General features: G+C 35.2%; 4 protein-coding genes across 4 annotated transcripts; 1 reads left to right on the top strand and 3 right to left on the bottom strand.

The window, feature by feature from the left end:
- Nucleotides 1-13,931: 13,931 nt before the first annotated feature.
- On the bottom strand, nucleotides 13,932-14,471 carry LOC132553359 (uncharacterized). Its single transcript, XM_060217596.1, has one exon. It carries the CDS (start codon nucleotides 14,469-14,471, stop codon nucleotides 13,932-13,934), a length of 540 nt encoding a protein of 179 aa, XP_060073579.1.
- Nucleotides 14,472-14,585: 114 nt separating this feature from the next.
- LOC132553331 (uncharacterized protein K02A2.6-like) lies at nucleotides 14,586-15,161 on the bottom strand. Its single transcript, XM_060217565.1, has one exon. The coding sequence runs from the start codon at nucleotides 15,159-15,161 to the stop codon at nucleotides 14,586-14,588; it is 576 nt and encodes a 191-aa protein (XP_060073548.1).
- Nucleotides 15,162-34,055: 18,894 nt separating this feature from the next.
- On the top strand, nucleotides 34,056-36,684 carry LOC132553360 (uncharacterized). Its single transcript, XM_060217597.1, has 3 exons — nucleotides 34,056-34,169; nucleotides 35,504-35,711; nucleotides 36,234-36,684. Exons 1-3 carry the CDS (start codon nucleotides 34,056-34,058, stop codon nucleotides 36,287-36,289), a joined length of 378 nt encoding a protein of 125 aa, XP_060073580.1. The 3' UTR covers nucleotides 36,290-36,684.
- Nucleotides 36,685-45,994: 9,310 nt separating this feature from the next.
- On the bottom strand, nucleotides 45,995-49,544 carry LOC132553350 (ubiquitin-ribosomal protein eL40 fusion protein). The gene is made up of 4 exons (XM_060217584.1): nucleotides 49,411-49,544; nucleotides 48,474-48,560; nucleotides 46,619-46,721; nucleotides 45,995-46,146 (listed from the first exon to the last, which is right to left on the bottom strand). The coding sequence occupies exons 1-4, from the start codon at nucleotides 49,511-49,513 to the stop codon at nucleotides 46,053-46,055; spliced, it is 387 nt and encodes a 128-aa protein (XP_060073567.1). The 5' UTR covers nucleotides 49,514-49,544; the 3' UTR covers nucleotides 45,995-46,052.
- Between the last annotated feature and the right edge of the window lie 22,545 nt (nucleotides 49,545-72,089).

The raw sequence follows: 72,089 nt of genomic DNA on the forward strand, positions 1-72,089 counted from the left end.
AATGTACTAGAAATAAAAGATATTTCATTCTGGTCTTATTCAACACAATTTCATGTGTAGAAGTAACGGAACTACACATATCCTTTACACAAAATTTTGATAGTGTCGGTAATACGGACATACTAAGTCACAATAATAAACATGTCGACATGTTACGGAATCACAATTCAAACACAATGACTAAAGAAAGTACGAGGAGAATAGAATCAGGCCCTGATTGCTGAACAATCGATAAGAGTTAAACAGTGGTTAAACAAACAATCAGATAGCTGCCACCGAACAAACAGAAATGTTAAATGCAAAATTAATATTCAAATTTCTTCATTCTGATCTGATAATGAATGTTCTCGCTTTTGTTTGATTTATGGTTGAAAAAATGGGACCATGTGTGCCGGAAGAGTAAACGTCTTTTACTTCATCGACAACAACCGTTATGTTAGTTCATTTTGTTATAGACAGAAATACATCAATCAATTAAATTCTGACACTAAGATTAAGGATGGTGACGTTTAATATCCATCAACTTTAACAACAAAAATAAAGTGGCGTATACCATTGGAATAAAAGCAAGTTCGTCCGAAAGTTTGCTTTCTCTTCCGGAGCTCATGGTCATGTCAACTTTATGTGTTTTCAAATTTCTTAGCAGATCGTCTTGTTATCGCCTCGTTTTATCGATTTAAAAGTGAAATCGCGATTTTTACTCACACGCCAGGTTTTGACTATTGACTTTGTACATACTTCCACTCTCTTTCAATTTTAGGTTGAAGAACTATTCTCTTGAAATATTGTTTTTCTCTCGTTCAAGTTCATTATCTGTCAGATTTAACATAGAATCAATCATGTCGCTGAGTGAATCACTATATAGATTTCGTTGCCAGAAAATATCTCTCTTTGTCTTTTGTTTTTTTGCCAAAGCAAGTACTCTTTTATTGATATTTGTTCTCGTTAATTTTCTCCTTCTGATAGCACAAAATTATACAACAGGTATATAAACAGATCACATAGTGATACAGGTCTCCGTCTGTGCCTTTAACAAAACATCTGTCCTTTTCTGTCATTCAAAAAGTTAAGATCTAATTATAGAACTCGGTCTATGATTCACGCAGATTTAGTAGTAAACAGTACGTTCATCGCTAAATTCATTTTCACTATGTTTGTTGTGATATTTATTATTCATCTTCTTAAGGATACGAAACAATCTAACATACACTATATAACACTGGTAATAAACCCTGGAGCGTTTTTTATTGGCTGTGTCAGTCAGAAATCCAGCGTGATACAGCCAATGACGTTACTTCATGAATTAGAGATAGTGTAAAAAAAATGGATGACTTCATTTTTTCTTCCACAATTTAACTTTAAACCATGTTCATTTTTATGTTATGATATAAAAAGTATCTTTAATTTGTTGCCGTTTCATATGAGCTTTCTTAGAACTCGTCAAGTTTTATTTTTTACTAATTGAGCTTCGCAGAAATAAAAAAAATTAAAACAGGCTCGTTTCATAAAACTTTTTTTCATGAAGTAAATCAGAGTATCTATATCAGGCATGATTTTAAAGCATGTGGTATGAAAAATGAAATATGAAATGTTGACATAGAACTATATCATACAGTGTTTTCGTCCTTCTAGGACTCGTCAAAAATACTAGGGTCGTGATGTTTGGAATTCAAATTCGGTCAAACGGATTAATTAATTGTAGGTAGAGACGTCAAACAATACAAAATGTGTATTTTTATTGTACGACTCACACACAGGTGAATAGTACCTTTCAATTCATATTTAATTTAGATAGAGTAGAACCAAATAACGAATTTCCCTGCATCATACTCCCGTTTCGTCCTTCTAGGACTCTAGCAATTTTGAAACCTAGGAAGCGACAGAGGAAAACCCAAAGTGTTTGAAAGACGTTTCGTAATTTCGATTTGGAGGTGCACTATCCTCATGTTCGTTATTTTTACACGTTTGGTCATTTTAGAATAATGTATGTACATGTGTATATTCTGAAATGCGTTATTTATTCGAATGAAGTAAAACGTAGCCTACAGGTTTTGGTAAACCTCTGCGTTAAAAATCCGCCGGAAGTGTTTACTAATAGTATCTTGAAGATTGTACAAAAAAAAACACAAAAGAAAAGTACATTTTAATACAAATTTAGAGTGCATTCAAACGAAATAATGAATTTTATTTACGAAAAATTAAATACCTTTAAAAAAGAAGAAGAAAAGGAAAACAAGAATCATAGTGTTGACCAGGGCATCAGGCAACAATCTTCGTCCGCTCTGGGAGTATCAGTTGGTCTATTACCGTCATACCCTCGGTAAATTGATTTCCTTTATTGAATAAACGCCTCCAGTAATGGGTACATCATGTGACATAAACGATATTTCTCTCACTATAGGGAAATAAAACGACGTTAGAACATGACCTAAAATATTTCCGTGGTTTCAATACTTTGGCATTTTATGACGGTGAATTTATATTAAAACTAAACTGTGTGAGCGAGCATGAATGATTTATGAAACAAATAAAAAATACTGATTCTAAAAATAGTTTATTCTTAAAGGTTAAGATCTCTTTAAAAGGTTTGAAATTTACGAAATAATGGTAATCGTGAACACAGAGACAGGTAAGCGGGTTAAATTTGTAAATCGAGAACAAACATGTTGTGCATGCTAATATTGTTAAAATGATGACAATATCCTGTCACCTGTTATTGGTTGTTCTGTAACGTGAAGCTACTTTTACAAACCTTCATTAATTGGTTGTTACTGAACCATACATTTCGGCCAATTATGAATTACCTCAGCGTCTCCTAGGCATAGTTATCATCTAGTTTGACATTTACCTTTCCGTGATCCATTGTCTAATGATAAAGACACCTGTCCGTGATCCAATGTTTAATGATAAAGACACTCACCTTTCCGTGATCCATTGTTTAATGATAAAGACACCTTTCCGTAATCCATTGTTTAATGATAAAGACACCCTTCCGTAATCCATTGTTTAATGATAAAGACACCTTTCCGTGATCCATTGTTTAATGATAAAGACACTCACCTTTCCGTAATCCATTGTCTAATGATAAAGACACCTTTCCGTGATCCATTGTTTAATGATAAAGACACTCACCTTTCCGTAATCCATTGTCTAATGATAAAGACACTTACCTGTCCGTGATCCATTGTCTAATGATAAAGACACTTACCTGTCCGTGATCCATTGTCTAATGATAAAGACACTTACCTGTCCGTGATCCATTGTTTAATGATAAAGACACTTACCTGTCCGTGATCCATTGTTTAATGATAAAGACACTTACCTGTCCGTGACCCATTGTCTAATGATAAAGACACTTACCTGTCCGTGATCCATTGTTTGATGATAAAGACACTTACCTGTCCGTGATCCATTGTTTAATGATAAAGACACTTACCTGTCCGTGATCCTGTCCGTGATCCATTGTCTAATGATAAAGACACTTACCTGTCCGTGATCCATTGTCTAATGATAAAGACACTTTCCTGTCCGTGATCCATTGTTTAATGATAACATCATTTATCACGAACATTTTAAGCTTAAACATTACTACGGCTATCTGGATTTTAATATTTAATGGTATACTAGGTGATGAGACTTTCCACGAGAGATCCTTGTCACTTTTGCGGTTTGCCGCTACACTGAAGGTCGGCTCTAATGCTTACGGTTTAGACTACAGTCCATATACTTGTCGTTCTTTTAATATTATCTGGCAACCGAAGTTTATGTCATCGATTGAAATCGGATCCCAGATATGCTACCTACCCCTCCCCCCTCCCCCCTCCCCCTCCCCCTTCTGTTTTTTTGTTTTTGTTTTTTATTTCTGTTATTACGGATTCGAGAGAATGGAACAGCTGATAAAGCCGTTCATTAGTCGCCAACTGTACCTATAAATAAACTCGAATCAAAATTTATTCTCTTGAGTGTCTTTAGTGGCATCTCTTGTCATCAACATCTTATATTAAAATGCCAGACTGTCGATTGCTCTCTTGTGTAAATCCTACATCCTCTTTAAAACGTTAAGCTTTGTTGTAATGGATATCATGTCTATTACAATAAAAGTCTCGAGAAAAAAAAATGTAAAAACAAAACAGAAATTATACACCAGAAATACGCAAGCATTCTATAAATCTCCATAAATACGAGGCTGGTTTGTACAGAGCACGCGTGTATTTTTTTGTTTTTTTGTTCTATATAACAATCCCGTTATTGTCGATGACGCACGGAAGATATCACTCGTTTGGATTCACATGAAATTTATCTTGTGGACGTTTCTTTCAACAAGTGATACGTTCCTTTAAGTTAAGATAACTTGGCTGTAAAATATTTATCGAGCTAATCACATTGAGTTGATCATTTGAGCATGTAAATGGCTTCACTTCCGGTTTCGTTTCCTTATATTTTATTCATTAATAAAGTACAAGAAGAAGACACAAAATAAACAGAGACAAAAGGGATTTTACAGCAAGCTTTCATCTTATGTCAGTCATCTTTCATAAAATTTGTTTTTTTTTCAAATTCTGTTTGTTTACTTCTTTGTCATAAAATCTAAAATAAAATGTTCCGAAATCAAACGATTCAGAACCTTTTCATCCCTTTCTGTGATAAACATTACCAATAACTATCGCAGAATCTTTATAAAATACTTTCTGAAATATCTGAAAGCACCGGCTACCCATCAACATCATAGAAGAATAGTTGTGCTGAAAACTGCACGCGAAAGGGTAGATAACTCGAGCTGACTTAAAAGTTCTGGTGAGAGATACTACCAGTTTTATCAACCTCATTACTAATTTACGTCTATATAGGATAACAAACAACATAGCCGAGGCGTCGAATCCATGGGGGATGGGGAATTGACGGAACCGGAAGAGGAAATACCCCTTATACTGCGCATACTCAGATCAGACGAAAATGACGTTATTGGAACTGTTGCTGGTAAGTTGAAATATTTAGACCATTTTTGTGATTAAATTTTGAAATATTTTCCCTGAAAGATTCTCACAGAGAGTTTTTTTTTCATTACAGAAAAATGTTTTCTGAACGTCTGATTAAATGGTCCATTGCAATGTGGTATATTTAAGTTCCATGTGAAAATAACTTAAATAAGTTTGAAATCACTTTTGAAGATTTCTCAAATCTGGATAATCCTATGCGGGTTGTACTCCTTTTAGACTTTTAAAAGTGAAGGGAAAATTACGGATGTTTAATATATGATAGATTTCAGAATTATGTTTTTTTAGAGATAATATAAAGAACGATGCTGTTGATTGACAAGTACAAGTATATACTGTGAGATGTATGATGGATATTTGATGACTGGGAAGTTTTATTTGAACTAATACTTGACGGCGTTTAGACAGGATATCTTAGGATATAAATACTACTTTCGTACAAAAGAATAGGATTTAAACATTCAAAATATAGCAGTTTACTATTGATGACGTCATTTTGTTGTATTGATGACGTCATTTTGTTGTTTACTTCCAGATTTACACTCGCATGCACTGTCAAACAGGCGAAATTACCGGCAGATGCGACATGCACGTGCTCACTGGAGATCATGACGTCATAAAGATGTCTCGACTTACTAACATTATAATTAAGCTAACGTTTTTGTTGATCTGTGGTTCATACTAATTTAAAACTTGGAAAAAATGTGCTACATTATCAATATTTCACACAAAAATGTCGTTTATGTACTATGAACTTTCGACTAAATTTTTTTTGCTGAATTGATAAGGAATGGCTGTTAGCAGACTGTCATTTCCATCACATGAGTGAACTCTTCTTTTCATTTAGCTTACCTGAAGTAACTGTTGGGTTTTATATGGTTAATAATTTGTGCTGCTTTGAGACTTTTAAGGAAAAGCGGTATTTCTAACTGAAAACAAGACAAGACGAAACAGTACTAGAGTTAGGCTGTTTGGGTTTGCATCATGACAAACTCGGTTGGGATATTCATCATTCATCTTGAGAAAATCAAATGAATAAGAAGTAATTAAGAATACAAATAAAATCCACAGAAACAAAAACACAGTGGACATCTTGTTTCTATTGAATAAATTTGTGAAAAAAGACTAGAATTGTGATTTTGCTGTTGACAAGTCGGGATTCTCTGTGTTGGTTTTACCACAATCGTGCCAAGCAACCCAATATGGTACCAGTAAAATTAACCATCATCACTGTGAATGGTTTATACATCTAAGTATTTAAAATTACGATTTATATGACATAGTACTTGTCGTTCCAGCTCTGATTGTGGTGTGCAATTGATTCATTCTATCTTTTTTTCTTGATCTCAAAACGTATTTTAAAATACACTGGAACACGGTATAATTTGAAGGAGACGAGCCTATGAAAAATGACATATCGATCAAGAAATTGGTTTACGTCAATTTTATACCGAAAACAAAACAAAAATAATTTTTAAAAAAAGGAACAAAAATTAATCTATGTCATCGTTATAAAAATAATGGTTTGTTTCGACTCGAATGGTCACAGAAATATGTCACCTCAAAATCTGGTTTTATTTCTTTTCATTGAGATGTATTTTAGCCATATTGACACTCCTGTATCATTTTGCATCGCGTCGCCTCTTAATTACCGTTTCTCGTTAATATTCCATGGATCAGCTGTCTCTTATTCTACATAAATGTTGGTGTTCTGTATTCCGGCATGCTGATCTCCTAGAGTTACTTCCCTTCTACCAGATGGTCGAGCAGTAAACTTGACAGCCGGGAATGGTAATTCGGTGACCTACATTTTAAGTAACCTTGTTATCCATTTTCTGGTCTTTATCGCAGATAACATCCCTATTTTGTTACAAGTAATCTACGTTTGCATGTCAAAATAAATTTATTAGAGTGGATGACTGTAATTCCTGCACGACAAACGTCAATTTATCACAGCGAGACGATGTCATTTATAAAATCGTTTGGAGGTTACATATTAAATAGATAACAACATATGTTATTCCTGAAACATTAGTGAAATAACGACCGCATCCAGTCAAGGCTTAAGCTACATATTCTACTAAATACTCCATCACATTATATTTCTGTATTTTACGAACATAATCTGTGTCATCTGATATTATCAACTGAACGAGTCTAAATGACCATTTTGAAAATCCGGAACTCTTTAGTTTAGAGGTAAATATCACAGTAACTTACATGTAGCATTAAAATATAATTTTTTAACATCCTCTTATCGTTAAGCATAAGTCCTAACAATATATTGATAATGATAATATTTCATATGGATTTTATCGTTTTTTATTGAGACAGTGACATGGCACGATTTCCGAACCACGGCCTATATACAAAATATACAATATCGTTTCTGGAAACATGACTACCATTCCAGCTGTGTACTATCGTAAATACATCTTTACATGTAACACATCTTAAAACATTCCATGCCCAGAAAGATCACGCGTTGTCTAAATCATTTAATTCCATAAAATGATCCCATACAAGAAAACATGTCTTTAAATTATAGATTTTACTTTCGTTTTCCATTTACTTGTTGTTAAAATAACAGGTCACTTGAAAGACACTTGACCCAGGTAATAAAACAACCGTAGACAAAGGCAATACTTATAGAAAGAATGTTTTAGGGAGATCCCAACGGAAACCAAAGAGAAATGGAAAATTAAGTTTTTGATAAAGTTATTAGAGAAAACTGACAAATACTAGTTTTATTTTTGTGCGTATATAGAATAGAAGCAATTATATCGCAAGAATTTTGTGTGACGTCATAATGACGTCATCTTCTCTATCATTACTTAGTGTAGTACCTCGGAACATTACACAAATGTATCTTACTGGTTGTGATATAAGACCACCAACTGCCCCCCCCCCCCCCTCTCTCTCTCTCTCTCTCTCTCTCTCTCTCTCTCTCTCTCTCTCTCTCTCTCTCTCTCTCTCTCTCTCGCGCGAAATGTGGTTTAGGCGGAATTGGCAAGTTTTACTTCGCTGTGGGGAGACCATTTCCTAGTTGGCAGTAGTCGCATTTAACTATCAGATCATTCATCAGATGTTTAACATTGTCAACACTCATTTTATAACATGAAAAGTAATTGAAGTAGCCATTTATAAAGCAAAAAACATTATGAGGAGTCCGAGAATTCTCTCACTATTATATGGGGTGTATATCGGAACCCCTCTCCCAGAAATGAAAGAAAACATTATTGCGAAGAGGACTTACAGAATCACTTTCCCGTGCCAGATCTTAATTAATTTCAAAAGTGCCATGGCTCACAATAATACATACATGGACTTCGTGAATTTGTGAGTTTTACACACTGACGTGGTCTATAGTACACTATGTTCTAATTTTCATATAACTAAATACACATTAGCAAACTTACAAAAACTTACAAAAATTTTAAAGTTTTGTGCAAATTTTAAACGCGTAATATTCCAAATTTTGGCAACAATTTAAGTGCGTCATTAGAAAATATAGGGAAAATGTTTATACAATAACTGTTAGCTCAAGAAGCACAATGGGTAGTAGTTTCATGTATGTGTTTGCTGAAGGTCTGAGGGGAAAATGCACAGATTTAATTTTTCTTCTAGATTTGTATATCCTATTTAAAAAAAACCCTTTTGGAATTTTCAATTTGACTGGAAAATATCTAACGTAAAAGCTATTTGTAAGATAAATGTATCTAAATTAGTTATGTGATATTTTGATGGTGACTTGTTAAACCTGTCTGTTATAAAATAAGACATCAGGGTCATTAATCATCTACCTCAGTTAATAGTTCAATTACAGCGTCATGTTGATTTTATTACAAAGAGGAGAATTTTGAAAATGATTTCCATTCTCCCATTGTCATATTGTGGGTTGGAGACCCTGAACACCATGATTGGCAACAATGTCATGATATTCGATGATGAGACCAATTTTCTTGTTTGTAAATGTAAAAAGTCATTGACCTAGCTGGAATTTATAGATAATACAGAGGTTCTATAACATGAACAGAAATACAGAGAAAGGCAGAAGAAGATAAAGATAATATTCCTATATAAATTGTAGTGAATTCCTACCCAAGGGGAAATGTGAAACCCTAAGGGCAAGAAATTCACATTTTAGTAAATCCTCTTTAATCCTTCCATCCCTGAAATTTGAATCAATTTGATAAATTTTAGTCACCTGCTTAGAGCTCTATGGGTGGGAGCATATAATTCCTTTATGTAAAATTTTATTAAATTTGGTTCAGGACTAACCAAAAAATCCCCAACATATCCAAAGTCCAGTTAACATTACAAAGAAACAAAATTCTATGAAGTGTACAATTGTCTTGCAGGTATGGAAATATGATGTATTTTAGTGTTACTTCAATTACAAGCTTTTCTTTGACTATGAATCAGTACTATGACAGTGTAGTGCTAAAGCTTAACATGAAGTGGACTAATAAGTGGTCTGTTCTCACAGGTAGTCTCTCAATAGAGGTGATCTCTTTACACAGGTGGTCCTCGGTCTAGGCAGAAGGGTCAAAATAAAGAAATGAAAAACCCAAACAAACAAACACCAAGATCATCTTGAGACTTCAACTTCACAAATTCAGTTTATATCATAATCATGGGATAATATCATCAAATTCTATATTGTATACTCGATAAAGATTTGGTGATCAAAATCAAATAATGAAAGGCTATTTTTATAGCTTTTAGAACAATTTTACTGCAGTTGTTATCCCAATGTCCTGTCTTGATGATGGGATTCACACTTCTGATCACTTTTTGACATTTTTCATGACATCTACTGATCAGATTCTAGCGTTCCATACTTATAGCAGACAATTCATGTCTGCCAAGCAGGATTGTACTTCAACCAGCTTCAGCTATTTATTATTGATGCTGAGGCTCAAATTCTGTGTGCATCTGAGATCGCATTTGGGAAAGTTGACATCATTGCATGTCTTCAAACAGAGTAATCTAAACAAAATTGGTGAAAGGCACATTCATTTTCAGCAGAACAATACAATCTAGGTTTGTTTTTCAGTTTAAAGTTTGCCTTTGTGCTATGAAGTAAATGTTTGATTCATTATCATGTTGAACAGATATACTTTACTGTTTTTGAAAGTATGAAATACAGTGGTTCAGGGTAGTTTTATATTGTGTAACGTTATGTAAAAATCTTTTTAGCCTTTTCCAGTTTTTTATAAGTAATGTACACATGTTAACTGTTAAGATGAAATAAATGTATTCAGGCTATTGCACCATAAAAAAATTGAAGGATAAGATTATTCTGTGCTGACAGGCGTGTCTCAAACAGGGGCTTTTAGCTTTTGATATTGTTCGTATTGCCTCTAAATCTTAGAAAAAAATATAGCAAGTTGAACTTTAAAGATGTTGAATTTCACTGAAGTTGCAAATGCTATTGTCTACTTTTGTTTTTAAATTAAGTTATTACTACTGTCTGGTTTTATTAACAGCATTTCTTGAAATAAGTTTTGATTCATTTTTACAAATATGCTTAAAAATGATTTATTGATTGACAGGGGGTTTAATGTCTGTGTTAATACTACTTAAAAACTAACCTTCTGATTCTAATTTTTTTATTTGAACAACAAAATACTTCACTATCAAGCAAATATTCATATTGTATTTTACTAGTATACATTTAGTTATATTTGGTTAGTTTCCCCAGTATTTCTGTAAGGGGAGATAAATCTATTTCTTTTTCAATTAAAATTCGAATATACCTGTTTAACTTTGACCTTATTGATTTAAATCTAAATAGAACAATTCCTTAATATCAATATAACATTATCCCTCACTAAAAGCAAGAAATTTATATGCAATAATGAATTACTAGACATCTAGCTGTAAATACATCAGCAGCAGCTAATGCGCTATTACTTTCCGTCCCTCCATCCGTCTGTCCCATTTCTAGAACAGGTATTGCTTTCAGTGCAACAACGGAGGTGGGGGCATCAATCGTGCCCCCGATATTCCATATCCAAATCTATCGGATCTACAGTGGTGATACGGACCGTGAAAGTCCGGTCATTTTTGGCAAGAGGCTCTGAATATCAACGTTCATGAAGGAGATGTACGACTCTAAAAACGGAAATTTCTTCAGAGTACGTAGATAAAGGGAACTGGGGTCAAAATCACTTGATAACATTTTCAGATACATCGCAATTACGATATTAGGAACTACAGAGAAAAGAACAGGAGTATGAAAAGATGATGATATCAAACTGCTGACACCCAGTATGAACGTAAAAAAACATAGTAACACAATAACAGGAGAAACAGCAGAAAAGAAGATTTGAAAATTGTATTGTGAAGACGTGTACATGCAAAATAAACCGAAACGTGTACTGAGTGAAATAAAATCAGCCATGAAAAGTACTGGGAATAATAACCAAAAGGATTGGAAGGGGACAAATATCAGTTGAAGAGTTTCTGGAGGGAAAAAATTGACATGGAAGTATTTATCAAAATAATCATTATTTTAACAAGGACAAATGTAAATATGATTTTTTAAAAAATTCATCCATAAAACTTTCGTAAGAGTGTGATAACATTAGACTCTCGTGCCAATTCTATAAATCCGACAAATTCCTGGATATAAACTCATGTAAATATTTGGATGTAATTGGAATCTAGAAGGAATATCAACACATAATTTAGATAGTTACCACGACAAATCCACTTATTAAGCTTTCCGTTTTGCCATCAGGAGTTTTTGTTAATTTCATACCAGACTTTTGGCGAGAAAAATGATATGACGGCAGGTTAGGACCATCTCGCTCTCTCGCACAGAGCCCGTGGCGAGGTCGTGATCTCGCTCCCTCACCTTCCGTCATCACCTCTCGCCATTGTGATTTTACCCGACGTTGGTCACAAGTATCCTTGGGGGGAATTCTCGAAATTTCAGCTGACGCATTTTTTGGTGAAGGGACTCGGTGCTGTATAACCGGCGGGTCTCGGGTTCATGGAGCCATGGAGAGGTGGGGAAGGTAAGGGGGTAGGGGTGGGGGCCCAAATAGGTGAAATATAGCAAATTCTTTGAATTCCTTCTTCTGTTGGAATGTCAGGTTTCTGTCCAAATTTGGTCTGGATCATCACTGAGCGGGAGACATATAAATATTTTAACTAACACCCTGAGAACATAAGGTAGATGGCCGCCAAACAAAACCAGATGAGCGATATTTAATATTTTTGTGATGATTGTTTAAAAGAGTTATCGTTCTGGCCTAGAAATCTCCACTCTAAGTTTTTATCATATTCTATTGAAAAGTATCCCTGTTTATTCATTTCGAAGTAAGACATGTTTGTCGGTATCATCTAGCGGCTTCATTTTGAGAGGGATTTAATAATGCTTTACGCGGATGTAGAGGACCATTTTAACTTGAATGACGTCAAGTTTCAAGGTCCTTGGATTAAGGCCACGCTTGTGAATTTTTTCATTCATAGATAGCAACAGACCTACATCCCCAATGAATATGTATACATGTCGCTGTGGAGTTCGATATTCAAAGGCCTGTTATCACGAATATTTCTTTGTGTGTAATACAGTCGTACGTGTTTTGTCCTCGTTTGTTTCCCTGTTGGTTCCGTTATTGTATACCTTCTTCCCATTTGAGAACGTGACATCATAACTATTTCTGTAAACTTCGACACTAGTTTAGGAGCTGACAGCGCCTCTGCCAAAACAAAACAAAAAACAAAAAAACAGGAAGAGCTACAGACCAACTGGCAGAAATTGGTGACGGAACTTGGATTAACCTAGATTTACATGGCGGATATCTTCGATAAAGTTAAAAAAACAAAACAAAAACACAAAAACAAAAAACATCGTAACCACACTGTCGTTTTCTCCTGGAATTTTTCCATTAGTGGGTGTCCGTCGGCGGTTGTCTTTACGTGATCTGTCTAAAATCAAAGGGGCGCAACTAGGAACCCGAGTGGACCTTCAAATGAACACTAACAAAGATCCATCAAGTAACAGATTACAAAAAATAAAGCTATAAGAAGTAAAACATTCGATAAAGGTGTCTAAAAAGGTCGTCACAACACGGCGTTTGCTAAAATTACCGATTAGAGTATTTTCTCACCGCCTTTGCAGGTGAATTCCAATTTGTTGGAATATCTCTGGCTTTTACACAGGAATGGTTAATGTTATTTCATTCGGAATGTTTTGGTCTACGATGCCCGAATATCTCATGAATGCGGCTATTCCGTCTTTTCACTAACACGAGTTATGCCGCTTGCTACCGAGTTATCGTACTTCCCCGGTATGTTCACTTCCGGTTTATATGTTTTCCTAGCGGCATTTTTCAAGTTTGGTTGTGGATGGATATGTTTTCTTCCAAAACAACGTATGAAGACATTCTTAATTTATAGAAAAAATAAAAATACAAATATTTCTGAAGGAAAAATAAACAACTGGCAAAAAGCATTCTTGCTCGAAGGGCCTTTGATTATATTCAGGTTACGCTCAGAATTTCAACAAGTGATAGCGGTGAATTAAACGAAGAAAGTAAGTCTACTTGCTATACTGTCACTTATAGAAAGATTCCAAATCTTGATGACTTCGATATTGTTCTATTATTCAGCCCTTGAATAATTACTTAATTAAGACAGATAAACAAGACCGTCAGCTTCGTGGACTCGGTATAATTCAAGATGGCGTCATACATGGAAATTACATAACACGTGATTATAGTCTGTTTCATATAAGTGCTTGTATCAAATAGGATAACACTACATTTCCCTTTCAAAGTTCCTTTATTACTGTTTTTCGACTACTTTTACACTAAAACTGTCAAAGTTTTTCCACGAATGTTATTGAGAACTAAGAGGAACATTTTAAACTTTAAACTTTTAAAAAACTTTTTAACTTTTAACTATCAATAACTTTTAACTTTATAAGTCCATCCTCTTTGGCGGCACTGACATCCGTCCAGATCTTGTTTGGTAGCCATTACGTGTACTTTCCATCGGACGCGACGTGGGCTCGGTACGATTCTGGTGGTGGTCAACGATCGGCGGTCGCGTAACACTAGCTGTAGGAATGTTATCGTACTCTATCGGTTCCGGAAGTTTCGGTCCAGTCGTTGGTACGATATGGCGACGGTTTCTACGCACTCCGCCTGTTGGTGTATTAACGACGTAGGATCGAGGGGTCGGTGCAGATTTCACGACCTCTCCACGAGTTCCACTGTCCTTTATCCAAACGCGATCTCCTGGATTGAGCGGTGCAAGATTTCTGACGCGATGACGGTGATCATAATTCCGTTTTTGGTTGTCGCACAGCTCAGTTTCTTTGTCCTTCACCTCTGTTAGATAAGGCCATTTTGAGATGAGTGTTTCTGGCTTAACTGGCACCTTTGTTCGGATTTGTCTATCCATGCAAAGTTCGGCAGGGCTATGCCCACGTGATAAGGGCGTCGCACGATACGACATTAGGGCGACGTACGGATCCTTGTTTTTGCGCAACAGATTCTTGATAGTTTGCACCGCGCGTTCCGCTTCACCATTGCTCTGTGCATATCTCGGACTGCTGGTCACGTGTTGGAATTAAAATTCCTTTGCGAAGCGCACAAACACTTCAGACTTCAAACTACTGTGGTCGTTATCAGAAATAAGCACATCTGGTATCCCGTGACGGCTAAATATGGATTTGAGATGTACGATCACATCCTCCGATGACGTTGACGACAACTTGGCGATTTCCACAAAACGTGAGAAATAGTCAACAACAAAAAGGTATGTTTTCCCTTTGAAATGGAAGAGATCTGTACTCGCGCGTTGCCATGGACGTGTCGGTAGCGGAGTTGGTATTAACGGTTCGGCAGAGTCATTCCTTGCCTCGGCACAGATATGGCAAGAATTTACCACGTCCTCGATTTGGCTGCTAAGACTATGCCACCAGACTGACGATTTCGCGCGTTCTCGACACTTCGCGATTCCTAAGTGGCCCTCGTGCAATTTCTCTAGGATCTGTGTCCTTAGAATAGGCGTTATAACATGTCTATCACCTTTCAACAACAATCCGTCAACCACGGTGATTTCACCTCGCAGTCCCAAATACGGTCTCACAAGTTCGTCTTGGTGCGTTTTGTCACTCGGCCATCCTCCCAATGCAAGTGTCATCAACTTTGAACATACTGGGTCGGATTTTAGTTCAGTCCGCGTTTGTTCCAACAGAGAGAGTTTATCGCGGAAAAATTGTCCACAATCGACTCCACAAAACACTGCGTGTTTTTGGTGAAATTCTCCTCTTGGGCTGAAATACCCCCACGCAAGGGGGAGGGGGACAACGTATCTGGCGTGTAAAGTTCCTTCCCCGGCACGTGGATTATGTCATAGCTGAACCTCATAAGTCGCATACGGAAACGCTGAATACGCGGCGGAAGTTGGCTCAAACCCTTGGAACCAAGCAGGGAAATCAACAGCTTATAGTCGGTTTCCATTCGGAACTTCAATCCTATGATAGGGTCGCTAAATCGGTCGCATGCCCACGTGGGGGCTAGAGCCTCTTTTTCGATTTGCACGTAACGCCGTTCCGTCAGAGTTTACGCACGCGAACATGACGCTACTGGTCTCCGCACTCCGTTTTCTTGCACCTGTGTGATGACTGCCCCGATTCCAAATCCTTTTTTATGTCCGAAAATGCCTGCTCTTGGGCGCTACCCCATGACCACATGTTCTTTTTACTGAGCAGGTTGCGAATCGGTTTCGTTTTCTCTGCGAGATTTGGCGAGAACTTTCCCATCTGGTTTACCATTCCCAGAAATCGACGGACTCCAGAAATAACTGTAGGCGAATCCATGTCGCGGATTGCCTTGACTCTGTCGGAGTCAGGCGATATTCCATCACTGTTTATGACATGTTCGACGAATTTAATTTCGGTTTTGGAAAATGCACATTTCTCACTCGTGTACGATTTTATCTGAACCATAAACGAGAACATCGTCGGTCTGACACACGACTCCTTGCTTGTATCAAATAGGATAACACTACAGATATTGGTTGGAACAGCGGGAAAAGTCTGTTACCAATGATTACACATAAAGATGTTGAAACTTACCTTATTCAGAGCAGTCACCGGACGGAGGAGAAGGCGAAAATGCATTGCTACAGACAGTTTATCAAGGGTTTCAATTCTATAAAGAAGGATATATACATAAAATAATGACCAACCAGATCGATGACAATTGTGATTTATGCTACGTGCGATCGAAATGGTATTTTGTCTGCTTTTCAACAAATTTACTTGTATTTAGGTGGAGTGCAAGTACAACTTCCTCTGGTGAGTTATTCCACATTTTTACAGTTTGGGTCAAACGTATTCACAGCTAACTTCAGGGTAACTTTTACATGGAATTCATAATAATAAATTTTAATAGATAATAACAATAATTTCCATGCATCTTTGGTAAATAGGCTTACAGTATATAGTCATAATCATTTAAGAAAATACATAATGTCTAATATCAATATTATATCGCACTTACCGACACCAATAACAATAATTTACATAATTGGGGCTATTACCGGTAATTACTGTGTAGACAATTATATATAATGTATAATTTCAGAGGTCAGCTGCTTACTACAATCATTTATTATGAAATTGTCATTGCCTAGTTTTTCAAGTGAAGTCGTAGTTTTTCACAATAACATGTACTTTAAATCTCGTAGTCAAGTCAGAAAAAATACGGCTGCCTTGTCACCCAGTTGATTTGGGTTTTCCTCATTGTGTGTGTGTCTTTACGTCTCTGAGCCAAATGCTGAGTCGTACCTTGTCTGGGTCATGTTTCGTAGGTCCAACGCCATGTGTGAAATTATCAGAACAAACCCTTGTGTAAGACGACGGCTTATAGTTTTTTTTGACTGATCACACGTAGCCATTGTCCCCGAACCGTTTTTTTTTTGCCAGGAAGTCTGTATAATTTCACTGGTATCCCAAATCTCCCAATTTTCCCAGGATAATTATTACATTCCGTCAATGCACAATAGTCTCGCCACATGACGGAAGTGAACGATATCTGCTTACAAGAACGATAACTCTGTAGCAGGAACGATATCTCGCACAGATAAAACTAGGGAATCGGGAGTTCGAAGTGCAATCTATTTTTAGATTGACGGGTTTATTGTTACGCTCTTGAATTACTGAGAATGTATAGAAAACAATCAGCACATGTATATATCATTTGTCCAATGACATTACAAGAAATCGGCAGGTTAAAATTGATAATGACTGCCTTTTGTGCTTAAATATGTAAAACTAATATGCTTCATTGGAAGAAGTGTAATAAAAATCCTATCGCAGAAGTAAAAAAAAAAAACAAAACAGGAAATTCAAACGAAGAAATATACCTCCACGCAGAAGAGCGTAACAATTAACCCGTTCATCTAGAAAATAGATTGCACTTCGAGCTCCCGATAGCCGCATTCGATCGATACCCGGATTCTCCACTTTTTTTCTCTCTCCCATTCTGATCTCCTAGTTTACTGACCTCCGTTTCACTCTGGTAGTACCTTTGATGTATCCTTCCGCTTTTTTTCTGTATTGAGGTTCAGTCACAATGCTTCCCTAAGTCAATCGATGCTTTGTGTTACAAAGTGTCGCGAAAAATGTTCCTCAAGTAGAAATTGGGAGCGAAAAGGTTTCGACCAACCAGAGCTCATCTTACATGCACTGTTCGCTTCAAGATAGGGTCTAAGAACATACATTATTATAAGTATCTGCATTCATATTCTGCAACTAAATATGACAAATCATTGGTTTTCTAATCAATCGTTTATACATAACTGTATACCGAGACGGATTTGAACAGTGGTAACGGCGCTTTAGTATTGTTCAAACATCCTCTCTCTCTCTCTCTCTCTCTCTCTCTCTCTCTCTCTCTCTCTCTCTCTCTCTCTCTCTCTCTCTCTCTCTCTCCAAATAAGATATGAGTTGATATAAATTGCATTATTATATTTTGTACCTGTTATGATCACCTATTTCTCGAGGTTACATCAAACATGTCTATATAGATCAATCGGCATTGTATAACCTTGACATTTATACTAAGGGGCCCTAGATCATACATTATATCGACAGGATGTAATTTACAACAATTGATAAAGAATTAAATTAACGAATTAAAGACAGAATGTTTTGTAATCACACATCCTTATATAGATAAACTTTTTTCACAGACAATAACGGAAATTCATAAATAAATACCATTGAATAAAGACACGTTTAACGTGTGCTCAGAAGAAATCCTAACAGTGTACAAAACCTCAGTATACCGTACCTCACACGGCACCACCATATCAATAGAAGCGATTAGGAATGGGAGCAAGCGGAGCACTCTTTTAGGGAGCTTTGTTCATGCGACAACCCATGCTTGACAGGAAAATCACACTTGGCTTCTTTTAGAAGATATATATAACACGCTCTTGTATTCTGTATATATACAACAGGACAAATTTTAATCGCGGTGTTTCAAATATATTCATTTCAAATGCACTCATTTCAGAATGTCAGTGAAATCAGACAGTGAACTAATGTCGGGAATTGCACTTTGTAAATTGTGGTAATAAATTTCGGTCTTCACCTCCCTTTAACTGATTTCATTTCATTATTTTTACATGCTAACATTAGGTATCACGGGATAGGTAACGTATATAGAACGTATGTGAAAGAGATCCGCAACACCAGAGCATAATAGCTTCAAAACCTCACCATATTTAAGTTTTTCCGCAAAAATATTACTACGTAGTTGGTTGTTTTAAACATGAATACCCCCTAACAGGTTGATTTTATTCGTTGCATTGAATTTTAAGTGAAACAGCACCATGTATGCAAATGACTTAAAAACTACATAGACTACGTCATGACACCAATATAAGAAATGCACCAAAGGGAGGATGGTGGGCGTGTCTTTGCTTCTAAACAAAGGAGATTTTAAATCCGAATCAGAAATGATCTTACTGTTGTCCAGAGAACAAGAGAGAAGGAACTAAAAGCAGAAGCCATCGAGAAAGAAAGCGAAGAACCCGAAGATTTTGTTTACCGGGTCCGTGGGCCTCCATGGAAACGGAGAGTAGTCAAACTACAGGCAATTAATATTTAACAATCGGGAATAGGATGAATTAATTAATTTTGTAGGGATCATAAGATTTGTGTGAATTGGACTAATGAGAGAGTTATGTTTAAATCGAAATACTGATCAATTCTAAAACTATAATGTAGATATGGATATAGAGGCATTTATTTTGCCTGTTATCTTTTAAACCTCACTGTATCCAAATTTGACAAAATATTCAAATCAGTTATTTAAATATGCAAATTGGATTTGATTTTGATCAAGATCAAGATCTACTTATTATGTAAGTAATCAACACGGACTAGATGAATTCGATTTTAATTTGCTGGTGATTGGAATATCGAGAAAAGCGGACTTACCTCTTACCTTTTCACTTTTTTTTCAAAGTTTTATCATCGCAACCCAGTAAACTATTACAATGAACTTATTGGATTTTTTTTTGTTTCATTGAATGATATAGGACTAACCAGTAATCATTGTTTGATTCCAAGATGAGCTTTTGTATTATACATTAATCATAGAAAATGTGTAACACATAAAGCAGGCATCATCTTACAGTGTAAATAAAACCGGTTATCTGTCGTACGACATTTAACGTACACTTACAGAAAAAAAAAAACTAGTGGATACTTTGTTTCCTCAATTAAAGATCAGGCTTGTGTACTGTATATTATTTGGGAAATTTTTAGTGTAAGAGTAGGGGTGCAGAGCTTGTTGATATGGAGATATTTGTTTTTTGGCATTTTAGCATAATCAGTCATTAATGTTCTGACCACATCTTTGTTATCTTTGTTTTTCTTGACACATGTTTTGCATTCCACACAAACACAAATACAAAATGTGTTCAATAGATGGAATAAACAACATACTTAATAACATTTCTAAATTATCACTTCATCATGTGTAGCGTAACCCCTCTCTCTCTCTGTCTGTTTCTCTCTCTCTCTCTCTCTGTCTCTCTCTCTCTCTCTCTCTCTCTCTCTCTCTCTCTCTCCAAATAAGATATGAGTTGATATAAATTGCATTATTATATTTTGTTCGAAACAGGATACATACCGATTTTCTTCCACCGTCCGAGAAGTCTATTTGTACTAGCTGAAAACAAGTACCTGTTATGATCACCTATTTCTCGAGGTTACATCAAACATGTCTATATAGATCAATCGGAATTGTATAACCTTGACATTTATACTAAGGGGCCCTAGATCATACATTATATCGACAGGATGCAATTTACAACAATTGATAAAGAATTAAATTAACGAATTAAAGACAGAATCTTTTGTAATCACACATCCTTATATAGATAAACTTTTTTCACAGACAATAACGGAAATTCATAAATAAATACCATTGAATAAAGACACGTTTAACGTGTGCTCAGAAGAAATCCTAACAGTGTACAAAACCTCAGTATACCGTACCTCACACGGCACCACCATATTTATAGAAGCGATTAGGAATGGGAGCAAGCGGAGCACTCTTTTAGGGAGCTTTGTTCATGTGACAACCCATGCTTGACAGGAAAATCACACTTGGCTTCTTTTAGAAGATATATATAACACGCTCTTGTATTCTGTATATATACAACAGGACAAATTTTAATCGCGGTGTTTCAAATATATTCATTTCAAATGCACTCATTTCAGAATGTCAATGAAATCAGACAGTGAACTAATGTCGGGAATTGCACTTTGTAAATTGTGGTAATAAATTTCGGTCTTCACCTCCCTTTAACTGATTTCATTTCATTATTTTTACATGCTAACATTAGGTATCACGGGATAGGTAACGTATATAGAACGTATGTGAAAGGGATCCGCAATACCAGAGCATAATAGCTTCAAAACCTCACCATATTTAAGTTTTTCCGCAAAAATATTACTACGTAGTTGGTTGTTTTAAACATGAATACCCCCTAACAGGTTGATTTTATTCGTTGCATTGAATTTTAAGTGAAACAGCACCATGTATGCAAATGACTTAAAAACTACATAGACTACGTCATGACACCAATATAAGAAATGCACCAAAGGGAGGATGGTGGGCGTGTCTTTGCTTCTAAACAAGGGAGATTTTAAATCCGAATCAGAAATGATCTTACTGTTGTCCAGAGAAGGAACTAAGAGCAGAAGCCATCGAGAAAGAAAGCGACGAACCCGAAGGCTTTGTTTACCGGGTCCGTGGGCCTCCATGGAAACGGAGAGTAGTCAAACTACAGGCAATTAATATTTAACAATCGGGAATAGGATGAATTAATTAATTATTTTTGTAGGGATCATAAGATTTGTGTGAATTGGACTAATGAGGGAGTTATGTTTAAATCGAAATACTGATCAATTCTAAAACTATAATGTAGATATGGCTATAGAGGCATTTATTTTGCCTGTTATCTTTTAAACCTCACTGTATCCAAATTTGACAACATATTTAAATGAGTTATTTAAATATGCAAATCGGATTTGATTTTGATCAAGATCAAGATCTACTTATTATGTAAGTAATCAACACGGACTAGATGAATTCGATTTTAATTTGCTGGTGATTGGAATATCGAGAAAAGCGGACTTACCTCTTACCTTTTCACTTTTTTTTCAAAGTTTTATCATCGCAACGCAGTAAACTATTACAATGAACTTATTGGATTTTTTTTTGTTTCATTGAATGATATAGGACTAACCAGTAATCATTGTTTGATTCCAAGATGAGCTTTTGTATTATACATTAATCATAGAAAATGTGTAACACATAAAGCAGGCATCATCTTACAGTGTAAATAAAACCGGTTATCTGTCGTACGACATTTAACGTACACTTACAGAAAAAAAAAACTAGTGGATACTTTGTTTCCTCAATTAAAGATCAGGCTTGTGTACTGTATATTATTTGGGAAATTTTTAGTGTAAGAGTAGGGGTGCAGAGCTTGTTGATATGGAGATATTTGTTTTTTGGCATTTTAGCATAATCAGTCATTAATGTTCTGACCACATCTTTGTTATCTTTGTTTTTCTTGACACATGTTTTGCATTCCACACAAACACAAATACAAAATGTGTTCAATAGATGGAATAAACAACATACTTAATAACATTTCTAAATTATCACTTCATCATGTGTAGCGTAACCCCTCTCTCTCTCTGTCTGTTTCTCTCTATCTCTCTCTCTGTCTCTCTGTCTCTCTCTCTCTCTCTCTCTCTCTCTCTCTCTCTCTCTCTCCAAATAAGATATGAGTTGATATAAATTGCATTATTATATTTTGTTCGAAACAGGATACATACCGATTTTCTTCCACCGTCCGAGAAGTCTATTTGTACTAGCTGAAAACAAGTACCTGTTATGATCACCTATTTCTCGAGGTTACATCAAACATGTCTATATAGATCAATCGGAATTGTATAACCTTGACATTTATACTAAGGGGCCCTAGATCATACATTATATCGACAGGATGCAATTTACAACAATTGATAAAGAATTAAATTAACGAATTAAAGACAGAATCTTTTGTAATCACACATCCTTATATAGATAAACTTTTTTCACAGACAATAACGGAAATTCATAAATAAATACCATTGAATAAAGACACGTTTAACGTGTGCTCAGAAGAAATCCTAACAGTGTACAAAACCTCAGTATACCGTACCTCACACGGCACCACCATATTTATAGAAGCGATTAGGAATGGGAGCAAGCGGAGCACTCTTTTAGGGAGCTTTGTTCATGTGACAACCCATGCTTGACAGGAAAATCACACTTGGCTTCTTTTAGAAGATATATATAACACGCTCTTGTATTCTGTATATATACAACAGGACAAATTTTAATCGCGGTGTTTCAAATATATTCATTTCAAATGCACTCATTTCAGAATGTCAATGAAATCAGACAGTGAACTAATGTCGGGAATTGCACTTTGTAAATTGTGGTAATAAATTTCGGTCTTCACCTCCCTTTAACTGATTTCATTTCATTATTTTTACATGCTAACATTAGGTATCACGGGATAGGTAACGTATATAGAACGTATGTGAAAGAGATCCGCAACACCAGAGCATAATAGCTTCAAAACCTCACCATATTTAAGTTTTTCCGCAAAAATATTACTACGTAGTTGGTTGTTTTAAACATGAATACCCCCTAACAGGTTGATTTTATTCGTTGCATTGAATTTTAAGTGAAACAGCACCATGTATGCAAATGACTTAAAAACTACATAGACTACGTCATGACACCAATATAAGAAATGCACCAAAGGGAGGATGGTGGGCGTGTCTTTGCTTCTAAACAAGGGAGATTTTAAATCCGAATCAGAAATGATCTTACTGTTGTCCAGAGAACAAGAGAGAAGGAACTAAAAGCAGAAGCCATCGAGAAAGAAAGCGAAGAACCCGAAGGCTTTGTTTACCGGGTCCGTGGGCCTCCATGGAAACGGAGAGTAGTCAAACTACGGGCAATTAATATTTAACAATCGGGAATAGGATGGATTAATTAATTTTGTAGGGATCATAAGATTTGTGTGAATTGGACTAATGAGAGAGTTATGTTTAAATCGAAATACTGATCAATTCTAAAACTATAATGTAGATATGGATATAGAGGCATTTATTTTGCCTGTTATCTTTTAAACCTCACTGTATCCAAATTTGACAACATATTTAAATGAGTTATTTAAATATGCAAATCGGATTTGATTTTGATCAAGATCAAGATCTACTTATTATGTAAGTAATCAACACGGACTAGATGAATTCGATTTTAATTTGCTGGTGATTGGAATATCGAGAAAAGCGGACTTACCTCTTACCTTTTCACTTTTTTTTCAAAGTTTTATCATCGCAACGCAGTAAACTATTACAATGAACTTATTGGATTTTTTTGTTTCATTGAATGATATATGACTAACCCGTAATCATTGTTTGATTCCAAGATGAGCTTTTGCATTATACATTAATTATAGAAAATGTGTAACACATAAAGCAGGCATCATCTTACAGTGTAAATAAAACCGGTCAGGCTTGTGTACTGTATATTATTTGGGAAATTTTTAGTGTAAGAGTAGGGGTGCAGAGCTTGTTGATATGGAGATATTTGTTTTTTGGCATTTTAGCATAATCAGTCATTAATGTTCTGACCACATCTTTGTTATCTTTGTTTTTCTTGACACATGTTTTGCATTCCACACAAACACAAATACAAAATGTGTTCAATAGATGGAATAAACAACATACTTAATAACATTTCTAAATTATCACTTCATCATGTGTAGCGTAACCTCTCTCTCTCTCTCTGTTTCTCTCTCTCTCTCTCTCTCTCTCTCTCTCTCTCTCTCTCTCTCTTATTCAGAGGAATGACGACTGTGTCATTTCTGTCTAGAAAATAGGTCTAAATAATGACAAATAAAACAAATACATGACCCCAGACAGAATATAATATAGACGATTGAAAATTATTATGTAAGCTGTACATGTTTTGAGGTCATAATAGAAAATGTTAAAGAAAACTCATTTCTACAACAATTTATTCCCCTTTCAGCTGGTTTCTGAAAATTATTAATTCTGTAAGTACGTTTTTCTTTGACATATATATTAGCCCATTAACTTCTGTGTATTTATCGTTTTAGAAAGGTACATTAAAAAGTCCAGTGCAACCGACAAAGAGACCAACGCAATTAAACAAAAAACGAAGAAACAAAGAAAAATGAATGTCAAGAAGACACAGAACCAACTAACTGAATCATTAGGAACAAAGGAAAAACTAAAACAATGAAAAATATAGGAACTGTAGAAATACCAGAATGGACTTAGGAAAGGCCGAAAACGGGGAAAACGCTAACAGGAAAGTTGGAAAAACCCAAAGGAGAAAAAAAAATCATAAAAAAAATCCATCTCTTAAAACGCATTCAGCATTACCGGAAGTAAAACACTGGATGGTATGTAGGTCGTGTAATCTATGGGGACTACAAGATCGGAGTGAGGAGGGAGCTGAAGATGAAGATAGCGGACAGAAATGGCGGTTCTATCGCATAACTCGTCACATGTTAATGACACTTTTAATACTTATCATTTTAAACGGTCTCGGGAGTGCTATATTCTACATGTGTGTGGACAAACCTTGCTCTATAATCATCATTAGCCATCTTCTTTTGTAATAACAGTCAATGTATGTTAATAGTTCTGAACTTGTCGTTCACTAGGGACGAATATACAGTGACTAGTCAGCTTTTAAAAACAGAACTGTGTTACTAAACGTAAGGGGGTGGGGGAAGGGGGAGTAAAGATATGATTTTAAGATTTAAGATACAGGAGACCAACTTAATGACTGGAAATACAAATCGATAATTTGTGAAAATATGAAAGAAAGGATACACGCCATTCCCATGAAGACGACAAGGCTTAACAGTAAGAACGGAAGTACATAGTGAAGCCGGTGCAATACGACGCCGAGTCTAAACACGAAATAGCATCATAAGTTTGGTATGGTAGTGGGCTGTGACTTCCGAAAGTAACACTCTTGGAATTCCAAATGATGAGTGAGCAGCAGTTTTCCTCATTGACCTCACTGACATGAAAGAATGAACGCTGTCCCAAATTTTGTTTTTGATGATTTAAATGATATAACTAATTAATTTTCCCGGGAAAATGTCAGTCAGCGCAATGCCCCAAAAATTTTAAATAAATAATTGCAAACTAGATCCTTAGCTTTGTCAAAAATATGAGATTTTGAAAAAATCAGAGAAGAGAATTTCTCAATACTCTATTGAATAATTCTCTAAAAAAAATCATGTCTTGACGCTTTTCTAGTTTCGTTTCCATTATTTTGCTATTCTAATTTACTTGTTATCGTAAAAAATAATGCAAACATTTGTATTCCAATAAGTCAAGCTATATCTTACAATGTGTCTTAAACAAGAGGCCTTATTACACTTGTACTGAAGTAACAAAACAAAAAAGACTTTTCTCATGAATTCAATCTCTACCAACTTAAAAATCAACTTAAAACACATTAGTCCCTTCAAAAAGGGTCAAGCTCATTTATTTGAACAAACTTGGTAGCTCTTCATCTAGGCCTTTTTGGTATTGCCAAGTGGTTTAAATGATTGACACATTTGACCCCTGTGACGTTGATAGTAGGTAAGGTCATTCATTTTGACAACGTTTGTAACAATTGTCAAAGAGTATGACCATTGGCCCCTTAATAATTAAAAAGAAGTAGTTTGAAAATAGCAACACACTTGACCTTGTAACCTGAAATCGTTGCTTAAATATTTTGAACTACTACTACTACTACTACTACTACTACTACTACAACTACTACTACCACTACTACTACTACTACTACTACTACTACTACTACTACTACTACTACCACTACTACTACAACAACAACAACAACAACTACTACTACTACTACTACTACTACTACTACTACTACCACCACTACTACTACTACTACTACCACTACTACCACTACTACTACTACTACTACTACTACTACTACTACTACTACTACTACTACTACTACCACCACTACTACTACTACTACTACTACTACTACTACTACTACTACTACTACTACTACTACTACTACTACTACTACTACTACTACTACTACTACTACTACTACAACAACAACAACTACTACTACTACTACTACTACTACTACTACTACTACTACTACTACTACTACTACTACTACTACTACTACTACTACTACTACTACTACTACTACTACTACTACTACTACTACTACTACTACTACTACTACCACCACTACTACTACTACTACTACTACTACTACTACTACTACTACTACTACTACTACTACAACAACAACTACTACTACTACTACTACTACTACTACTACTACTACTACTACTACCACCACCACTACTACTACTACTACTACTACTACTACTACTACTACTACTACTACTACTACTACTACTACTACTACTACTACTACTACAACTACTACTACTACTACTACTACTACTACTACCATCACCACCACCACTACTACTATTACTACTACTACTACTATTACTACTACCACCACCACTACTACTACTACTACTACTACTACTACTACTACTACTACTACTACTACTACCACCACCACCACCACCACTACTACCACCACCACCACAACTACTACTACTACTGCTACCACCACCACCACAACTACTACTACTACTACCACCACCACCACCACCACCACCACCACAACTACTACTACTACTACTACTACTACTACTACTACTACTACTACTACTACAACTACTACTACTACTACTACTACTACCACCACCACCACCACCACCACAACTACTACTACTACTACTACCACCACTGCTACTACCACTACCACTACTACTACTATTACTAGTATTACTACTATTATTACTACTACTACTACTGCTACTACCACTACTACTACTACTACTACTACTACTACTACTACTACTACTACTACTACTACCACCACCACCACCACAACTACTACTACTACCACCACTACTACTAGTATTACTACTATTATTACTACTACTAATATGCAGTATCCATAGACATAATGTATTAAATGACATGCTAAGGATTAATTGCACAATTTCTGAGATCGATAATGTTTAACCGTTTGACGATCCGGCCATGCGTAAGTACAGAAGTATGTCCAGCCAAGCTCCTGTCAGATCCCTCCTAAGCTTTGATTGGTATTTATCGTTTTTACTATCTAATAGCATTATGTTTGTATAGGGGGTTTCGAAGCAATGAAACTAATGATGTTGTAATTTGTTTACAAAATCATGAAACAATTAGGAGAATGAGTGCGCGACTCATCCTAGTGCAGCTCTAATTACCGCCGAACTAGGTGTGTCATTCCGCGGGACTATATAACGGGCGGTTGGCGATATTACTACACAACGGGAACTACACTCAAGCAGGTAAGTGAAAACTAATTGCTCCACATTGATGATAGCGGGTATAAATCAAAATGTATTTTCGAATCATTCACTTGGTATTTTTTCTATACTTAAAATCATTAACACCAACTGATGTAAGGCATATACTATTTTTTTTATCTTTTCCGCACGTGTCAGATTATTTGAGTGAAACCCACCAACAAAGATTCAAGATATTTTATTTAGTGTTCTGGTTAATTAGTGAACCTGTCAAGGTTGATATTTATTTATTTATTTATTTATTATTGTTTATTAGATTTCATTACTTTGTTTGAGTAAATATCAACATCCGTTTCAGTATTAAGGCTTACGGCTTGTACAAAAGCATCACAAGTCAGAAATAAATCGGTTACTTTTAGTTGAGTGTTCCTAATTAATTGTTTTTCAATTTTTGCAAAAGTCCTCGTGGATTAAAAACTACCATGCATAAAGAATAGAAAGATTTAATAATTACTAGCTGTAGGAGTCTTAAATCGTGGTATATGTTGCTAGCGTCACTTTATTTTTTTTTTATTTAACAATTAATATGTGTAAATCTCATGAAAAATGAAAAAAAAATTTGGAAAGGGGAAGGGAAGATATTTCTCTCCTTTAACATTAAGATGATTAATTTAACTCGTTTGAAAAATCTTTCAATCGAAATATACTTTAAATTATCAAAATATATACCCGTATTATTACTGCTTATAATCCAGATAAATGTAAACTTGTATGAACAATACTATCTTAAATGACACTGGTATAGTGGAACCTCCTTAATGCGGCTACCTTCGTTTAGACTGTTAGAGTAGCTTGGGATTTAAAATATGTACTAAACGAGTATGTAATATGTCAATATATGGAAATCCGAAAGAGTAGCGGCTGGTATAAATGCATAACGAAACTGTCGGAAAACGGATGGTTGTATCAATGGGATACGATAGTTAGATCAGTGGAGGCTGTATTAACGAGGTAAGATAGTTAGATCAGTGGTGACTGTATAAACGAGGTAAGATAGTTAGATCAGTGGTGGCTGTTTTAACGAGGTAAGATAGTTAGATCAGTGGTGACTGTTTTAACGAGGTAAGATAGTTAGATCAGTGGTGGCTGTATTAACGAGGTAAGATAAGTGGTGGCTGTATTAACGAGGTAAGATAGTTAGATCAGTGGTGGCTGTTTTAACGAGGTAAGATAGTTAGATCAGTGGTGGCTGTATTAACGAGGTAAGATAGTTAGATCAGTGGTGGCTGTATTAACGAGGTAAGATAGTTAGATCAGTGGTGGCTGTATTAACGAGGTAAGATAGTTAGATCAGTGGTGGCTGTATTAACGAGGTAAGATAGTTAGATCAGTGGTGGCTGTATTAACGAGGTAAGATAGTTAGATCAGTGGTGACCGTATTAACGAGGTGAGATAGTTAGATCAGTGGTGACCGTATTAACGAGGTGAGATAGTTAGATCAGTGGTGGCTTTATTAACGAGGTAAGATAGTTAGATCAGTGGTGGCTTTATTAACGAGGTAAGATAGTTAGATCAGTGGTGGCTTTATTAACGAGGTAAGACAGTTAGATCAGTGATGGCTGTATTAACGAGGTAAGATAGTTAGATCTGTGGTGGCTGTATTAACGAGGTAAGATCAGTGGTGGCTGTATTAACGAGGTAAGATCAGTGGTGGCTGTATTAACGAGGTAAGATCAGTGGTGGCTGTATTAACGAGGTAAGATCAGTGGTGGTTGTATTAACGAGATAAGATAGTTAGATCAGTGGTGACTGTTTTAACTAGGTAAGATAGTTAGATCAGTGGTGGCTGTATTAACGAGGTAAGATAGTTAGATCAGTGGTGGCTGTATTAAAGAGGTATTAACGAGGTAAGATAAGATAGTTAGATCAGTGGTGACTGTATTAACAGTGGTGGTTGTATTAACGAGATAAGATAGTTAGATCAGTGGTGACTGTTTTAACGAGGTAAGATAGTTAGATCAGTGGTGGCTGTATTAACGAGGTAAGATAGATCAGTGGTGGCTGTATTAACGAGGTAAGATAGTTAGATCAGTGGTGACTGTATTAACGAGGTAAGATAGTTAGATCAGTGGTGGCTGTATTAACGAGGTAAGATCAGTGGTGACTGTTTTAACGAGGTAAGATAGTTAGATCAGTGGTGACTGTTTTAACGAGGTAAGATAGTTAGATCAGTGGTGGCTGTATTAACGAGGTAAGATCAGTGGTGACTGTTTTAACTAGGTAAGATAGTTAGATCAGTGGTGGCTGTATTAACGAGGTAAGATAGTTAGATCAGTGGTGGCTGTATTAACGAGGTAAGATAGTTAGATCAGTGGTGGCTGTTTTAACGAGGTAAGATAGTTAGATCAGTGGTGGATGTATTAACGAGGTAAGATCAGTGGTGACTGTATTAACGAGGTAAGATAGTTAGATCAGTGGTGGCTGTATTAACGAGGTAAGAATGCCACAGTCGGATTAGTGATAGCTGATTTATCGTGGTTAGGGAATGCCACAGTCGGATAAGATAAAGCTTGATTATCGTGGGTATGGCATGCCACAATAGGATAAGTGGATGATAGATCATTAATAATCCACTGTTTCTGAGGGAACTGACGGGTAAGACGTTTTCTTATTGGTTAAAAATCTATTTTTATACCTTGAATTGTTTCTACAGGGAAACGTTTTGTTTTTCAAGATTATTGTTTACACAAACATCACACACGCGGTGTAAAGTTAATGCTTGTAACGATACACTCCTTACAATAGCAAAATTAAGATCTTCACACGAATTCATAACTAAAAAAGAAAAGAAAAAAAACTGAGACGGTGTCAAATGAATGTTTCTGTAACAATGAAAGTATTCCGTGATTGCTGCTTGGTGATTTTACCTTTGTTTAACAGAGTTGAAATTAAATTTGTATTTTGAATGTGTTCATTCACAGATTCCTAATTAAAACCTTCCACGTTACAGGTTTTGCGATTTGAACTTAATAATACACAGAAACTAGAAAAATGTCCCGGAGAAGGACTGAAAAAAAAAAAAACGAAAAATCAATAACACATATAAATGGTAAACTTATGGTGAAATAAATAACGTTTTCAGTTTATTAGAGGGAAAAAAGAAAATGTTTAAACTCCTTTCCATTAAAAATGTTTTTTTTGTTTTTGTTTGTTCATTCTCTGATAAAAGCAGAATACCAATTTCCTGTATATATATAAATACATTGTATATATATAAATACATTGTATATTCTGTGGTATTTAGTTCAAACCATATTTTCTTAAATATTTTTTCAGCATCACACAAGCATACATTAAATTTGGGATGTGAAACAATTAATTTCAGATTATTTCCTGTAGTTCAATAGCTCTATTCTATTCTAAATCAGTTCTTCGGTCTAACTGAACCAGTTCTTCAGTCTAACTGAACCAGTTCTTCAGTCTAACTGAACCAGTTTTTCAGGCTAACTGAATCAGTTTTTCAGTCTAACTGAACCAGTTTTTCAGTCTAACTAAACCAGTTGTTCAGTCTAACTGAACCAATTCTTCAGTCTAACTGAGTCAGTTCTTCAGTCTGACTGAGTCAGTTGTTCAGTCTAACTGAACCAGTTTTTCAGTTTAACTAAACCAGTTGTTCAGTCTAACTGAACCAATTCTTCAGTCTAACTGAACCAGTTTTTCAGTTTAACTGAACCAGTTCTTCAGTCTAACTGTATCAGTCCACTTTAGTAATATAGTTAATGAAATGTTTATAGTTAGTCCAGAAACCGTCAACAATATGATTCTTCATTAATTATAAATATCGGTGTATTACGATGTTGGTCTGTAGGCATCATGACCTTTCTACTGACCTCGGGCAGTGACAATACTAAACTGTGTATTAGATTAATGGACACGTGAACTGACAAGATGGAAAATCCGGTCACCATATGTTGTTCAGACTACCAAATATATCTACTCCAGTTGACAATACTCTAGGTTTGTTCGGAAGTTATTTCCTTTACAATATTGATAGTTTTAAGTTTGTATTTGAATAATAAAATCTCCATGAGTCCCTTGCTGAGCTTGAAAATGGGTCGAACTTTTTAAAAAATACTTTTTCGCCGAACAAAACATAAATAAATTGTTTTCATTTGTACACCTAGTTAGCTTTAAATCTCAGGATAGGATAATGATATGGTGACAAAATAATGCTCCGTTAATATTAACGATGGAACTTTTTTAACTATGGAAAGCATATGGAGGTGTGGCGAGGAAGAAGTGAGGCGGCTCACTGTACAAGTATATTGCGATTCAGAGGACCGCGGTGCATTATGGGACGCCTCACTCCTGAAGGAGCAAAAGTCGCCTCGCACGTGGTGTCAGTTTTGATAAATCAACGTGTTCTTTACGTCATTTATAATCAACAGTGAATGTTAACACGTGTATACTCTCTGGATTATGTTCTATTCCAATGAATGGAGCAGAACCACAATGCATTCCTGAAGATGTTGCACCTCGTGACATCAACGCTCTCTTGGGATGGGGTCATTGCTTACTTGGGGTCATCACATCAAAATTCCCGTAAAATGAAACAGAAAACGATGAAAATAAAACCGGTGGTTTTCGTTTTTTCTTCACATAAACCACCGCTATTAAATGCAAGTTTTTATACGTTCAAATAGTGTCTTTGAATAATTTAGTGTTCTAATGATAGAATTCAATTATTCATTCTTTTTTAATATACTTTATCTTATCTAAGAATTGTTTTCCGACGATAATCCAGAAAGTAATTACTTGGCACCGGAAGTAGCCGGAAGTCGCGCGCCTTTCATCTCTGAGCGATAACCTTATAATTTAGATCTTTAGATGCTATATTTTATTTGGACTTGACGTCCTGGCAACAGCAAGATCACATGATTAGGGGTGTCGGGGAAAAGATGACAGGAACAGATCAAATCGGTTAATATGGCCATAAAAGGTCCCGTTTGATCTCAGAAATACACGCAAGAGTCCCACCTTCTCTTCCCCTCAGTCCTCTCCACGCTAAAAGTTGGTCTACTGTTCCACCTGTGTGTTCCTATGTCCTGTATATGCCGACCTTGGAGACGTCTCCCTGGATCCCGTTGGAGCCCCACAATTAGTCGGCTCTGGATGTAAAAGCTATTGACGTTGAAACATTATAGATAGACCTGAGTAGAATTTGTTCTGTGGCAAGCTATAAACTTCATATCTATCACGGGATCATTATGAATTATTGATATGCACGACAATAAGGATATGGAATATAGGTTGGACGTTGTTCTGGGTAAGATAGTTGATCCGACCTGTAAGCGGACACCTAAACATATTACAAACACTTGATATGTACTGACATGGTCCACACACGGTTGACACTGAAACTTGTTTGACTTATGTTGATGATGCGTTTGACAAAAGATGAATATGTTTGACACGTCAGACATATACTGTATTGACGAGTTTGACAAACGTTGAATATACGTTGATACTTAAAAGATGTATGTACTTGGTTTGTATGCTGATAAAAAAATAAAATGCGAACGGTGAGGATGGGTCAAGACGCTTTCAGTTTTAGAAAATTCAGATCACGGAAATGGCCCGTGCTGTTATGATAGTGTCTTCGAACAAGACATTTACCTCCATTGCTTGGAATCTAGCGGGCTTTCCACATTGTGTTCAGTGAGGCATCCACCAATTATTTTACGGACACCATGCCTCAAAATAAACCCAGCAAACAGGGCAAGCGTGCTCTATCAGTTTTACTTCCGGTTCTACAGAACTAACGACCATCTCAGTCGGGAACCATCGGCGTTTTCCGTACTTCCTCATTTATATAAGTAGCCGACGGTTCCCGATTAATTATCATCCCTGTATCTGACATTCTCCATATTGCATAATCGATATGAAATACATGAACCATTATCGGAAGCTATCTTGGCGTGTAGCATATTTCAATTATACTAAGTGTTTGATGTATGATACATTATTTTACAGGAAAGGATGAAGTTTGTTGCGACTGACCGCGTATTATTCTTCTCAGCAATTATCTGCACGTGCCTTACCTTTCCAACCATTCCACAGCGGACCGAAGCAGTGTCAAGCAGACTTGTCAAGGTACCATATACAAAAACATTTGATGACGTCATGATGTTTACAGTGTTTAGCGTTATTATTCTTCAACCACAATAGATGGGTGTTATTCAATTCCAAAGGCGTCAATTAATCATTTCAACTGTTTAGCATGTTTTGACTGGCCGACACGACAAACTTTGACCGAAAAGGCGCTTCACGCACTCACGGAAATTAAAACCTGTAAAAATGTAGTTCGCGATTGTTTCTGTAATAATTATCTTTTCTATTTTGATTTCTTTCTTTTTTCGCTTTGGAGCTAACGAAACAATTAAATTCTAGCTATAAGTTCTTATGGGCTACAATGCTTCCGTGTATTTCTTAAATTGTTAGTTTTGCACATTAACTAGCTGCATTTCACTATAGGTCATATCATTACGCCCAAACTGATGACCTTTACAAAACATATGACGGTACAGAACAGGTCAATTCAACATAGCCTTGTGGTAGAAAAAGCTCACACAAACTTGTGACCGTGGTATATACAAAAGCACCCACTAAAACTCGTGTTTTGTCACTTTTGAAAAATTACAAACTCAAGTGAAAGAAAAACATTTACCACAACAACTCGTTGTATGACCTCTATCTTCAAAAGAATATGAAACTATCATAAGAAATTCTATATTTACCCCGTAGATAGACGAATCAGTAAGAAAAAGACTAATATGACAGAATCGGCTTGTTTTCTGTGTAAATGTTACCCATCAGTATCCGTTTGACAACGGGATGCTGTAGAGTACCATACTTGGCAACTTCAAGAAAAGAGGTGATTGATTTAGCGATCACTGCTCGGATCTGTTAGCGTTTCACAGAAAGTTGATATCACTATTTGCCCTGTGTTGATGTGGGCGTGTCTGCTTTGATTAAATATGGCGGACGTCTTGCACGTTCTATGAGGTAGTCACAATCTTCTACAATGAAATCCCACCTAAAATGACGTTGGCAGTTGTCGAGAGAAAAAGTAAGCAAACAAACACAACTTAGTTATATTGCTTGTACTCGGACGCTAATTTAGCCGTGACGTCATACTTCAATTTATTGGTAACCATAGTAATTAAAACAGTCGTTCAGCTATTGGTTTAAATGATTTATCATCAATCGGATTTTTATGAAGTTTCAACCGAGCATCCAGATTTAAAAATTAGAAAGTTAGAATGTTTTAAATGTTTTAGCAATTGAACTTCGCTGAAAATGTACAAATGTGAGTGAATACAATTTATCTCATTTTCCTGAAAACATGTCATATTTGTCATTACGCTAGAAGTTATCACAGCTTAAATCCCATTCTTCAAAATACTTATATATCATTTACTTAACAGAGATATGCCAAACGAAGCAATGCATCCGATATGGCGGAGATGATGCTGGAGTATGGCGATGTGAATTATGATGGACTCCTGACGCAATCAGAAGTACTCTTGTTTTTCAAAAATAGTCTCGAATTCCCCGACGAGGAAGCCAACCAGGTTTCATCGAAAATGATTGAATTGGGGGATCTCAGTGGGGATGAAAAACTTGATTTTCTGGGTAGGTATTCAGTCTCTAAAACACAATTCAAACACTCAAGAAGTGACGATATGCATCCTCGACACTCCAGGGGTTACGATCACTCTCGCTCTCTGTACCCCTGGAACATGTCATGGCAAAATTGAAAGTGATCGTGACCCCTTGAGCAACGAGCATGGATAACACATAAACAGCTGCACATGAATTGATGACGTATTTGAAACCGTGAATTAAGCAAAAATTGATGACACGAGAATCAGTGATACCTTTCAAATAAGTGAACAATTACAAACGTGATAGTATCACTTAAATCATCTGCGAAATTTCCTGGGAGAGTATGGTGACTCTTACAGACCACGTGTTCTTTGTGTTTACCCTGTGCGCTGTAAATAAAGGGTGGTTGGTCAAACGACAACTCATATATGCGATCAACAAAATGTAGATTTATACGGACCCATGTGTTCCGGAAGGATGAGTGTCGTTTGCTTCACACAATGACTATATGTATATTTTACATCATATTCCTGTTTTCTCTGATTTCAGAAGCGGCGATAGCCATCATGATTATATCCGACACATGGGAGAGTGCACTGATGTGACGTCATATCAGCAATGACGTCATATATTTGTGACGTGAGATAAGAAGGGTGACATGTTGATGGATGGACCATGAGAAGCCTATAAAAACCTCTGTTGCTCAAAAAGAACAATTTCGACGTATTTTTTTAATCCCACATTAACTATCAACCAAGTTGTGGACTTACAAACAAGTATAATACATTTATAATTGTCCGTCCTTTATGTTCAGTGAATATTTTCTTAAAACCCAAACTTACTTATGCTGGGAACATATTTCAATCATTTAAAATCATTTAATGGGAACAGGTAATAAACCATGAAGAATAATACACAAGTGACTTTACTTATTAAAAATATTAAAGTCTGAAAGTATTGTGTTTGCTGGAAACAATTTGCAGCTAATATTTCTTTTTATTGTAGAGTTTGTTTGTTTATTGTCTTTTTGATTTAGTTTAAAAATATTTTATTCGTTGTTACTGAAATACAAGAAGACACAGAATAAACAGATAAAAAAATATTTGACAACAAGCTTGCAGCTTGTGTAAATCGTCTTGTTTTATTTGATTTTAAGGCTATGAGACATATTCATTTTCTTTGCTTTAGAAGATGAAAATAATCATCCGGTTTTTATTGTTCTGAATATAACTGCGTATCATCTCTAACATTAATTTTCTTATTTTGAAATGGAAAATTTGACACTTATAAACATTTCTTTATAGATCAATGAAATTTCCATTCCGAACGAATTGAAAAATATTTTGTATGAATCGGCATGCTCTGTCTACCCCCGGAAACATTATATCAGCATGGTCTGTCTACCCCCCGGAAACACTATATCAGCATGGTCTGTCTACCCCCGGAAACACTATATCAGCATGGTCTGTCTACCCCCGGAAACATTATATCAGCATGCTCTGTCTACCCCCGGAAACACTATATCAGCATGGTCTGTCTGCCCCCGGAAACACTATATCAATATGCTCTGCCTTATCCCGGAAACATTATATCAGCATGGTCTGCCTATGGTCTGTCTACCCCCGGAAACACTATATCAGCATGGTCTGTCTACCCCCGGAAACATTATATCAGCATGGTCTGTCTACCCCCGGAAACATTATATCAGCATGGTCTGTCTACCCCCGGAAACATTATATCAGCATGGTCTGTCTACCCCCCGGAAACATTATATCAGCATGGTCTGTCTGCCCCCGGAAACACTATATCAATATGCTCTGCCTTATCCCGGAAACATTATATCAGCATGGTCTGCCTACTTCCGGAAACATTATATCAGCATGGTCTGTCTACCCCCGGAAACACTATATCAGCATGGTCTGCCTACCCCCAGATACATCATATCAGCTTGCTCTGTCTGCCCCCGGAAACATTATATCAGCATGGTCTGTCTGCCCCACGAAAGCACTATATCAGCATGCTCTGTCTGCCCCCGGAAACATTATATCAGCATGCTCTGTCTACACAAGGAAACATTATATCAGCATGCTCTGTCTACCCACGGAAACATTATATCAGCATGCTCTGCCTACCCCCGGAAACATCATATCAGCATGGTCTGTCTACCCCCGGAAACATCATATCAGCATGCTCTGTCTACCCTCGGAAACATTATCAAACAAAGGCGAAACGGACACGTGTTGTGTTATACAGACTTGATATACGGTGACAGTTTATTCTATAGATAATAGCAATAAACATTGTTACATAAAAATGAATCAACTTGGCCCATTTTCCCTGCCGAAATTCTTTAAATTCCTCCTTGAGGTGAAAATATAATGTTGAATGGACCACAATGACATAGATAACAAATAATGGTTCATTCCAATAACAAGTTAACATCATGAAAATGAAATTCTTTAGAAAAGATAAAATACCAAAAATTAATAAATTAATTCGTGCAGATATTTGTTAGTTTGAGAGCGTGTGTGTTACATTACTCAAGAGAGATAACTCGCACGAACATTTTTACATTTTGTAGCATAGATAAGTATAACATACTGCTGTGCAAGTAATTAAGGTGTTTGGATAGTACTGAATTAATGTAGTGATAATGACGTAATCACTTTAGGAGAGAAATGACGTAAATAGTTTAAGAAAAATGGCGAATTTTGATTACAACTCTTTACCTCACGTTGAAGTTTACCAAGTAGAAAACTAATTGAGGGATCATCAAAGCCACGTGAACTATAAAGAACAAAATGAAACAATTAAAAATTAACCAATCAAAATGCCGATTGAAGACATCATTTAATTCATTTCAGTGTATATGACCTATTTCATTCTCTTCGCCGAACTCATTCGGAAAAAAAATAAATATGTTTTGATGATGATTGGAAAACAGACAGAGAGAGATCCCCAGACAATATAGAGATATTGAAGGAGAACTAAACTTCATATCATTTTATTATAAAACCGATCAAATTGAATTGAAAAAAAGTCTTAGGATAAAGAGAAGAATGCTGGCTAGGAGAAGGGACAACTCTTCGAAAAAATGGCGGCTGAAGATGTAATTCGGGTAAAGATATCTTCCTGTCATGGTGATTACAATGTCTATATTACGATAAAGAAATGGTTACAACTGATATACAGACAAACAACACTAGACATGACTAGTACAAAAACTATCAATTTGAGCATATACACAAGATCATCTTACCATTGTTTAAAATACATCGTGGTTTGGACTAGAAAGCAGTATTTAGACTCGAAATTCTTTTAACACAACCAATTCAAAGTGAAAAGTTTCTATGAAATCACTGTCAACAATGGCCAACTTGAAGAAAATGGTAACACCCCCTCCAAAAAAAAACCCCAACCAAACAATCAAACAAACAAAAACCTCACAGCAGAACAATTTTACACAGTATATGATGGTAAATAAATAAAAAATACAAACGATATGGTGGACAAGACGTCACATTTCCCTCTCCCCCATAAGACGCACATTTTCCACATATTACCTGCTTGCCACATGTCTTTCCTATCAGGTTCTTTAGAACAATTCATATAGTGTTGATAAAAAAATATTTTGGCCAATTATGTACCCCCTCTCCTAAAAATCTTGATAAAATTACATTTTTCCACTGTAACAATAATTAGTGTACACCATTCCAATTCGAAGGAGTTTTAAAAAAGTTTACACCGGGTGCAAGACAGAGGACATGTAACAATAGTTTCTATATGAGCAGGGCTTGTATTATATTACACTTCGAAAGTCCCCCATCAACACACACGGGAATATACTGAAAATATAATCGTGAAAAAGGTAAAATTCTTTGGTGGTAATATATTGCAACAGACTGACACGCCCATGGGAATCAACTTTGCTGTATCATCATTCGACATGCTGTCTTGCTAGTTTAAAATTTATCGCAGAATTTATCAAAACCGGTCACAAAGTCCTGGCCAAGTCCTTCAGTTTCACTTTTAGATATACATGTATATATTTACTGATAATTTCTCGAGTGTCAGTAATTAGAAACTTATTAACCATGTCAATCGTATATTTACTTCAATATTGGAAATCAAAGACACGACAAACATTTCTTCAAACCGCTGCTTTAGTATTTTCCTTCCACGAAACATACAGGTAAAGCTTTCCACCAAGCAATATGAACGTAATCATTTTTATTTGTCTTTTGTCAGAATTTTCCATTTGATATCAAAGTAACAAAGACAGTAGAGGAGGTTATAATAGAATATTTCCGTGTAAGATGTCGACAACGGACGGTCAAACTTACTAGATACTAAGGGAAAGGTTCGTCGAAATCACAGGGACTTGACACCAATTCTTAAGCCACGGTTCATATACATTGTAAATGTATTATAGTGACACAGGGACTTGGCACGTATTTTCAACCAACGGTCCATGTATATGTATTATAGTGACACAGGTATTGGCGCAAATTCCCCTTCCACGGTCCATATATATGTATTATAGTGACATAGGGACTTGGCATTTATTTTCAACCAATGGTCCATATATATGTATCATAGTGACTCAGGGGCTTGGCATGGATTCCCAACCCAGATCCATATATATGCATGCCACTATAAGTCACAAATATGGACTATGGGTTGGGAGTTTGTGAAAAATCGCTGTTGTCGAAATCTCATTTTTTTCAGAGATCCAATGAATTATCGGTTGTCTAGTTGTCAAAAATCTAGATCACAAAGTGACTGTAGTCACTGAAGACGCCTACCCTTACAGAACAACTGGTCTTATTTTTCTTGTTTATTTTGAACTTGTGCTAAATCTATTTGTTAGAATTTAGCCTTCGTTTCATCGATTTTGATTCTGTTGACTTGCCGTTATTTATTGTTTTCAACGTAGGAAAGTTTAAATTAATTGAGAGAGAGAGAGAGAGAGAGAGAGAGAGAGAGAGAGAGAGAGAGAGAGAGAGAGAGGTTACGCTACACATGATGAAGTGATAATTTAAATTTTTTATTAAGTATGTTGTTTATTCCATCTATTGAACACATTTTGTATTTGTGTTTGTGTGGAATGCAAAACATGTGTCAAGAAAAACAAAGATGACAAAGATGTGGTCAGAACATTAATGACTGATTATGCTAAAATGCCAAAAAACAAATATCTCCATATCAACAAGCTCTGCACCCCTACTCTTACACTAAAAATTTCCCAAATAATATACAGTACACAAGCCTGACCGGTTTTATTTACACTGTAAGATGATGCCTGCTTTATGTGTTGCACATTTTCTATGATTAATGTATAATGCAAAAGCTCATCTTGGAATCAAATAATGATTACTGGTAAGTCATATATCATTCAATGAAACAAAAAAATCCAATAAGTTCATTGTAATAGTTTACTGCGTTGCGATGATAAAACTTTGAAAAAAAAGTGAAAAGGTAAGAGGTAAGTCCGCTTTTCTCGATATTCCAATCACCAGCAAATTAAAATCGAATTCATCTAGTCCGTGTTGATTACTTACATGATAAGTAGATCTTGATCAAAATCAAATCCAATTTGCATATTAAATAACTCATTTAAATGTGTTGTCAAATTTGGACACAGTGAGGTTTAAAAGATAAGATTTTGATGGACGCAGGCAAAATAAATGCCTCTATATCCATATCTACATTATAGTTTTAGAATTGATCAGTATTTCGATTTAAACATAACTCTCTCATTAGTCCAATTCACACAAATCTTATGATCCCTACAAAATTAATTAATTCATCCTATTCCCGATTGTTAAATATTAATTGCCTGTAGTTTGACTACTCTCCGTTTCCATGGAGGCCCACGGACCCGGTAAACAAAGTCTTCGGGTTCTTCGCTTTCTTTCTCGATGGCTTCTGCTCTTAGTTCCTTCTCTAGACAACAGTAAGATCATTTCTGATTCGGATTTAAAATCTCCCTTTTTTAGAAGCAAAGACACGCCCACCATCCTCCCTTTGGTGCATTTCTTATATTGGTGTCATGACGTAGTCTATGTAGTTTTAAAGTAATTTGCATACATGGTGCTGTTTCACTTAAAATTCAATGCAACGAATAAAATCAACCTGTTAGAAGGTATCCATGTTTAAAACAACTAACTACGTAGTAATCTTTTTGCGGAAAAACTTAAATATGGTGAGGTTTTGAAGCTATTATGCTCTGGTGTTGTGGATCTCTTTCACATACGTTCTATATACGTTACCTATCCCGTGATACCTAATGTTAGCATGTAAAAATAATGAAATGAAATCAGTTAAAGGGAGGTGAAGACCGAAATTTATTACCACAATTTACAAAGTGCAATTCCCGACATTATTTCACTGTCTGATTTCATTGACATTCTGAAATGAGTGCATTTGAAATGAATATATTTGAAACACCGCGATTAAAATTTGTTCTGTTGTATATATACAGAATACAAGAGCGTGTTTTATATATATCTTCTAAAAGAAGCCAAGTGTGATTTTCCTGTCAAGCATGGGTTGTCACATGAACAAAGCTGCTTAAAAGAGTGCTCCGCTTGCTCCCATTCCTAATCGCCTCTATAAATATGGTGGTGCCGTGTGAGGTACGGTATACTGAGGTTTTGTACACTGTTAGGATTTCTTGTGAGCACACGTTAACCGTGTCTTTATTAAATGGTATTTATTTTTGAATTTCCGTAATTGTCTGTGCAAAATGTTTATCTATGTAAGGATGTGTGATTACAAAAGATTCTGTCTTTAATTCGTTAATTTAATTCTTTATCAATTGTTGTAAATTGCATTCTGTCGATATAATGTATGATCTAGGGCCCCTTAGTATAAATGTCAAGGTTATACAATTCCGATTGATCAATATAGACATGTTTGATGTAACTTCGAGAAATAGGTGATCATAACAGGTACTTGTTTTCAGCTAGTACAAGTAGACTTCTCGGACGGTGGAAGAAAATCGGTATGTATCCTGTTTCGAACAAAATATAATAATGCAATTTATATCAACTCATAACTTATTTGGAGAGAGAGAGAGAGAGAGAGAGAGAGAGAGAATCACACTCCAAACTTAAAAGTGACGTCAATTCTAGTCACCTACATAATACTATCAATACTTTAAATTGGAAAGTTGATATTGGTCCAGAATAGAAATATTCAATCATCTAAAATGCTTCTTCCATCATAGTTTCTCACCTAGAAAGCCGTCAATAGATATTTGTTGACAGCAATGCCACTGTTAAAAATTACATACTTAATGTTCTGGATTCGAATGCATAAAAATTCTAAGAATGTTTCTTAATTTTTTTTTTTACTTAAATACACTTTCAACCTACTTTACTTAGCAAGTTGCTTATTTTCTGATGCATAAAAATTCTAAGCACCATGCTTAGTTTTTTAAGTAAAGCAGACTGCAACTTTCTTAAAATAACCGTTGCTAATGAAGCGACATACCGATTCCCGCACTTTCTGTTTACAAACAAAGGCACGTGAATAAAATCGCGTGCCCGGTCGTCTGCTTTCTTCAATCGCATTGAAATTGTATGTAGACAAAATGGCCTCAAAAACGGAAGAGACGCCCTGTAAAAAACGAAAACCGAACTGGACTGCCGACGAATGTCTCCATCTCACAAAACTTGTGGAGGAAAACAAGTTTGGGGCTGGGATAACAACCCAGAGGAATGAGACTTGGAAAAAGATAGCTAATGCTGAAAGGGAAATCGGAGCTGTCCGATCACAAGAGGCAGACAATGATCATAGGTAGGTTACGTGTATACATGATGATTGAATTCCGATAAGTCCCGAAATTGTTCTGCATCTTCGACGATCTGGACATTAATTGAATGGAAATATTTCCTATTTACAAATTCTGGCTCGTTCGACTGGGACGTAAAATGCGGATATGTGTCCCGTCAATTGCCCCAACAACTCTAGGAAGTCTCGTAACTGCATAAAAATCTTCTTGGTGTTTTCTGATTGTCTCGGCAGGAAAAGCAATGAATTTCGTGACAACATTTGGATTGTTTAGAGCATTTGTCACTCTTTGGATCACCCTAGACACAGTTGACTGATTAACATTAAAATCATCACCGATACAAAGTTGCTTTTTCCCAGTAGCATGCTATCTTAATGCAATCATAACCTGAAAATGTGGAGGTAAGCTGTGGTTTCTTCCCATCGCAGGCGTGATATCGTCTTTATCAATATCAGTAATAAATAGAATTCCCTCCCTATCAAATCTAAATCTCTGATAAAGTTCAAATGCATCCAAGTTTTGAAGTGGGTCAAACCTGTCTCTAAAATGTCTTCCTCGTCTCAACGCCCTTGCAAACTGTTGAGGTGCATTATGCTGTCCATTAGCGGTGGTCATTTTGTTGGCGTTAAGTAACTTGCTTAGAAATTTCAAGGTTGTTTAAAGATAAGAATATTCTTAAGAGATAAGAAATTTTATGCAACCCACTCACAAAAATGAGCAAGATGCTAAGCACAAAATCCAGTCTGCTAAGCAGAGTTTTACAACTTAAGCATATTCTTAACCACTTAAGAATTTTTATGCATACCAACCCTGTACTGCTCACCTGATAGTCAAGGTTTTCACAAATACATTATCACATCACTAACATTCAGTCTATGTTAATAAGTTGTTTGAAGACTTTTAAGGATTGAACCCTTGTGACCTTGAATGTGGTTCATGTAATTAATATTCCCCATATAACGTCAGATTTCAACATCGAAACCTGTCAATATCAGGATTCTAGACCATTTGGTTAACCGTCAGAAATTGTATGAACCCTGTGAACTTAACTATGGGTCAAGGTCATTTCGTTTTACAAATAATCTAATTCCAGACATTTTGATTGTTGACAAGTCTAAAGAAGGAAAGTTGATGCTAAAACATGAATGTTGCAACTGAGCACACTCAGAAAGTCAGCAATGTTAAAAGTAAATACTGCAAAGCCTGAAATTATCCCCGACCCGGCTGTTGATGTAAAACCAAAATATGATTTATATATATTGTTACGTCATTCAATTATTTGGAGTTGAACGACACTGAATCAACCAACTCCAAACCTGTTTTGCACTCAGCATGAGAGATGACCTATTGTTACAGACCCATCTGGCAGTCAGTACATCAAAAGCCACTACTGAGGCAACTATTATAGCACCACCCACCTGATTTTTTTCGAACTTACTTGCTAAATTTATCACACTTTTCCTGTAATTCCAAATTCTGCTTTCCTTTCAAATTAAAGTGGGTGGCAATTATTGTCTGGAAGCAGATATTCTAATTTTACAGTGTGTTTTCTGTGGCGAGTTGACGAATCTGGAACCTATTTGACCATATTCAAAATGATATTTTTTCAGTTCATTATCCGATTATTTTAATCAAATAACTTTTATCATAACTACACATACATGAACCGATTCGAAAAAAAAAAATCAAACAATTCCTAATTAAATTTTGGCCAACAGACTACCGCTTTTGTTGCAAAACATACTACAATTGAGATAAAGATCAAGACACCAAACTTTACTCTCCGCTCTCAATTTAACTTTATATTTGTTTCATGTTCTATGTATGTGATGTAATTTATGCAACATTTGTGTCTCGATAAGGAGACGATTGTCTTGAAAATTTGACAATATCCTTGTCGTACTGTCGCTGTTACTTCATTGATCATGTAAATATATCAACCTTACAGGATTAGTAAGAGTCTATATTTTGGTGTAGATCCTGTGTATTTGATATTTCAGCAGAGCTTGGTATTGTCCATGAACAAATTTATGCAACAATTATTAAGCTCTTGAGTAATGAAAAGTAACAGGAAATCAAAAAAAATCAGTTGTTGTCAATAGCAACAGGCATAACTAAGGTACCAACTTAATATATACAGCAAGTTTTGAGAAGTTGAGTTGAGCGGTTTCCAAGTTATAATAGCCTGCAAAAGCATTCGGACAGAAGGAGCCCGAATTAGAATCCCATGCATTAATGTTTTGCATGGGACATTTCGCATGTATGGTTGGTTGTTTGTGTTCAACTGTTAAATATAGTAAGTGACCCTGACTTTGGTACAAGAATAAATTATATAGAAATAAAAATGTTTTTGTGCTGACAAATGTGGTACCACCTTTTCATAATCAAATAAGAGTTTGTAATGATTTTAGGCAGATTGTACATCTAAATGTCTGCAGACTGTTCCCTACAATACACAGAATAAGTAAATTATGAAACAAGTATACAGAGAAAAAACCCCAAACAAAACCTGTAGTATTGTGTGAAGTTTTATTATTTAACTTTACACCAAAATCATGACATTTAGTTGTCTACTTCAGCTTCTTCTTGGGGCGGATGTTGTTGGTGTGACCACACTTCCTCTTACGGCAGTTAGTAGCTCTGGGGTGCAGACGAGCATAACACCTACAAAAAAGAAAAAAAGAAAAATTTATTTCAAATCAAAAAAAGATTCATACTAATCTAACTATTTCCACCTTTTGTCGCACAATTCACCCTAATCAAACAATTTTCCAAATATTTTACCCGTTGAAATTTATTCTCACAAATATTTTGACTGATGAAAATGTTCATTAGATCCAAGTGGAGTTTATCATTTAATAGTCTACGGGCAGAACCTTCATAACCTTTGATATAACACAGCCAGTATCTTAACATAGCAACACTAAAATGTTGCTGCCAAGCCCACATCACAATTTCTGAAATTGGTCCACAGGGCAAACACTATGAACCAATCTCTTATCGCAACTGTGATAGTAATTTCACTAGAGCTAGAGAGCATGAAAATGCCATCCCTGACAGTTGTGACTTCCATAATGTCAATCCTTGATTGAAGAATCAGAAGTGAGGAAATTAACAAACGGTTTAGAGTACTCACTTGCGGCAGATCATCTTTTCGCAGTTGTATTTGGAGGCGAGGGTCCTCAAACTAGGCTCAATGATTCCTCCTCTCAAACGGAGCACCAGATGGAGGGTAGATTCTGCCAGATAAGAATAACAATTAAAAAGAGAGAGGACAGCCATTTCCTTGTAAAAAAACATATATTTTGTTTGGCAACTTCAGCCAGCTCATTCATTTGGGTTGTCTCTCTTTGATCAGTAGATCAGGTCTACATTTACCTTGTAAAACTGAACATTGGTGTATCTATTTTATACTTGATTTTTTTACCAGAAATGAAACTGTGCATATTCAGCAGAGCTTTAAAAGCCTTATCCCTATCTAAGAATGGTACAAAGGAAACACCAGGACTATTTTTCACAAGTTTGTGATGGAAAAAATTAACCTCATTTTTGTAAAGTTGGTAAATCGGAAAACAAATTTTCAGAAGTGCATTGAAAATTTTGGGAATTTCCATTAAATATGTAATAATTTCTGTTAAATGCATAAATAGTGATTAACATCTTTCAATACAAATTTAGATTTTTATATACAATAGTTAAACAAATAATTATACTGCATATCACAAATCTTTTATTTCACCAACTCTTGGATCCCTGTGTTCTGTATGATTTTCAATTGTTTTTCTATCCTTCTTTGATTTCTACCATTAAACATTACTCAAATATTTTAATACAATGTTATAAACTTATTTCAAGTCACACATACCAAGCGTCTGATTCTCATTATCAATAGGAGAGAAGCATTGATCACCAGAAACCTCAAAATAATTACTAACACATCATTCTTTCTTTACTCGCTAGAAACAAGTTTTATCTTAGTGAATGCTTTCATTACCAGTTGGTTTATGGCAGATGTTTTAAAAGGTTGAAGCCAGAGCTTCTTGACATTTTGCAATAACTACATCTTTGAATGGTACAAATACAGAGGAGATCTGACACTCAAACACTATTCACTGGGGTAGATCAATACATCACATAGCTTTTGAGAATTCAATGGAACAGTACTTGTGAGATATTAATCCCCTCCCTCCTTTACAACTCTGTGTTTCAGTTTTATTCATCAAGCATTTCTTGATTCATCTCTTCTTCCGCCCCCTCCCCCCACCCCCATGTTATTTTTCTGTTTCTTTTCTTGGTTATGGTAGAGATGATAAATGGCTTTTAGAGGAAGACTTGAACTTTTACCGTTTAAGTCGTTTTAATGGAAACTACTCAAGACTGCATAAAAAAGTATCAGTAGAACTGATGAATACTCCCAGAATTTACTGGTAGTCTTTTCTGTCTGGAGTTTGATACTTAGTCATTTTAATGAAATATATATCTATAAACATATGTCAAAATATAGTTTGGAAATAATGATGTTACATGCATGTACTTATGTCCGACACATACTTATGGTTGAGCTATGATAGTAAAGACAATCATGTTATCAAATTGAACAACTTTTTTTTATGATTTTCAAATGCTGAAATTTTACAACAAACCTGAAATATGCAGTTTGTTTTCTTTTCCATATTGTTTTAAACTAAACCCTCCAGCACGTCCATTTGTTGTTTTTGTATTACCAGATTTAGAGATGGCAAAAATACATCAGACAATGTGTATGAATTTAAGAAAAAAAAAATGAGTTAAGGTCAATGAACAATGTAAGCATTACAAGTCAGAGTGAAAGATAGTAAAATATACCTGCAACAAAGTTTGATAGAAATACATTGATACTTGGCAAACTGATCACAGTGAAACTAAAGTAGGATAAACAGAAGGACCCCTCCCTTCCCTCCTCAAAAAAAAAAGTGGGGAATAGTAAAGAATACCTTAGAAGTGGCACTTACCCTTCTGGATATTGTAGTCGGACAGAGTGCGGCCATCCTCCAACTGTTTACCGGCAAAGATCAACCTCTGCTGGTCTGGGGGAATGCCTGACAAATAAAACCACTAAATTAAACCTAAATTTCAACATTAGAATTTATATAAGAAGGTTGATGCAACTTTGTCATAATTTTTTAAAATTAAATATGGTATCGATATCAAATCAGTAATTTTTGTTTGATTTGTGCAGAGAAGACTAGAAGAATCATTTTCAAATAGATTCAACACAAAAATTTCGATGGACAGAAATAATCTAAATGAATTGACTAACATGAGATCCCAGAGGGATGTTGGTGCCCATCATTGTCTGATCTTTATGTATTCCTTGGTCTCTAGTCTTTGAAAAGTGAAACTTCTTTCTCTTCTAATTTTTTTCTGTGTTCTTGTTCCTTATTATATCCAATTTGAAAATTCTTAGAAACAGTGATTTAAATGCTGGATCTTTTTCCTTCTCCTCTTTTCTCTGTTCTTGCTCATTAGCATAATAATCCTTGGCTGTCAAATCTAAGATCAGTACCAAATTCAGACAGGCACAACTAGGGACCATGAGGAACCTATATATGAAATTTGAGAAAAACCCTTCCAATACTTCTCAAGAAATATATAGTGATAAAACTCTTATACTAAAATTTAAGAATGCAGCCTGGCAGCCATGTTTCTTTTATCAGCCCCAACATCAAATGGACACATATGGGACAATAGGGAAACTATGAAATTAGAAAGATCCATCTGGTATTTGTCAAGAAAACGCAATAACAAGATTTCTATGTCAAAATCTAAGATGAATGTCTGTTAGCCATTTTGAAATTCTGATCTGCAGAACAGTGGTAACATATATATGAAATTTGACAAATATCTATTCAGTACTTTCCAAAAAATAGCAATAACAACAGAACAAACCTTCTTTATCCTGAATCTTGGCCTTGACATTCTCGATGGAGTCAGATGGTTCAACCTCGAGAGTGATGGTTTTCCCCGTTAGGGTCTTCACGAAGATCTGCATCTTTGCTTTATGTCAAGATCTGAAATAAATTGATAGATGAAGTGTGTTACAAGTCTTCATAGATAGTTTGATTAGTTGACTTAACTGGACCAAGGACACATTGGTGTTCAGGCAAGTCATCAATTGACTTCTTGCAGGGAAGTATCGCCAACTCTCCACATCAACCTGATATTTAGACTGCCACTAGTGCCTTTCCCGGTTATCTAATGACCAGCATTTTCCTTCAAGACTTGCTTGGAACACCTTAAGATTTACCACTATTAAATGATTTTCATTTGGATATCAGTTGTCTCGCTCAACCAGATGCTTGTTTATACACCTACACACACACCATGATCAAGCATATGATTAAGCAAGACAAGGATATCAGACCTGGCGCAATAAAGGGGAACATAGCGACTTCAATTTAGATATTCTTATACCTATGATTTATTTATCAATTTAGTGTGCTTGAAGATGCAGACATGTACATTTCTCATCATTACCAATCATTGCCAGAGGCTGTTAAAGCCTAGACATTTTCAAGCTCTTGCGACATCGTTTCGGAAATCAGAATTCATCTAGTCTATGGGAGTCTTCAATCACAATAGATAAATTGAGAAGTAACCGTAATCATTTATCTTTTCAAGTTTTATATCAGATATTATCTGTCTTCTGGTTTGAGGTCAGCGTGGAGCCAGAATATTGCAGACATATATGACGTCACTCGCAATTCTACATTTTGCAAACCTTTCGGTCCAATAAAAGGATCAAATCATCTAATAACTTCACTTAAAACATCGTGTTTTCTAATTATCATTTTTCTTCACGAAATAACATGCCACATATTGTCTTTTTTTAAGAAGTAACCCGGGGTTTCAACATGACACGAGGCTCGTGAATTAACAAAATTTTAAACACAAAATCCTGTGTAAATAACGTATGCTTTTAGTCTTGTTGTACAGAAGACAGTATATCAACTTCTGGAGTATGTGTTTGCGAAAGAATTCTAACGTAAAATCGTGTATTAAGAGTAGAAATAGTCCAATTTCGTCTGAGAATTTTCTAGTATATGGGGGCCGCCATCTTACCTTCACAAAAAGGACGAAACGAGGCAAGCCACGTGACTTTTTCGTTACCGGTATCCCCGCTAGATGTCAGGTTTATCAATGAATTTTCCACGCATAACCCTTCATTGACCCCAAATCACATGTAAATAGACCAAAGGTCATGTAACAGTAAATGACACTCTGATTGGTTCTTTGTATCTGAGGCTGAATGTAACAAAGCTGATGATTGGACAATTAAGATCAAATACTAGCGCGCACCTTGCAGTCACTGCAATGGATATTGAACATCCAGCGGTGTTTCTAGCTGTATATTCATTGTCTCGATGTTTTGGACGTAAGCATCAAATGTTCATAGTGTCGTATGGATATATTTAATCCGAATAGGAAACGGATGCCATGATTTTTGGACCAATATGTTATTTTCTTGTGATTTTACTGTTTTCTTCATTTGGCCGGCCGCCTGGACTTGGTAAGTGTCAAATACATTTTTCCATGTGTTTGCTGTCAATTTCGATGTTGCAATGTAAACAAATTGGCGGATAATAATAAGTCAATGACAGGTCGGCGCGCAAACGTCACTGTCAAAACTAGTATTTACTTCAGCATTTCTTGTCGATGTCACAGCCCGTATTTATGCTAATAGTGTCTATATATAAGTATTAACAAAGATTTGATAAGACATTGATCGGGTATGAGACGCGCTCTATGGGGTATTTTCCACGCTATCATAAAACGCCTCAGGTATGATTTTATTGCCAATATGGGATAGCCAACGATGCGCTAATTTTCTTATGGTATCAATTTGGCTTAATTGCACCCGGTGTACCTGCATGGTTACCGGTAGCTTCAGCACGCACAAACGAACGACTTATTAACAGCACTTAATAATAACAGTGTCAATTTAACTCTGTAATTGCTTCATGAATCAGTAATGATATAATATCGAAATAAGAAAATTGTAATTAAAAGTCTGTAACATTGTTTGCACTTTTTTTTCATTTTTTTTAAAAAAAAGTAGACAGAATATATATGAGTTACTTTATGTACCTATATTGTGATACAGAGTTGAATAGTGTGCCTACATGCCAGATTTCCTACTGATCTATAGTAAATGATGTCTCCAATACTCAGGCTACAGACATTTGAAGTGCCACAACCTGGAGTACACACCTTCCATAGTGCAAGGCTTAAACAAACACTGTAAACCTATCAGAGCAGTATTAAGATAATGTTGGAAGCAAATCTTCACCTTAATTTTATCTTTAATTCAAAAGTGTTGAATGTTTTCACAGAATGAATACTTAGAGATTGCAACTCTGATAATGAATTACAAATTTTGGGATCATTGACATTTATATGATTGATGGATGCAGACAATATTGGAAATAAATTTTTGAATATCTTAAACTTTTTGATGAATTTGAGAAACAATATTAAGTAAATAATGTATTTCAACCATTATGATATCCAGCTAGATTGAAGTTGGATGTCACTTGTCAGCTCTTTTACAGTTATATGTTGGCCAGCTCGTTAAAAACTGTCATTTTGACATATTCAACATGTTGATAGATAAAATGATACAAGGTACTAACATTTTTACAAGGAATTTGTTACAATCGATGTGTCATGAAAATTAAAACATTGAATGCTGTCATTTTGCTTGTCAGATTTAGAAAAAAAAATTTGCTCTAAGTATTGATTTAACTGTTAAAAAGTAGTTTACAAGCAGAAAGTTGTATGCAGTCTACAAATTGGGAAACTTGCAGTGTCAAGTTTTGCTGTTCATGAAGGCTCCTGTTTTGGTAATCTAAACATTTAAATTTTGGTGCATATCATATGACTTTAATAGACAATAAGATATACAAATATAACAACCACATTGTAAATGTCCTGATGCACAGATATTGTCACTAGAGCAAAGCCAAAAGGGATGACTGCAGTTACAATGCTAGGACTCATATCTCATGGGTTTCACTCTCAGTATCATTATTTCATGACAAAAATTTTGATTCAAGACATTAGAACTGTATGATTTAATGGGCACTGTTTCTTATGATAATTTAGTTGCATTATACTGTTGTGTTCCCTTTTATATTTATCAAAGAGATCACAGGTATCCATTACTATCCAAGACTTCCTTGTTAGCCGACTCCAAGCATTGGCAAAGTGACATACAGTTACACAGACATTTTATTTATTGTTTTTTTATGATATGTTGAGTTACATATAGATTATAGTTTTTGGCCTCCGGAAATGACTTATACAATAATCTTTGAGTGGTGATATGGAAAAAATGAAAATGTAGATAAGAAAATCTGCAATCTGAGTGTCTGAATATCTGGTACTTTTCAGTTTCATTCATTATAAATCAAAAACACTCAAGAAGTTTTTATTGATTTTCAAGTAATTGTTTGTCTTTATGAAAACATACATATTTTTGTGTTAAACATTTTTCAAGATGCATTAAATCTGATATGTTTAGTTAAGTTTCAGCTACACTGTCAATACTTGTTACAAAAACATTTAGTCAAGGTTCTGTTGATGTGATTATCAAAATTGTTGTGTAATGTGTGATATAATCCATGTCATTATATATTATGTAAAAACTCTTTATAACTCTGAGGTATGAAGTGGAATTTGTTTAATGAATAGCCTTTCATTTCCAGTTAAAAGAGAGCAATGCGAATCGACTGCATGGGTCTTACACACACAAACACAAAAAAGAAAAAAATTGAAAGTAAAACGAAAAAATATTGTCACCCCAAAATACTGAGATGTCAGTATTTGTTATCAATATTTGACATCATTGGTATAACACATTGTTTAACTTTAAATTACTGAATGGTGATGTGACATTCACTGGATGATGACATATCTTATACTGAACACAGCTGATCTTATCGTGGATTCCTCTAAGGTGAATTTAAAATCGTAAGATTTTTAAACTACTTTTTCAACATGAAGGATTGCCTCTTTAAGATAAAAGGTGACAGGGAATTTTCTAGTGTGGTGTTGAGTTACATTTCCTGTTAAGGTATCAAGCTTTCATTTTGATGTCAGATGATGATGATGATGATGATGATGATGATGATGAAGGTTTCTCATCTCCGTGACTGCCCATCGCTGTGCATTGTCTAATCATGTCCAATTGTCAGAAGATCTGAGTTATTTCTATATATATATATATTTTCTGGGAAAGAGACTAGGTATATGCTCAGCTAACTGGATGTATCCTTTTACCAAGCTACTAATCAATATGACTAAATTTTGAAATAAAAAAATCAAATCAGTGTTTTTTCCTTGAACAAAGTTTCATATAACATGTATTCACAAAGAAACATTCATGTTTATAAAGCACATTGTCGGTGTGTGCACAGCACTTAAATGTATTATTAATGTATCAAATATGGTACCGATGCTGAATTTGATCCTTAGCTTGTTGTTTTGGATTCTAATTAGAATCAGATAATAATTTATGTTACTTCATGATCTGTGTTTTAGACATATTACAGTAGTATCTCAATTTTACTGCAGTCATGGGGTTTTTGATGGTTTAAATTTCCACACTTTTACTACAAGCAGGAAGCAAAATGTTGTAAAATGGACTAATGGTTTCTCTTAGTATTAATTTTATTTTCCATTATCTATCTTCTACCATTTCAATTCATCCTCGGAAAGAGTGAAATACTGAAGAAATCATGACAGAGACACTGGAAATAATTTGTTTTAACCTGTGATTCCGTTTATTGTTTATGGTATATATCTATATGCCAGAAGGGGTGTGTGTGTGTGTGTGTGTGTGTGTGTGTGTGTGTGTGTGTGTGTGCATGCCTGTGTGTGCGGGTGCGGGTGGGTGTGCGCGTGTGCGTGGGTGTGCCCTACCTGTTGAGTGCCTATATTTCTGATGGTTTACTTACCATAGTCATTTCAATGAAAAATACAAAACCAAGAATACACTCCCCTCAACATAGCTGAGAGTTAATTAAATAACTGAATGATATTAGAAGGGACATTAGGGTATGTCTTGTTGTCTGCTGATACTGAGCTTGCATCATAATGTGATCAACAGGTTGAGGTGTGTCTGCATGTATGGTTCTGCCAGGGGAGTTAAGCTATAAAAGATTCAGAAAAAAATCAAAAGAATTCATGAATGATTAAAAAGACAAAGGTTTTCATTGGTTTAAAATTGAATTTTAATTAAAGCTTATCAAGTGTATCTTATTCCTTATCAATTCTTTTAAAAATGTTTTAGATATGGTAATGGTAATTACTAATTAGAAAATATAAATTATTAAAAGCAAACAGATTTGATGATTGTGGAAAACAATTGATTGTTGCAGGAAAGTAGTTGAGGGTGATACAATAAGAAAAGTGTTTAATGGCTGTTGAAACTTGGAAACCTTCATTCAGCTGTCCAGGCCTTATTCAGGGACAGATCAAGAAAAAATAGATTTTTTGTGCCTTTCGTTGCAATATATAAAGAATTTTTTGCCAAAAATCGTATAATATGTATAAATCTATGTTTAGAAGTCTAGCAGCGACTTCCCTAGAGAAAGTTATGGAAATAAGAACAATATCGGAGTATATATATGTATATAAAAGGTTGGATGTGTTCTACAGTACACCACTATATCATTAGTGAAAAAACATATTTTTAAATAAATTTCACTATTATTGAAAACAGATTTTTACTCAGGGCTATAAAACATGTGATAAAAGGAATTCAACTACCATATCTTTACATGTGAAAATGTTCAAATGTGCACTTTTGTTGTTTTTGGTCAATGGATTAGGTAGATCCTGGTATCAATTGGCATCAGTTATATTTCAAGACATTTATAGTAGAAAGAGGAAATTCTGGAGTTAATGTTTGGGCTACAAAGATGAGTGCAAATACTTTATTTGCATATGTAAGTTATGGTAACTATTACTGAAATGAAAAGAGGAAATTCTAGAGTAAGTTTTTCTCAACCTTGTCTATTTTACATTTTTCTGATTGTTTTGAATCATTGTTGTACACCTGTCAAATTTTCGTTACACCAGGAAGTTGCTGATTTCCTGGATACTGAGAAAATTAAGGAAGTGTTTTGACAGATTTTGTTAAAAGGTTATGCATTCTGCTGGGTACCAACACAAGCTAAGCTCCTAACACGTCTCAAAGACGAATAGTGCTGATGCTGTAGCAAAAAGTCACTGAAAAGAACTTTTCAACAGACCAGTCTAATCTGAATCCTGTGTAATTTGACATCTGCATAGTAACTTCAAATTTTGTTTCCTGAAAGTATTGTAATCTGAACAATTCTAGTTTTATATGCTATTCAGTCATCTTCGTTTACCAGACTCCTGAGTCCCTTAAATATTTTGACATCCTGAATCCTTAAATATTACAAATCTAATATTTTTCGATAAAAAATCTACATTAAGTTGATAACTAAGTGTCATGCATCACATATAATTGATTTACCTTTGAAGATAAAGTTACGTGTCTTAATAAATTTGCGGATTTTTTGTTTGCTTTTCTGTTTTTTTTGATCAGAGACAGACGAGGATAAAGCCGAAAGCTTAACGTTTTGCTGCATCATCAGTTTGTATCTATATCAATAGTCTTGACGTTTGATATTTGATATATTGATGTTTTTCATTAACAACAGTTTAACCTGTAGTTGTTACCTGTCTTCAGAGAATGTAGCTTGATCACTCTGAGACACGTTTTATAAACGGTGTACTCGTTGACAGCAAAAATGCCTGATAGTATCACCTTGTGGTAATACGTACACATCAATTATACAGAACAATTGTTTACTTACTTAAGTATCAGTAACATGCTGTGCAGCCTTGTCTGTCCATCAACCTTAGTACCATCTACATAAGATAAGATGTAGTTGTCCCTTGATAAGCCCATACCCGGTAATAAACCCACCATCATTAATTTCTGTAGAAATCCCAACACAAATAAATATTATTGTCCAGTAATATGTCCACCTCCTTCTTGGAGCTAGAGGTTATGTGTTGGCTCCAAGGGTTAATGTGTATAGCAGGAGTTAAATATATAGACTTGTAAATGGTTTTATGCTCTGTATCATAGAGTTTGGTGAGATTTTTACAACCTGTAAAGTTCAATGATTTGATAAATATATCCTGAATGAATGTGATTGTCAAATCAAATGTTAAAATGTTGATAAAAAACACAAAAAAACACCAAGAAGACCTTGACACAAGTATGAGGTTCTATTCATACTTCATTAGAAAATAACATATTTATCACTATAACCCCATGTATGTTAATAAGCCCATTCATCTCTATTGCTTTTCAGAAGAATACCAAACCTAGGTTATTTCATTGTCCTGCAGTAAGTCTATATCTATATATATATATATAATTCTGCCCATATCTATTGTTCTGAAGAATAACAAACAAATGCTGCTTCTTTGTTCTCTGATTAACCCGACTATGACCATGGGGTTCATTGCTGGATAAATACAATAAGTAAACACTGAATTAAAGGCAATAGATATCAACTTTGTCAGGATTTTGCCTTGTTTGTGGTATCAATGCTTTACAATGTTGTTGTAAAATGAATTCATGTCATGGTACTTTTGGCTATGATATAATGTGGAAATGTGTGCCAGTTATCTGAAATGGTTGATATGGGAGGAAACATACAGCTACCTTCTTCTTTCTAAATGTCAATTTTGATAATATAAATTACAGTTCATAAGGTTAAGGTGACATGAAGGTAAAATATGTATTACAGGGTTGTTGTGGGGGTAATGTAAATTGTATGTGTTATGAGGAAATGGTGGCACTATTGCATGTTAAATGTATATTAGGCATGTGAAGTGGCAAGCATTTGAAGTACTATTTCAAAGTAGTACAGTATGTATGATGTCTCGCTTGAGTGTCTGCAAGTTAAGAGAATAAATCTTTTTATCCTGGTATTGATTTGTACTGGTATATGTGGTCATTACGGTTTTAACCACCTCAGGACAGTCTGCAGTGAAACTGTGGTCATTGCGTACACTTAAGGTAATGGGTACCATTGTGTTGAAATATAGATCTGTACACTCTAGCCATCTTACCAAAGAAAGATGGCTGATTCCTTGATCGGGTACAGAATGGTGTAAATGGACCACCTGAGCGACTTTGTTAGTATTTCTCTGGAATCTGGTTACTTTCTGTGGTAAAATTCCTTGCATGATTCCTTTGGGCCAATAAAAATGATTAATATGAATTTTATAACATGGCAGATGACTAATTAGTAAACATTGCACTCCAAGCAGCTGATTGAGGTTAATCATGTGCTTTAGTTATTCTGTTTAAAATTCATAATCTTTATGTCATAACCTACCAGAGGCACTGATTAAATTACGAAAACATGCGATTTAGTCCTTGTGGTATTTTTTAACTAATTAAAGGTGTTTAAGTGTGGAGTTTGTCCTTTTTGTAAATTTTTACGTAATTATAGATGCTTTAAGTATGTAAAAAAAAAGTCGGAGATAACAAAAAAGAGATAAATACGGATTTGAATTTTATTGTTTTCATCTGATGCGTGACCAGTAATTAAGCTAAAATAATGAATAGTGAATGTACATATTTGCATGAACTTAAGAATTTAAGACAATGATTATTATCATTTAACTGGAGAACATTAGTAAAAACCAGAAAAATGCCCTCAGAGTTGGTATTCTTATAGTCCAAACCTTCATTGATAGTTTTTCAATGTATAATAGGTGGGAAAAAGAATGCTTCTAAACACTTAGATTTGTTTGTTACAATCTGCTAGAAAGAAAAATAAGATTATATAAATAATGCAAATTTTGTGGCAAAAATCACTTACAGAAAATCAAAATACGACATGAATTGTGTCTTTTTTTGAAAGTCTACATGTATTAGCTTTTGAACCAAGCTCCATATCACCTGCGTACTGTGATGATTGCCAGGCCTGGGGCTGGAAAAAGATAGAACTGTTGTTAATTAGAACTAAGAAGTCAAAACGAGCTTTTGTTGTAATAATGGTTGTTTTTGTTAGAGACAGTCATCTTAAATAGTTGATTACAGAAGTTTGTTTTCGATATGAGATTATTGATCGGAAAACCATTAGGATTACATGTTATCGAAACAGAATGCCTAGGAGTGTTTTGAATGACATGCACTTGTCACCCACTCAAGCCTTTGTTTCACTCTGATCTTTGTGTGTGATTACTAATTACGACAATAGATATGGAATCTGAAAAAAGGATCTGTCAAAAACATCTTTTCGTGTTGTTAATTACCCCATATACATACTTGTAATTTTATTTGATACATGCATGAATGTTAACATTATTTATTGATGTGAGTTATCTCCTCTTACATTCTCACTGAAAGAGTTGTCTTTTCTTTTCACTAATAAAGGGATACATGTATCTTGCTTGATCTCAAAGAAAATGGCTGGTATAACATGATTGTGATGTTTGTGTTCCACTGGTATAACATGATTGTGATGTTTGTGTTCCACTGGTATAACATGATTGTGATGTTTGTGTTCCACTGGTATAACATGATTGTGATGTTTGTGTTCCTCTGGTATAACATGATTGTGATGTTTGTGTTCCACTGGTATAACATGATTGTGATGTTTGTGTTCCTCTGGTATAACATGATTGTGATGTTTGTGTTCCTCTGGCATAACATGATTGTGATTCTGGTGTTCCACTGGTATAACATGATTGTGATTCTGGTGTTCCACTGGTATAACATGATTGTGATGTTTGTGTTCCACTGGTATAACATGATTGTGATGTTTGTGTTCCACTGGTATAACATGATTGTGATGTTTGTGTTCCACTGGTATAACATGATTGTGATGTTTGTGTTCCACTGGTATAACATGATTGTGATGTTTGTGTTCCACTGGTATAACATGATTGTGATGTTTGTGTTCCACTGGTATAACATGATTGTGATGCTGGTGTAACATGATTGTGTTCCACTGGTATAACATGATTGTGATGTTTGTGTTCCACTGGTATAACATGATTGTGACATAACATGATTGTGATGTTTGTGTTCCACTGGTATAACATGATTGTGATGTTTGTGTTCCACTGGTATAACATGATTGTGATGTTTGTGTTCCACTGGTATAACATGATTGTGATGTTTGTGTTCCACTGGTATAACATGATTGTGATGTTTGTGTTCCACTGGTATAACATGATTGTGATGTTTGTGTTCCACTGGTATAACATGATTGTGATGTTTGTGTTCCACTGGTATAACATGATTGTGATGTTTGTGTTCCACTGGTATAACATGATTGTGATGTTTGTGTTCCACTGGTATAGCATGATTGTGATGTTTGTGTTCCACTGGTATAACATGATTGTGATGTTTGTGTTCCACTGGTATAACATGATTGTGATGTTTGTGTTCCACTGGTATAACATGATTGTGATGTTTGTGTTCCACTGGTATAACATGATTGTGATGTTTGTGTTCCACTGGTATAACATGATTGTGATGTTTGTGTTCCACTGGTATAACATGATTGTGATGTTTGTGTTCCACTGGTATAGCATGATTGTGATGTTTGTGTTCCACTGGTATAACATGATTGTGATGTTTGTGTTCCACTGGTATAGCATGATTGTGATTCTGGTGTTCCACTGGTATAACATGATTGTGATGTTTGTGTTCCACTGGTATAACATGATTGTGATGCTGGTGTTCCACTGGTATAACATGATTGTGATGCTGGTGTTCCGCTGGTATAACAAGATTGTGATGTTTGTGTTCCACTGGTGATGTTTGTGTTCCACTGGTATAACATGACTGTGATTCTGGTGTTCCTCTGGTATAACATGATTGTGATGTTTGTGTTCCACTGGTGATGTTTGTGTTCCACTGGTATAAAATGATTGTGATTCTTCTTGCTCACTTAAGAAAGTTTTTTTTTTACTGTTGTGTTGAGGGTTTCGTGTTACTGCTTTTATGTGTGTGGAGTTGTCTTTTCCTGATTTGTTATGGGAATAATCTCTTCCTAAACATTCTGATGTTGAAGAGAGTAAAAGTTTAGTGAATTGAGTTGTCTTTTCTTGATTTTGCAATGTGAAGGATCTCTTACAAATTAATTATGACCAGAAGGTTAAAAGTTTGATGAAAAAGAGTTATCTTCCCAACTTTTTGTTATAAATCCCTTACTTGACAAGCACAGCTTTGTCCTAGATGAAAAGTTATAAGAATTGTCTCCCTTGACTTTAGGACAAACATTATCTTCAATAGGTTTTGATTCCATCTATGTTCACAAACTGGAGATAATGAATCATTATGTACAAAAGTACAATACAACTATAAAGATGTAGGTTAGGTCTACAAGGCTGAAAACTGTGAAACACATTGGCATTCCACGACCAGAACAAATGGTTTTAACAAGAAATGTACTGAGTGATACATGTCTGTGGGGTTAGTAGTGAGTACATGTAAGTCTGCTACATACATTAACAGGTACAAGGTTTCATTGGCACCATTTTACAGATGACTGAAGATATGTTTAGTTTCACTGCTTTGTTGTGCATTGTTCTCAGAATAAACCATATTGGGACAAATGTATCTCCTTTTAGAAAGAGTTCCATGAAAAAGACAGAAGATTTTATACAAGAATAGTAAATTGGTGACCACTGTAAAAATTATTGGGATACTATACTAAAAGTTTGGGACCATAGGATAAATGTACTGTTTAGAAAGGCTGGCATACAGCCTTAATGGTGAAATATCATGTTTAGAACCATTGATATATGTAATAATGAAATTGCATGACAACATTATCTGTTAGCACTATATTGTGTATAGTTAGCAATATTTACAAGGGATTTAATTTTATTATATTTATGGACAATAAAGTACAAAATTACATACCCATCCATTGTGAAAGAAAATATCTGTTATGTCTCTAGACATGGAGACCAGTTCATGTAGGAAATTTAATATATGTGAACTAGCCCAAGCCAGGACAATCATGAAATTTTTGCCTTGAAAAATTATATCAACTAAACAGTAGTAGATCTGTGACATGAAATTTTTTTTCAAAAATGGCAATTAACACATTTTCTCTATCGAGTATCTCATTACAAAGCACACAAGCTAAGGAAAGACTAGGGGCACCACTGTAGGGAAATTTCTTAAAAAACACCTTGTAATAAAAGAAAGACCAATTAACTTTCTTTTAAAAATACCTCTTTTACAATATTCATCACTTAAAATTACCCCTACAAAAATTTGTGTGTGCAGACTTTTGTATCTGTGTACTTATCTAACAGTGTGTGCCGTTAATCAAGGGACTTGATTGATCTCAGGCCTTCATCTACAGTTTTACTATGAAGTCATGTTTCTTGACGACCATAAATGGATGTTACACATGATGCGCGCATTTCAGTATTAATGTAAACGCGAAGTAATTCTGTAATGATATTGTCTGTGATGATGTGTTAAAAGCATTTGTCATTAATTTACTTAGCTGTATTACATTGTGTTAATTACCTTTCCTAATTAATTTACGTACATATAATTATCTAACTGTAATGTCTATATATCTTCTGTTTTAACTCTATGTTGTTATTTCTGAACAAGGCTTTGGACATTCTCATGCTAATTTTGAAGTTCCTGCAAGTGTTTCAGAATTCCATATACTACATTGACTTCATTGGTTAGTGTGCAGTATTCATTCGCAATTAAGCAACTGCTTGGTAATATGAATAAAACAAGAACAAAAAAAAAAAAATCTTTTTCCATTGTTCTGTCATAATAAACCCATCCCCTACTAAATGTAACTGTTAGTCTGCAGTAGAAGTCTGTGTTTGTATTGTTTAGAGTGATCATATGTAATTACTGTGTTCACAGAGGTCACAGAAGTCATATTTACCATATTTACCCTGTTCACAGAGGTCATATTTACCCAGTTCACAGAGGTCATATTTACCCAATTCACAGAGGTCATATTTACCCTGTTCACAGAGGTCATATTTACCCAATTCACAGAGGTCATATTTACCCTGTTCACAGAGGTCATATTTACCCAATTCACAGAGGTCATATTTACCCTGTTCACAGAGGTCATATTTACCCTGTTCACAGAGGTCATATTTACCCTGTTCACAGAGGTCATATTTACCCTGTTCAAAGAGGTCATATTTACCCAATTCACAGAGGTCATATTTACCCAATTCACAGAGGTCATATTTACCCTGTTCAAAGAGGTCATATTTACCCTGTTCACAGAGATCATATTTATCCTGTTCACAGAGGTCATATTTACCCTGTTCACAGAGGTCATATTTACTCAATTCACAGAGGGCATATTTACCCTGTTCATGGTAGGCATGGAAGGTTTTGTGAGACTATGGAGTTGGGCTTTGAGAGATTCTAGAACAATGTCAGATGTGACTGGACAGGCCGATATGGGAATGGCAGTCTCTCCAACATAGATGGCAGTTGTGGTCTTTGCGCTGGTCAGTATGTTGGTCCAGTTTTGAAGGGCCTTTATCATTTGATCCATTTGCCTTAGACTTGTTTTCTCAAACTTGGCGAGATCTTGATTGAGGCCTTCAGGTTTTTCTTGCAGACATCTTTATAGTACAAGTGAGGTCTGCCTTTGAGGCAAGTTCTCTTCTGAGGAGGTCATGGTGGATCTGGCCATTGTCCTTTTGGGCTGCATGGCCAAGCCAGATCATGTGTCTCCATTTCAGCAGGCTGTATATGTGGGGGATTTGATAATTCTCCCCAGATAATTCTTCAGCTCAGTGTCAAGACAGAGGAAGTCTAGGTTTGTTGAGTCTAGGTATACAAAGTCATGGACGACATCCAGTTCATGGTCAGAGATTCTGATGTCTAGAGGAGAGTCTGTGTCTTGTCCCACGACCTATGCTTTCTTGAAACTGATCATGAGCCCAAATTCATGGTTGAAGTGGCATAGGAGTTATTGTAGGTCTTGACTTTTATTGCTGCATCACCTGTGAAGAGGAAGTCCCACAGGAATTTCAACTAGATTTTGGACTTTGCTGACAGTCTGGAGAGAGTGAACAACTCTCCGTCCGGCGGTGTCTGAAAATAGGTGTCTTCTGTAGTAGTTCTGAAGGAATGCTTTTGCCAGCTCACAAAGAAGGTTCCAAGCATGGTGGGTATGAGGATGCAGCCCAGTTTTATTCCACTTTGGCTGTCATGTTTACCTTGTTCACAGAAGTCATATTTACCCTGTTTACACAATTCATATTTATCCTGTCCACACATCATAGTACCTCTGTCGACATTTATCATATTTACCCTGTTCACAAAGGTCATAATTACCCTATTCATACATGTCATATCTACCCTGTTCACACATGTCATATTTATCCTGTCCACACATCATAGTACCTCTGTCGACATTTATCATATTTACCCTGTTCACAAATGTCATATTTATCCTGTTCACAAAGGTCATATTTACCCTGTTTACACAGGTTATATTTACCTTCTTAACATGTGTCATATTTACCTTGTTCACAGAGATCATGCTTAAACCCAGTGCGTCATGTTCATTAGCGACCCAGACAAAATGTTTAACTTGATGCTGTAAGCCAAGGTGTACCTGGAATGAACTTTTATTACACAAACATTCAGAATAGCTAATTAAGTCCACCACCTGGAATAGTCATTCAAATCATGTTCATAATTATTGGTAAAATTATTATATCAAGTTAATGGTACCTGTATCGCTTTCATGTCTGACTATGAATATTTCAGCCTATCACAGTTGAATGAGTTTTTGTCTAACATAATCAATAGAGTTACCCGGTGTATACCTTGACTCTATCATTACACAGCTCTAGTCATTAGAACTCTTGTTTTAGTCATCAGTGTTAATGAATGTGTAGAGACAGATGGCAGTTGTCTGGTCCATCACCGTCAGGTGGCTGACATTGGGTGTTTTAATTAAATACTGTTTGTCTAAACAGATCCCTATTCCGTGATCGAGACTGCCAGTAAAAACATAGAATTTCTGAGAAATTTATGAATGAAATTATTTTCTAATCAGCTCCTTGAAATTCAATTAAGGCAGTGGATCCTTGCAGTTTGTTGGCAAATGCTCATCTTAAGGTCAGAGGTCATTAACCACACAACACTAATATATTTAGAGCTCAGAAGTCATGCACATCTTAAAATTTCAGAGGTCATGTACATATTGAATTCAGGGAAAAAGTGCCTGTTTAGAATTCTTAAGTCTTGTATAGCTTCAGAGATCACAGATCATACTTATCAAGAGATCAGAAGATGTGATTCACATTTAGTTTAAAAAGCCAATTGCATGTCATCCACAGTCTAGAGGTCAAGAGGTCATGTCAATCTTGAGACTAATACACAATTGGGTCCAGAAGTTCGAAATTACCACATCTCCTCAGAGTTTTGGAATATTGAAGCAATATTCTTTTTTTTTTGTCTGTTTTTTTTCTTTGTAAATTCATTAATTAAAAGAGTCAATGCAGCTGCTGGCAAATTTCTAAAACTTGAAATCTTGAAGTATGTACAAAGACATTCATAGACAGAGTTTTTCTGGTGACTTAACTAGCTCTGTCCACAAAGGCTGTTACAAGGATACAAGGCCATAGTCTTTATTAAGGCTGTGTCCCTGAAGACAAAATAACAGACAAGTGTGGAATTACGACTTGATGTTGTGAAAACGTGTGTATAGACTTAAAACAGTGGACAGAAATCTCCATTATCAACAGTAGGTAAATGTCAGCTGTTGTCAGTTATAGCCTTTGTGAGATGCCAGACTTGTATGTACTACACACCACATGGCTCCAAACAGTTAACCATATTCTTAGAATAGTCAAATTTGTCTACAAAGACCACTTCTCTTGAACTAATACCTGTCTAAAAAGACCACTTCTCTTTAACTAGTACCTGTCTACAAAGACCACCTTCTCTTTAACTAGTACCTGTCTACAAAGACCACATCTGTAAAACTAATACCCGTAGCTTCAGATCTAAAAGTGATAAAATTCATAGTAACTGATCATAGATCCCTTTCAGTAATCTTAAGAGTTGTCTCCCTTCCTTAGACTTAAATCAGAATAGGATAGTTTAATGAAATTGTGTTAGTATGTGCTTCAAATTTTTTGTTGAACTTTAATGCTCAAGTTAAATCTTATTATTGTAGGGTTTTTCAGCTTACACAAACATTTTGAAATCATTTTAAAGCCGATTGAATTTACCAATATAGGTTTTATTTTTTTTCTGCGGGTTTTATTTCAAATTTTCATACATGTATGTAAATTCTATTGAAAAAAAATATATTGAATAGAAAAAAGGATGATCACTTATGGAGTAACAAGCTTGGATCCTGGTGGTAGAAGTGTTTGTAAAACTGCCAAATTGTACTGTATATTGTTGACTGATATTACTGAGCAAGATGTACACAGTACTGATGGTTTGGAGAGAAATATTATCTACGTTGTATTTAGAATATATTTTATTAATGTTTCTGCTGTAATATAAGATATGTACGTGTGGTGTAATTTGCGAATAAATCTTGTTATCTGGTTTAAAGTAGATTAGTGATCTGTATAATTACCCCTGGCATGTTAAATAGACCTATCAGCTGTAAAGTGCTTTGGTACGCCTGTCTGTATGTTCAGAATATTCGATGAAACGTTAGATCATTCTATACATTATCACTGTCTCGATAATGGCATCGGCAATGAACTATCTGTATACAAACTCGGTAGATTTCCCAGGTGGGTGATAATCGTTGCTTAATTTTTCAGACTAGTAACATTTTGGATGATTAAACAAAGTTTCAATGGGATCATGAAATATGTATCATCTCATTCACAAGCGCTATTGAAATTTTGTTGCTCTTGTCGATTTCACTATCAGTTTTGTATACATTTCTGTAACATATATCAGTGAAATTTGATCTGTAAAATCTCTGGTAAAGCCTTGCCAAGTGTACATTAGGAAAATATATAAGTATATTTTTCTGAACATAAAAATGGAGAGTTATTTGTATTTTCTTGTTAAAGGAAATTGAGACATAAATGGATTACTCGGGTAGCAGTGGTATACTGCAAAAATCCACAGTTTAGTAATATGTCATATGTACAGCCTGTACCCAACCATAAAGAATAATTATCAAACAAACAGTTACTATCTATGTAAAATTGATTTAAACACAATTTGTCTCTAATTTCTTACTTAATAATGAACTTATGTTTTTCTATTTGCTCCTTATTTCCACAGAACAGTAAAAGTTATCAAAACATTATTTAAGAAAGACAGCAAGTTTTTACATGTGATTTTGTTAATAAGTAACATTAGCTTTTCCAATATTGCCTCCACTTGGAGTCGAACACAAGACCTTTGCTTTAGTAAACAAATACTGTCAAATGAAACTAAAAAAATCTTATTAGCTTACCTGATTGAAACCAGTGTTATTTCAATATTACAAATATGTTTCTCTTTAAACAACCTTAACAAAACTGAACTGAAACTCACCTGAACAGGATTTGTTTTTTTTATCAGGGCTATAGTGGCCGAGAAGTTGAGGTGTCTGACTATCTTTGTAACTGGCCCTCCACCTCTGGGTGGCAGGTTTGAGGCCTATGTAGGGTAATCACCATGTATTAGCCACAGGTCAGTGGTTTTTCTCTGGGAACTCTGGCTCATCATAAACCACCCTGGCTAATAGTAGGACATATAGCAACAATAAACAAAACTATGAATTTAATGACCTCTAATATCTATAAATAATCCATCATATGGATAAAAATGCCATGCTTCATTACAGACTGGCTTTTTACTACTCAAGCGTATCTTTACATTCATTTATTTTTCAGTATATTTCATATCTTTCATGTTTTGTATGTGTCAACATTTGGATATATTCTAGTACAAGGAAATATTTCACATTTTGTAGATATACTTTATCTACTGAAAACAAATAAAAATGCAAATTTGAATTGAAATTTGTCTTCAACTGTATTTCCCTAATGAAAAACAAATGTTGATTTGTGCCAAAAATTTTCCCATTTCAACGCAAAGTTTTGTGCATAAAGATACACATTTATACAGGAAGTTGGTTCACAACGTCAATATTTTGTACATAGACATAGCTTTTAGCCAGACGAGGATTGAAGCTTCGTTGGAAGTTTGTCTCCGACTGGAGTGTTTATTGTGAGGTAAATAATGGGTGTCGTGATGGCTTTGGTGATGAGACAAGTCCCTTGTTACTATGTGGTAAAGAACATTGAGACCGGTTTTACAGTCTTAGCCCAAACCAGTCACAGCACTGCTGACAATGTTTATGGAGAATTATATTTTACAGTTGTGCTTTGATTTTAGAGATAGTGGTTGTATATGTGTAAACAGAGTGGGAACATATGAAATATTGTTAAGAGCTGATGTATTTCAGAAGACTGCTTGCTGATAGTAACTCTATTGGTTATAAGTTAATTTATAGTTACACATAATCTAGAAATATGTTTTTTTTACTTTGAGTATAATTTGAAGTGTTTATGTACATAAATGTGACTTGGATAGTCTGCTGGAAATTGTTATGAGGTTGCAAGTTGCAAGATCAAATTACCATATTTTCATGTTTGTAAACCTATGTCTGGTAATCAGCCCACCCTTTGACTCAGAGATGATGTGTTGGATCACTGGGCTTATTGAAGGATAAGTGGTGTGATTTGACAATGACACATGGATGAAAAATGATTAACACAAGACAAAGTGAAAAGTCCTTGAATTTTGTTTGAAAAGGTTTTGAACCATGAATTAATAACACATTTGAAATTATAAAAGATTTCATGACAAATAACATTGAAGTATGCCATAAAACTGATGACATATTTCAAAGTTTCTCAAGAACAAATGACACATATTTCAAATGATATACAAGAACTGATGGCATGTTTCTAAGGTGCACAAGAACTGATGACACATTATTAGTGTTACACATGAACTGATGACACATTTAAATGGTGTACAAGAACAGATGACACATTATTAGTGTTACACATGAACTGATGACACATCAGTGGTGTACAAGAACTGATGACATATTTCAAAGGTGCACAAGAACTGATGACACATTTGAATAGTACTCCAAAGCTGACTAAACTTTTGAAAAATGTGGGAGAATTGATAACATATATAAAATATTAGGTACATGTAGACAACAATTCATATAGTTAAACATAACTCTATATATTCTTATTTATTAATGAAAATCTACCTCCAGTGCTTAATGAATACAAGGAAATGTAATGTTGAATTTATTCCACTCACCCAAGTGTTGTCACTCTTGTGCTTTAACAATATACTCACCAGACATTGAAAATTTTGTACTGGTAAATCACTAATTTTCATGGGGTTTTATTTTGGTGAGTTCATAGATACTCATAATCAATGAATGTATATGTAATAATAAAGAGATAAAATGATATATATTACGTTACTACAGTGGAAAGCACAGAATGTCATATCAGTTAATATCATGTTTTCTTGAAATACCATATTTCCCCAATATATTCTATTCTTTGTGATTCAACATCTGATAATGTTACCGGTACTTATTTTTCATGTGGGTAGTGCTAAATTTGTTTCATTTTGATGACTTTTACAAAGAAATAAAAAAAAAAAAACACCATGGGTAAATCACAGGTAAGTGAGAAAAGCATGCCTAATTTTCTTCAAATTTTACTTTGAATTAAGATTCTGTGGACATGTCAACATTTTCTTCTTTGTTTTTGTATTGAAAGTGCTTGATACAGGCGTGTCTTTTGTACAATGCTGTGAGGTTACTGTTGTGGAATATACAGGTGTGACTTGGCATGTGGTCACACACATGTTTGGGCATTGGTGTTTTTAAGATCGACGTTCAGAGTGATCAGCATTCCAGTATATCGGTGGTATAAAGTCAAACCTGCTGATTAAATTACCATGTAAGGAATTCTACTGAAGCTTAATTTCATTGTAGCAAGTTGAAATTGTCTGATTACATTTGGTTTTCAAGGACATGTTGAATGCTGTCACTGTTGGGATGGATAGGCTGTCGGGCTTTTGGAAGATGTAACTAAATCACACAAAATGCCTTGTACATATGGTTTTTAGAGCTGAAAAATTTTGTAACGTTTTATCAGTCTTTGAAGAAGAAGTTCAAATGTTCCCTAAAACGAAAAAAAAAAAAAAAAAAAAAGCAAGCAGAAAATGAATAAATATCTTGTGAAATCAAAAATGTAGAAATTGAAAAAAGTTTCAGAAGTCTGATTTTAAATTTATCACTCATTATGGATGTTCATTAAACTCATAATTGCATAAAAGTCTATTAATTAGTCTGATTAATTAAGGATACCTGAAAACTATTTCTCTAGTTGGTTTTAAATTGTTGAACTTTAAGAGTTCTGTCACTTGAAGGTGGATGTGGAAAGAATGATCAGCGACAGCCGACATTGTGGCAGCGTCTTGTGAAGATTAAAATATACATGAAGCAATTGGTAGTGTTGGCATTTCATTGTAATTCTATCGCAGTGATGTAGTAAACAAATGCAAGCCAGGTTTGCTTCATGGCCAGCAGTTCGGGGAAAACTCTTAACACAAAGAAAACTAAAAGATATACCACACAAAGAAGCTCTAATTTAATGTAATTAAGGGTTTAAGTTAAAAAAAAACGACAAATTTAAACATTCTTGAAATGCACCAGTGATAAAAAACAATTAAAAAAAACCCCAAGAAACTGAGGTGACTCAGAAATTAAAGAGGACATGAGCTGAAGTCACACACAAAAAAAAGACAAAAAGATAAAGAGCATAACAAAACAGAGAGAAAACCCAAGAAGTTTCGACTGTTTCAGTGCTTCAAATTTCTGCCGTCATACCAAAAGCTAGAAGAAAAAAAAATTATAACAATTAAATTGATTCTCAAGGTATATATCTTATTTTTCACAATTTTTATTCCATCCTCGAAAATAACAACCTTTGCAGTAATCAAGAATGATCTCGAAAGGTTCCTAATGTCTAACATCAGTAATGGCCCTACTGTTAATTGGACAAATAGGGTTTGGAAAAAAAGAGAAAAAACAAAGGTACTTGTGGGTTTGGTTTGGAAATCATGTATGGCAACTTTATAAAAGTGAAACAATCAATAGGAACCTCCAAATATTCTAGAAAGAAGATACATATACAAAGGTAGGATACACCCTTAAATGTCATCAGTTGGTAGGGTACAACCCTTAAATGCAATCAATTGGTAGGATACACCCTTAAATGTCATCAGTTGGTAGGATACACCCTTAAATGTCATCAATTGGTAGGATACACCCTTAAATGTCATCAATTGGTAGGGTACAGCCCTTAATTGTCATCAGTTGGTAGGGTACAACCCTTAAATGCAATCAATTGGTAGGATACACCCTTAAATGTCATCAATTGGTAGGATACACCCTTAAATGTCATCAATTGGTAGGATACACCCTTAAATGTCATCAATTGGTAGGATACACCCTTAAATGTCATCAATTGGTAGGATACACCCTTGAATTCATCAATTGGTAGGATACACCCTTAAATTCATCAATTGGTAGGATACACCCTTAAATTCATCAATTGGTAGGATACACCCTTAAATGTCATCAATTGGTAGGATACACCCTTAAATGTCATCAATTGGTATGATACACCCTTAAATTCATCATTTGGTAGGATACACCCTTAAATTCATCAATTGGCAGGATACACCCTTAAATTCATCAATTGGTAGGACACACCCTTAAATTCATCATTTGGTAGGATACACCCTTAAATTCATCAATTGGCAGGATACACCCTTAAATTTATCAACTGGTAGGGTACACCCTTAAATGACATCAGTTGCTACCTACAGGGAAGTATTACCATGCTTGAAATACCATGTAATTACAACTGATTGCATTCCACTTCCATGGAAATGATCTTTATTTCCAGGATTAGACACACATACTATTATTCATGCTTCTATACTTTACCAGGGAGTTGTTTTTGTATATTTAAAGGGAATCATTGTGTGATTGTCTGAAGAAAACGAAAGAAAGTTTGTGAGAATTTTAAACAAATAAAACTAGACAAAAAGTTATATAATATATTGGGCATGAACATATGAGAAACATGACAAACATAATTAGAGACATATTGAAAACACTAAAACAGAATTAAGATAGGGAATGAAATGGAGATAATGAACATAAAATAATATTAAATCACAAACGTTAGGAAACATTTAAACATGGGTTTTTATCTATAAAAATATGGTATTTAAAGCTTGCACATGTATTAATCCTCTGTCATTAATGATTGTTATAATTGCCAGATGAAGGGCTGGGGCTTACCTCAGCTTGGCGCGCCTATCCAGGTTTTAAAGACGCCTTAACCGTCCCAGGATTTGTGAAGGCATTGCTATTGATTAAATGTCCAGATGACCACCTCAGACTTTAGGCAATCCAACTTGGTCGTCAAGTGCTGTATAACCTGCAGCG

The sequence above is a fragment of the Ylistrum balloti genome, unplaced genomic scaffold (assembly GCF_031769215.1).
Source record: "Ylistrum balloti isolate Yb309-2 unplaced genomic scaffold, AGI_CSIRO_Ybal_v1 Utg370320, whole genome shotgun sequence".
Classification (NCBI taxonomy): Eukaryota; Metazoa; Mollusca; class Bivalvia; order Pectinida; family Pectinidae; genus Ylistrum; species Ylistrum balloti.

What these genes read in the sequence shown, in the direction of transcription:
- LOC132553359 (XM_060217596.1), bottom strand. Translation starts at nt 14,471, where the DNA reads ATGTCGTATCGTGCGACGCCCTTATCACGTGGGCATAGCCCTGCCGAA.
- LOC132553331 (XM_060217565.1), bottom strand. Translation starts at nt 15,161, where the DNA reads ATGACACTTGCATTGGGAGGATGGCCGAGTGACAAAACGCACCAAGAC.
- LOC132553360 (XM_060217597.1), top strand. Translation starts at nt 34,056, where the DNA reads ATGAAGTTTGTTGCGACTGACCGCGTATTATTCTTCTCAGCAATTATC. An exon ending in TGTCAAGCAGACTTGTCAAG is followed by an intron (nt 34,170 to 35,503) that starts GTACCATATACA and finishes TTTACTTAACAG; the next exon opens with AGATATGCCAAACGAAGCAA. An exon ending in TGAAAAACTTGATTTTCTGG is followed by an intron (nt 35,712 to 36,233) that starts GTAGGTATTCAG and finishes CTCTGATTTCAG; the next exon opens with AAGCGGCGATAGCCATCATG.
- LOC132553350 (XM_060217584.1), bottom strand. Translation starts at nt 49,513, where the DNA reads ATGCAGATCTTCGTGAAGACCCTAACGGGGAAAACCATCACTCTCGAG. An exon ending in CAAGATTCAGGATAAAGAAG is followed by an intron (nt 48,561 to 49,410) that starts GTTTGTTCTGTT and finishes TTTATTTGTCAG; the next exon opens with GCATTCCCCCAGACCAGCAG. An exon ending in GAAAAGATGATCTGCCGCAA is followed by an intron (nt 46,147 to 46,618) that starts GTGAGTACTCTA and finishes TCTTTTTTGTAG; the next exon opens with GTGTTATGCTCGTCTGCACC.